The sequence below is a fragment of the Heptranchias perlo genome, chromosome 19 (assembly GCF_035084215.1).
Source record: "Heptranchias perlo isolate sHepPer1 chromosome 19, sHepPer1.hap1, whole genome shotgun sequence".
NCBI lineage: Eukaryota > Metazoa > Chordata > Chondrichthyes > Hexanchiformes > Hexanchidae > Heptranchias > Heptranchias perlo.
The window spans coordinates 47,728,098-47,800,186 of record NC_090343.1 but is presented as its reverse complement, the minus strand read 5'-3'; the positions used below and the strand labels follow the sequence as shown (position 1 = coordinate 47,800,186).

The following is a 72,089-nucleotide window of genomic DNA, read 5'->3' as shown; positions in this document are numbered from 1 at the left end:
TCATCGCAGGCATAAAGAAGTGAAAGAAAGAAAGAACGTGCATTTATATAGCGCCTTTCACAACCTCAGGATGTCTCAAAGTGCTTTACGTCCAATGAAATTGGCTTTACAGAACACACCTGGAGTACTGTGTACAGTTTTAGTGTCCTTATCTAAGGAAGAATATACTTGCCTTAGAGGTGGTGCAACGAAGGTCCATTAGATTGATTCCTGAGATGAGAGGGTTGTCCTGTGAGAGAGACTGAGTAGAATGGGCCTATACTCTCTGGAATTTAGAAGAATGAGAGGTGATCTCATTGAAACATATAAGATTCTGAGGGAGCTTGACAGGGTAGATGCTGAGAGATTGTTTCCCCTGGCTGGAGAGTCTAGAACTAGAGGGCATAGTCTCAGGATAAGGGGTCGGCCATTTAAGACTGAGGTGAGGAGAAATTTCTTCACTCAGAGGATTGAGGATCTTTGGAATTCTCCACCCCAGAGGACTGTGGATGCTCAGTAGTTGAGTATTCAAGGCTGAGATCGATAGATTTTTGGACTCTAAGGGAATTAAGGGATATGGGGATTGGGCGGGAAAGTGGAGTTGAGGTCAAAGATTAGCCCTGATCTTATTGAATGGCGGAGCAGGCTCGAGGGGCCGAATGGCCTACTCCTGCTCCTATTTCTTATGATCTTACGAACTGCTTTTTGAAGTGTAGTCACTGTTTTAATGTAGGAAATGCAGCAGCCAATTTGTGCACAGCAAGATCCCTCAAACAGCAATGAGATAAATCTGTTTTAGTTGTTGGTTGAGGGATAAATATTGGCCAGGACACTGGGGAGAACTCCCCTGCTCTTCTACGAAATAGTCCAGTGGGATCATTTACGTCCACCTGAGAAGGCTGACGGGGCCTCGTTTTAACATCTCATCCGAAAGACAGCACCTCTGACAGTGCAGCACTCCCTCAGTACTGCAGTGAAGTATGAACTTGGATTATGTGCTCAAATCTCTAAGCTGAGATTCGAACCCCTGGTTTTCTGACTCAGAGGTGGGAGAGCTACCTCTCTCGCAGCTGACACTCTCAACGGTCTCGGGGATAGTGGCCCAGTGGAAGGAATGATGGTCGGTGACAAAGATTACCCCTCGCTGCCATGCCTGTGACCCCTACTCGTGTCCCACAGATCGGAGTGGAGGAGAGATACAATCAGGTACATGCGTCCACCAGGCAGGTGCTTGAGGGGAGCATCGGGGTACTGAAGAGTCAGGTGTTTGGGCAGGTCTGGTGGGGAGGGGGGTCTCCAGAACAGGTAGTGAGGATAGTCGGCATGTGCTGTGTCCTGCAGGATTTTGCTACGACAGAAGTTCTGGGCCGTGACATAGCGGGGGAGGAGCCAATGGAAGCAGAGGATCATGGACTGTGGGGCCTCGAGCCACGGGACATGGCGCGTCTGCAGGAGACGCACTTCAAGGGGGCTGCACGGTCAAAGTGAGGCTCCTAGTACAGGCTTTTACCCAATGAGCACTCCCCATTGAGGACACAACCTGAAGGAGGGTCAGGCACGGCTCTCTTTAACTTTAAATAAAGCTTTATTTCAAAAAAATGTGCAAATTGTTACAAATAAATACAAATACTTAAACATTTCAATATATCGTGAACTAAACCCTGAGAAAATATTTTAATTACAAAGTGTTTTATGGCAATGTTGAACTCTCTTTAGAAATTTGAACAACTATTTACAACAGTAAACCTTTAATGAACATTAATCAACTTGAGGAATTGTTGAAAACCTGAATTAAACTCAAGTAAACTTTAGCAATTGTAACAACTTTGGCAACTCTGACAGATTTAAATAAAGATATAACCACTTTGAAACAAAACATTTTTATTTAGCAGCAATAGCACTTCAAAAACAAGATAGTCATCGAACAAACGGTCACAATTTTCTGGCCAAGCAGCTTCCAAACAAAAGAGAAAGAGGAGGTGGTAGAGACAAAAATTACACAACCACTAGGTCATGCAGATTCCATTTACAAGTAGAGTCGTTTCTTTATTTCCAGGGATCAGGGGAGGGAGCAATGGCTCTTATAAATCCTGACTGCTTGTCCAACATCCAGCCTTGGATGAGTCATAATTTCCTCGCTACAAATTCCGTACCCTTGATTCCTGCCCAGTCCTCGACCAGATTCGCTACCTGGCCGGAGGGTGGACGCGGGAATTTAGTGGCAGGAGGCCGCAGCCGGGGAGCCGTGGGAACGGCCAGTGGGTGGAGGGGTCTTGAGGTGATTGGGGATCGGAGAGGGGGGGGGTGTTCACTGCGATGGGAGGGAGGCTGGGGCTGGGGAAGCCCAAGGGGCCTGAAGGGGAGCACTCTTGCTCCTCCTGGCCCAAAAGGAGTTCTAGCAGATGTGAATTTTTAAAACTTACCTTGGCCTCTTCTGGCCATTTGGTTCCTCTCACTGCGTTGCTGTTGCTGGGCAGCAGACAGTGCAGGACTCCCCCTGACATTAAGTTAAGATTAAGTCGCGATGCTGATGACGGCAGTGGGCTGCGATTTTTGAATGTTAAGCAAGCCTCCGCCTGTCTTTAGTGAGAGCATCGTCGAATGGCCTGACTCGCCGTCATAAACGGGGATGCAATGGATTGGAGCCAGGGTCTGGAATTTCCAAATTTTAACCCTTTGCCCTTATGTGTTGCCCATTTATCCTTCTTATTACATTACACTTGTCTGCATTAAATTTCATCTGCCCTTGTTCTGTACAACTATTTTGTATTTCCTTGGTTGCTTCCTTTGATTCCATGGCCCCTCCTAGTTTGGTCTCATCTACACATTTGACCAATTTGCATTGAGTTTCTGAATCCAAGTCATTGATGTAAATTGGAAACAGCAGTGGTCCTCAGCACCGGCCCCAGGGCCATCCCATTCCATACTCTTTCCCACCCCACTCTGACATAACTCCTCAAATATTTTCTACTCTTCAGCCAATTTCTTACCCATTCCCAAGATTTACCCTGAATCCCACAGCTTTGAGCTTTAACATATAGCCTTTCATGTGGAAATTTGTCAAATGCCATTTGGAAGTCTCGGTACATCACATCGTGGGGACTCTCCATAGTCCACTTGGGTTGTCACTTCCTCAAAGGGTTAGTAGACTGTAAGTGACCCTCATTCCGGAGGGGGGAGAACAACTTTGCAGAAATGCAGCCCTGAATCTGCAGCATTGGTGTCTAGTAAGGATTGCAGTTTTCTTCACCACATGGACTGCAGCAGTTCAAGAAGGCGGCCCAACACCACCTTCTCAAGGAAACTAGGGATGGGCAAGAAATGCCAACCTTGCCAGTGACGCCCACATCCCGAGAATGAATTTAAAAAAACATTGTAGGAGAACAAGCCTCTCAGAACAGGCAATTTAATGGGGGGGGGGGCGCGGGGTGTAGTGGGGCGAGAGTTAACAAAATTTTACTAAACATTAACATTCTGTTTGCCAAAGTTTGGTCAAAGAGGTGGGGTTTAAGGAGCATCTTAAGGGAGGAGAGAGAGGTAGAGAAGCGGAGAGATTTAGGGAGGGAATTCCAGAGCTTAGGGCCCAGGCAGCTAAAGGCACGACCACCAATGATGGGGCGAAGGAAATGGGGGATGTGCAAGAAGCAAGAATTGGAGGAGCGAAGACTTCTCGGAGGATTGTAGGACTGGAGGAGGTTACAGCGATGGGGAGGGGCGAGGCCATGGAGGGATTTGAACACAAGGATGAGAATTTTAAATTCAAGGTGTTACTGGACCAGGAGCCAGAGTAGGTCAGCGAGCACAGGGCTGATGGGTGAACGGGTCTTGTGCGAGTTAGGATACGGGCAGCAGAGTTTTGGATGAGCAGAATTCAAAGGAGGAAGTCCAAATTCTAACACTCCCTCCATGTTCGTGTTAGTGAGGGAGTGATAGGCAATATTAGCATGAGGTGTTATAGTAAAACAGTAACAGCCGTGGGCTCCTCAGAACCTTCTAATGATAGCTTCCAAACTACTGCACAACATCTGTTTGTGACAGTCCTTTATTTTGAACACCAGTCATATCATTGAAGAGCTGCCTCTCCTGTTTGTGACAGGAGTCCTCTTTTTGAAGCTGCCTGAGTAACTTCCCTTGCTGACTCTCTCCTCTCTCAGTGTCACAAACACAATACCCTCACGGAATGAGCGGAGTATCCAAGCAGGTTTCAGCCCAATCTGTTTTCCTGTCAGCGGTAATTATATCTGTTTTTTGTAACATGCCTTCTCCAAACTGTAGAGCACCACATCACTCACAGCTGTTTTTTTTGTGTCTTCCTCATTTAACGGAGCTCCATTGTTTCTGACCAGTCAGCACAACCCTTGGATGCAAATAGCTCATTAAACTGGGACATCTCTGGCTGCTGGTATGAGAAAGTCATTTGGCGCAGTTCCATTGGCAGAAGCTCGACATTATTCTTCCCGTGGCTATTGTGAACTAAGCTTGACATCGCTCTGATTCCTCAAGGACCCAGGTGCTGTTGGACCCTGATAAACATGTACCCTGCTTGCCAAAGAAATGTTCAGCATGGATTGGAGAAATGTAAACTGCAGATCAAAACAGCCACTTTGCAAAGCTCTGGTCTGTGGCTAATTTAACCATCCATTCAGCAATTTAGTCTAATTAAAACCAACAGAAACACTCAATAGCAACATGTGTTTTACTCATAAGTGGACAGAATTCTTTTCTGAACAAGCAAAATGAATAACAACAGATGACAGGGTGGTAATCAACTGAATGAAGGGTTTAGATGGTTTAATATATAGAATATAAATCAAACCCAGTGGTTAGTCAGGAGTTAGAATCTAATCAAGGGGTTCGGGGAGTTTATATATAGAATAACAGATACCTGGGAGTGAGTTACAGGCTGGAATCTAATCGAGGGGTTCGGGTGGTTTATATATAGAATAACAGATACCTGGGAGTGAGTTACAGGCTGGAATTTAATTGAGGGGTTCGGGGGGTTTATATATAGAATAACAGAAACCCAGGAGTGAGTTACAGGCTGGAATCTAATCGAGGGGTTCGGGGAGTTTATAGATAGAATAACAGATACATAGGAGTGAGTTATAGGTTGGAATCTAATCGAGGGGCTTGGGGGTTTATAGATAGAATAACAGATACTTGGGAGTGAGTTACAGGCTGGAATCTAATCGAGGGGTTCAGGGGGTTAATTTATAGAATAACAGGTACCTGGGAGTGAGTTACAGGTTGGAATTTAATTGAGGGGTTCGGGGGGTTAATTTATAGAATAACAGGTACCTGGGAGTGAGTTACAGGCTGGAATCTAATCGAGGGGTTCAAGGGGGTTAATTTATAGAATAACAGGTACCTGGGAGTGAGTTACAGGCTGGAATCTAATTGAGGGATTCGGGGAGTGAGTTACAGGGTATATAATGGGATTGATTTGATCTATAGGACGGGTGTGAATGGGAACAGGCTGAATCTTGTACAGTAGGAGTGAATGGAAAGAGGTTGGTGTCTGTGGGAGATGGTAGCATTCGGTGCAACACAAGTGAATGAAAAGTCATTACCACCTTTATTATTATTTCACCAGTGATAGGCAGTCCCTAATGTGCCCTGATTTCTACCTCTTTATGGTTAAATAAAAGTTTTTTTAAAAACAAACTTTAAAAAAAACTACAGGCTGCACAGAATCACAAATAACTGGCCGTGAATCTCATGACTCATTGAAGCTTTGCTCTCACTTTGTGCTGTCAGGTCCATTTGATTTAATCACTGGTGTGTAATTCTCTGCCACCAGGTTATGCAGTATTTATATTGCCCTAGTACACACCCAGGGGGTGACAGAATTGTACATGGCCTCATGAATCTGCATCGTGTCACACAGGCTGGTGAGGTGGAGTGGAGTTTGATTCCAGCCAGCACTAGTTCTGCTTTAGGGACATGACGTATAAACACTGAGGATCAGATTCAGGTTTGGATCATTGGACTGTAACCAAACCTACTCTGTCGTGGTCTCACCTGATGGTTGGGCTGTAAGGCCCAGAACATCTCCGTCTCTAATCTCGTTGTGTGCGGAGTTAGTTGATCACGGTGGGTGATGCGGTGATGTAATGGGTGTCAGAGGCCCAGTGGAAAGATGAGGCAGAGAGTTTTCTCCTAGTCAGGTGAAGATAGGCGTAAGTTAGGCTGGGATAAACCTAGTCGGGTGAAGATAGGCGTAGGCTAGGCTGGGATAAACCTAGTCGGGTGAAGATAGGCGTAGGCTAGGCTGGGATAAACCTAGTCGGGTGAAGATCGGCGTAGGCTAGGCTGGGATAAACCTAGTCGGGTGAAGATAGGCGTAGGCTAGGCTGGGATAAACCTAGTCGGGTGAAGATAGGCGTAGGTTAGGCTGGGATAAACCTAGTCGGGTGAAGATCGGCGTAGGCTAGGCTGGGATAAACCTAGTCGGGTGAAGATCGGCGTAGGCGAGGCTGGGATAAACCTAGTCGGGTGAAGATAGGCGTAGGCTAGGCTGCGATAAACCAGCCTGTCGACACTCACTGCCCGTGCTCGCATATTCAGAATGGCTGTTTGGGTGATCTAGCGGAGGGGGTCACAGGCACCTGCTCAACTGCACCACACCCAGAGTCGATGACTTCACTGGAGGAGAGAAAAAAAAAGATTGACTCAAACCTCCGAGAGGGTTTCTCCCAATCTCCTGCCGCAACTTCGACAGGAGGTCGACAGACCCCACCCCATGGGAAATGGCACAAAGGGCCATTTTCAACCATTTCTCCGGGGATCCATTGCCGGAAAACCTCACAAAAATCCCAGGCGATCGGCGTTAGTACTGAATGAGTTAAACCATTCAGTAAATTCCCAATCCCTAAAGTCAGGTCCGCCGGTTTTCAATGGGAGACCCGCTGATTTTACCAACGATGCCACGCGTCTCACTGCAGAAACACTCACCGCTACTTTATTCGTTTCGCTGGATGCTTCATTTTAAAACTAAATGTTTTTCTCCTAAAGTCTCACTGCCGTTAATTGATCTGACTTTGACCCTGACAAGTGTGGTGTGTACGTGTTGGGCACCGCCCAACTCAACAGTGGAGCTGGCACAGCGTGGGGGGAGAGCCAGCCGGCCGGCTGTGACCCACTGAAAGGGTGGTGGTGGAAAGGCTGCTGCCTGTGTGGGACGCCTTGTCAAGCTGCCTGGCAGATGCAAGCTTAACAGCGGGAGGCTGGTGTGCAAGGAGCCACGGTGACCTGGTAAACCACTTCCCTCCTCCTGGGAAACAGCTGAATGCATTTGAACAACACGACATTGTCCAAGTGTCATGATAGGGGTTGACAGCCCCCCTCCAGCAAGGCAGGTCAGAGGTCACAGTCGAGGACACTCTGAAAGATAACGGTTGAGTTTTCAGACAGCGCGCTGATCTGTAGGGAGATGAGTAGATGTCGTATGATTGGGCTGCAAACATTTTACCATGATTTTGCACGTCATGCACTGGACAAAGTAGAAGGAGGTTACTGCAGAGGGAAGTACGTTCAACATCAAACCCTCTCTCCTCTTTCGCCCCCACGTTGACTGCACTAAAAAGGAGCATCTCTCCATCTCAAATCGTTCCCCCTCGTTCACAAAGACATTGAAACACCTCATTTCGAAGGGTCACAAGACCTGAAACGTTAACCCTACCTTCCTCTCTCCACAGACGCTGCCTGGTCTGCTGACTCTTCCCGGCATCCTCTCTTTTTTTCATTTCAGATTCCCAGTATCTGCTTGTACCTCATTCTGCCCCATGGTCGGGTGTAATGAATAGGAATCCTCTCCTTGCCCAGGTGATAACAGAAAAAAAGGTTGATGCCAAAGTCTTTCTCACGACGCCAATGTCCCTTCAGCAGGCTCCTTGCTCGCAGGGCAGATGCCCGTTGAAGACTCCCACCTCAGGAGTCAAGAGATTGGTCGTTGCTTTGACTGGAAGTTTTGAACATAACATTCAGGAAGGACTGCACTGCAATATATTGCAACCAGTCCGTTAATGCTGAAACCAATGGCAGCCCATGCCCACGTGTCCTCCAAGGATCTGCCTACCTGATGCCAGCCCACCACTTCGACTGAAGAAAACGTTTGTCTCTCTTATCTTCAGAAGAGCCAGGATGGGGGGTGGGCTCCGAGCTGCCTGCCCTCTCTGCTTCAGTCCGTACATGGCACAGAGGAAAGGAGCGTTTAAAATAAGGAAGTGCATCCCCTGCAGTATCCTTCCCCTTTAAGCATATCTAGGTGGTGGTATGGGTTTCTGCAACAAGTGACAAACACTAGGAATCTATCCAAGGTCTATACGCTTCACTGCACACAGTAACAATGTGCAAACAGCTTTATTCTGCAGTTATATTTTACTGTGCACAATATCTTTGGAACATTCTTTTACATTGGCATGAAAGACCGTCACAGGTTCCAGCATCAGTTGTACTGATAATATGGCCTGGGGCCAATATTGGCCTGTACTTCCTGTATCTGTGTCCCTCAGACCTCTACTTCCTGTACCTGTGTCCCTCAGTACACCTGTACTTCCTATACCTGTGCTCTTCAGTACACCTGTACTTCCTGTACCAGTGTCCCTCAGTACATCTGTACTTCCTGTACCTGTGTCCCTCAGTACACCTGTAATTCCTATACCTGTGCTCTTCAGTACACCTGTACTTCCTGTACCTGTGTCCCTCAGTACACCTGTACTTCCTGTACCTGTGTCCCTCAGTACATCTGTACTTCCTGTACCTGTGTCCCTCAGTACACCTGTAATTCCTATACCTGTGCTCCTCAGTACACCTGTAATTCCTATACCTGTGTCCCTCAGTACACCTGTACTTCCTGTACCTGTGTCCCTCAGACCTCTACTTCCTGTGCCTGTGTCCCTCAGTACACCTGTACTTCCTGTACCTGTGCTCTTCAGTACACCTGTACTTCCTGTACCAGTGTCCCTCCGTACACCTGTACTTCCTATACCTGTGCTCTTCAGTACACCTGTACTTCCTGTACCAGTGTCCCTCCGTACACCTGTACTTCCTGTACCTGTGTCCCTCAGTACACCTGTACTTCCTGTACCTGTGTCCCTCAGTACATCTGTACTTCCTGTACCTGTGTCCCTCAGTACACCTGTACTTCCTGTACCTGTGTCCCTCAGTACATCTGTACTTCCTGTACCTGTGTCCCTCAGTACACCTGTAATTCCTATACCTGTGCTCCTCAGTACACCTGTAATTCCTATACCTGTGTCCCTCAGTACACCTGTACTTCCTGTATCTGTGTCCCTCAGTACACCTGTACTTCCTATACCTGTGTCCCTCAGTACACCTGTACTTCCTGTACCTGTGCTCTTCAGTACACCTGTACTTCCTGTACCAGTGTCCCTCAGTACACCTGTACTTCCTGTACCTGTGCTCTTCAGTACACCTGTACTTCCTGTACCAGTGTCCCTCAGTACACCTGTACTTCCTATACCTGTGCTCTTCAGTACACCTGTACTTCCTGTACCAGTGTCCCTCCGTACACCTGTACTTCCTGTACCTGTGTCCCTCAGTACACCTGTACTTCCTGTACCAGTGTCCCTCAGTACACCTGTACTTCCTGTACCAGTGTCCCTCAGTACACCTGTACTTCCTGTACCTGTGTCCCTCAGTACACCTGTACTTCCTGTACCTGTGTCCCTCAGTACACCTGTAATTCCTATACCTGTGTCCCTCAGTACACAGAGAATCTATATGTAAGCAGGTTGTTATGGGAGCACATTGACAATTTGTAGTTTTTGTTCTGAGGGTGGAGTCAAGACCCAGGATGCTGACAATAGGACTTTATCCCATTTTCCCAGTCAGCAGCTGCTGGTAATGGTTCTGCTGTTGCCATTTACAGCTCCTCTAGACCCATCTTTTGTTTCTTTACTTGTCCCATTACCACCCTCCTTGCCTTGCACCATCATCCCTTCTGTCATTTAATCACTCCTGCCCTCCACCCTATCACAGACCTTCCCTGTTGTTCTTTCCACCCCTCCCCTCCCCCAACCCCTTCCCCTTGGCTCTGTATTTGCTTAAAAACTGTTAACTCTTTAACTTCTCCCAGTTTTGATGAAAGGTCATCGACCTGAAACGTTAACTCTGTTTCTCTCGCCACAGATGCTGCCTGACCTGCTGAGTATTTCCACCATTTTCTGGTTTTATTTCAGATTTCCAATATCTGCAGTTTTTCACTTTTGCTTCATTCCATGGTGTTTCACAAAGTTTCTACCAGCCTCTCAGGCCTGGTAACTAGTCCCTGGTAACTAGCCCCTGGTAACTAGTCCCACCACCCCGGATCAGTGATGGCTCCTCTGCTGGCACTCACCCAGCTCTCCTACTTTACACACAACGGACTTTTAACCTTCTAACATGATTGGATAAACCCTACAGAGCGAGGCACCCTCCTGTGGCTGTAAGCAGAAGATTGTCAATACATCGCCGGCTAATCTAAAATTAAAGCAGCAGGTTTGTGACGTTAAATGTGTAGGATATTTGCACACGGTCTGTAGGAAGGAACAGGGTCAACGGGCCAGGGACCTGTTTCCATTCCATCTTTTCTTACACTTGCCTGTTCTAATGCTGACTGTGATATTCAGCTCAGAATGGTGGCATTTCTTAGCCACATTCCTCGTCATAAGAGAATCTCTTTTGTTTATTGAACAGCTCCAGTTAAATTGATCATTTATATATATATATATACACACACAGATATAAAACTGCTCTCCCCGAGGCTCATTGGTTAAATACACCACCCTTTGTGGAACTGCGCTAGACATACCAGCTAGCTTCCAGGTCCGACTGATCCCTGATCTGTCCTGAGTTAGCTGGTCTCAGGTGGGTGGATACAATTGGCCTCGATATCCCTGGGCTTGGGAGGGAGAATAGAAAAATCAGCCAGACCTCCCATTCCCGATCAACCCCTGCTGGGAAACGCACGTGCATTCTGGACTTTGGATGAGGACAGGGTTTGGCTGGGCCACGAAGCCACCCACGGTCAAATATCCCACCAACACTCAGCGTCTAGGCTCACAAGTGAAGAATGGACTGGGTGCCAGAGAGTTGCCGGCACATGTGGAATCATCGCCCAAGATAAGTCAGTGTCCTCAGGGGAAGAGGGGAGATGAGAGAAGAGGTGTAAAACAATACATTAAAGATAATGCCATTGTTTAATTGCATAAAATATTATTCCTATCAGAGACAGACATCCCCCCTCATGAGACCACCCCGTGTACTGGACGGACACACAGCCATTCCAAGACCACCCACATCCCTCCACACGAGACCACCCCGTGTACTGGACGGACACACAGCCATTCCAAGACCAGTCACTGCTCATTAGACTACTAGGGACGAAATCGGTGCATTGCCATATCACCAAATTACTGGAGAGTAGGGAGACACTCCCTCAGTGCATTACGGAGCTGTGGGTGAATGTGTTGTTGCTTCACTGATGTATCCTCGTACTTCTCATGTAAAATCTTTATTTGAAAGACGTCAAAATTAAAAATGGAATGGATACATATACCACCAGCTCACAGCCTAAATTAAAATAAAATTAATCCTGGGTCAGGTCCTATGGGTTAGTGTACACCATTAATATTTAACTGCAGTTGCCTTTTTCTTTAACACAACCTGCGTATGGAAGCTTTTAGAATATATCAAAAATATTCTACAAAATCTTTACAACCCAGTATTATTCGGGAATCTGGTGAGTTGTTTTAAAACCTCATCTAAACAAAAATCTTGTTCTTTCTGTTCCTGAATTCTATCACTCTGAAGCTGTCGTGTGTGATGGTGAAAATGTAAATTAAATACAGGCAGCTCCAAGCTACTGGTGATGCTGAAGGTGGCAGAAGGAAATGACCCCGAGGGCTGAGGAAGGGTCCGCGGTCCAAACGTTGACTGTGTTTCTCTCTTGTCAGGTGTTGCCTGACCTGCTGAGTGTTCCCAGCCCGTTCTGGGGTTTTGTTTGAGTGTTGTTTTTTTTCCCCAAGGTGTGACTGCGCCACCCAGTGACCAGGCTAAGAATTGATCCCCACTCAGCAAAGTCACGAGGGCAATTTTAACCTCCCCACCTGGCAGGAGCGGGCGGGGTTAGGATAGGGAGGGGGATTTTCATGCCGCGCTCCCGCACCACCCCCATTTTAACTTGCCTGAATTCAGGCACAGGAGGGCCGCCCACCCCAGAGGAACAGGACCTAAATTCAAGGGGAAAGTCACATCGCGATGCTGCCGTTTTAACCTCAGGCCTTCGTGGTCTCAAACCAGCCAGCGGCAGCAGCCTGGGACCGGGCCACAGGAGGCCCAGGTAAGTGGGACCGTCTATTAAAGGGTCCTTGTGGGCTGAGAGGAGCAGGATTGCTTCCCTTAGCTCCACAAGGATACCTTGGGCCTCCCCCGCTGCGGGCTTCCGTCCCTCCCCAGATCGCGGACTTTCCGATTCACCCCTCGATTAGTTACTTACCGTGCTGGGTATCATTTCCGTGGGTCCCTGCCCCCCAACCCCCGATATTTGACTCCTGCCCGCCTGTGGTGACGTCATTCCCGCCAGCTTCAGGGTGAGGGGTGATTCAGTGTCGGGGCAAATGAGGCCCAGGAGATTCTAACTCCTGAGCATCACGCTCCAGGGGGCCGGATGGTCCGACGTTCACCACGGTCCCCGATTAAAATCGGGGCTGTAATTTGGGAGTCAAGGGTGGAATTTTTGTGTCGTTAATGTTCCAAATGCACTGGTGCACGTGGTACCACAGCACTGCAAAGGGAGCGGAGTCCTTCGATGCCAGGTATCTGCATCTTATATAAGATGATACGTGTCCAGCAGGCCAGGCACAGGAAGCTAACACCTGGAACCCTGATCTAATTGAATGCTGGTTCAGGTTCCAGGGGCTGAATGGCCTCCTCCTGTTCCTAACAACATGGGCTATCAGAGTGCTAGACGGCCCCTTTACCGAGAGTTGGTTTCAGGGACAGCCAGCAATATACACCTGAGATTTAAATCACCTTACAGCTCGAGGGGATCTGCAAGCACTTGGGGTTACGCACCCCTTTAGAAAGAAAGGACTTGCATTTATATAGCGTCTTTACATGACCTCAGGACGTCCTAAAGTGCTTTACAGTCAATGAAGTATGTTTGAAGTGTAATCACTATTGTAATATAGGAAACATGGCAGCCAATATTGCACACAGCAAGGTCCCATGAATAGCAATGAGATATTGACCAGATCATCTGTTTTAGTGATGTTGGTTGAGAGACACGAGGGAGAAGTCCCCTGCTCTTCTTCAAATAGCCCACCTGAGAGGGCAGACAGGGCTTCAGTTGAATGTTTCATCTGAAAGACGGCACCTCTGACAGTGCAGCACTCCCTCAGTATTACACCGGAGTGTCAGCCTAGACTTTGTGCTTAAATCTCTGGAGTGGGACTTGAACCCACGATCTTCTGACTCAGAGGCAAGTGTGCTACTACTGAGCCACGGCTGACACTTCCCTTCACACAATGGGAGTTCCCCTGGGAATTCTATACTCCTTTACACAATTCCACTTTATAAAACCTCTCAGCCTCTCCACCTCCCCTCTTCATTTAAGACGCACCTCAAAACATACTTCTTTGACCAAGTTTTTGGTTACATTTCTTAATGTCTCCTTTAGCTCGGTGTCAGATTTTGTCTGATTATGTTCCCGTGCCTTGGGACATTTTACTATGTTAAAGGCACTATATAAATGCAAGTTGTTGTAAATACTATCAAAAAGGCAAAATACCACAAATGCCAAAACTCTGAAGGTCATCGACCTGAAATATTAACCCTACGTTTCTTACTCTCAGATGCTGCCTGATCTGCTGAGTATATCCAGCATTTTCTGTTTTTAATTCCACTTTATATATGTTGCAGGAAAACAAGTGTGGATGGCAGGGAAACAAGGCTACATTACAGAGGAGTGCTACCATCAACCTGCCATCCAGACCCATCAGCCACAGCATTAGTTATCTGGACTTGACCGAGGAGCAATGTACAGAGAGGCTGCAATTTACTGGGGTGTGTGATGACGATATCATGCAACATCTTTCAGGGCGATCTCCTGCCAAACTTCAGCGCAGGCACAGCACAGCACTGCACTGCTAGTTGATATTGTAGGTCACTACGGCTCTGAACTTTATCATCTCGGGCTTCTTTCCAGGCTGCACATCAGAAACAGTCAGCAGTCCACAGATTTATAAAAGCAGGAGCCTCCTGTGTTCTTTGCCAGAACAAACTATTACTTTAGATTCCCCATGGTCAAGAAGCAACAGTGGGAGAGGAACATAGGAACAGGAGTAGGCCATTCAGTCCCTCGAGCCTTTCCGTCATTCAATGAGATCCTTCCAAATAGCCGGATTCCCCGAAGTCCACAGTGATCGATTGCAGATACGCCTGCACACGATAGCAAGCTATATACGAACCAGAAGGGCTACTGCTTAATCAACGTGCAGCTCATCTGTGCAGGATAATGCGGGTGAATTCCCGCTTCCCTGGCAGAAGTCACAATGTCTTAATTTTTAAGACAGACCACCATATCTCCATTATTCACTCCAAACCAAGAAGTGCCAGGTTGGATCTTAGGATACCAGGGATACCCACTACAACAACTTGCATTTATATAGTGCCTATTAATGTAGTAAAACATTCCTGGGCACTTTACAGTCAAAATTTGACACTGAGCCACATAAAGAAATATTAGGACAAGTGACCAAAAGCTTGGTCAAAGAGGTAGGTTTTAAGGAGCATTGGAAGGTGGAGAGATTTAGGGAGGGAATTCCAGAGCTTAGGGCCTAGGCAGCTAAAGTCACGGCTACCACTGATGGGGTGAAGGGAGTGGGGGATGCACTACAGCTCCGGCTCCTGACCAGTCTGCAGTAGGTAAGAACAGCAGCAGAGGTATAATGAGGTAAATGCTTCCGCCAAAACACAGCGAAGCAGTGATACCGCTGCCTTGACAGATCGGTGGAGATGCTCCAGAACAGGCTGGCAAAATTTCACGTGTTGCATTGCATGCTCCATAGGTTTGCTCATCAACAAGGAATCCACATGAAGAAATCGGAGCAAGAACATCCCCAGAGTCTTCACCGCAGAGCCAGAGGAACCATAGGATACAGCTACACCAAAGAATCATAGAATGGTTACAGCACAGGAGGAGACCATTGGGCCCATCGAGCCCATGCCAGCTCTTTGCAAGAACAGTTAGTCCCATCCCCCCACTCTTTCCCTGTAGCCCTGCAAATTTTTTCCCTTCAGGTATTCATCCAATTCCTCTTTAAAAGCCACGATTGAATCTGCTTCCACCACTCTTTCAGGCAGCACGTTCCAGATCATAACAACTCGCTGCGTAAAAAAGTTTTTCCTCATGTCGCCTTTGGTTCTTTTGCCAATCACCTTAAATCTGTGTCCTCTGGTTCTCCATCCTTCCGCCAATGGGAAGTTTCTCTTTATTTACTTTATCTAAACCCCTCATGATTTTGAACACTTCTATCAAATCTCCTCTCAAGCTTCTCTGCTCTAACAACAACCCCGGTTTCTCTAGTCTATCCACGTAACTGAAGTCCTTCATCTCTGGAACCATTCTAGTAAATCTTTTCTGCACCCTCTCTAAGGCCTTCACATCCTTCTTAAAGTGCGGTGCCCAGGATTGGACACAATACTCCAGTTGTGGCCAAACCAGTATTTTATAAAGGTTTAGCATAACTTCCTTGCTTTTGTACTCGATGCCTCTATTTATAAAGCCCAGGATCCCGTATGCTTTTTTAACCTCTTTCTCAACCTGTCCTCAATCTTCAAGGATTTGTGCACATATACCCCCAGGTCTCTCTGTTCCTGCACCTCCTTTAGAATTGTACCATTTAGTTTATATTCCCTCTCCTCGTTCATCCTGCCAAAATGTATCACTTCGCACTTCTCTGCGTTAAATTTCATCTGCCATGTATCCACCCATTCCACCAGCCTGCCCATGTCCTCTTGAAGTCTATCACTATCCTCCTCACTGTTTACTACCCTTCCAAGGTTTGTGTCATCTGCAAATTTTGAAGTTGTGCCCTGTACACCCAAGTCCAGGTCATTAATATATATCAAAAAAAGCAATGGTCCTAGTACCGACCACTGGGGAACACCACTGTACACCTCCCTCCAGTCCGAAAAACAACCGTTCACCATTACTCTGTTTCCTGTCACTTAGCCAATTTCATATCCTTGCTGCCACTGCCCCTTTTATTCCATGGGCTTCAATCTTGATGACAAGCCTATTATGCGGCACTTTATCAAACGCCTTTTGAAAGTCTATATACACATCAACCACATTGCCCTCATCAAACCTCTGTTACCTCATCAAAAAACTCAATCAAGTTAGTTAAAATGATTTGCCTTTAACAAATCCGTGCTGGCTTTCCTTTATCAATCCACACTTGTCCAAGTGACTATTAATTTTGTCCCAGATTATCGTTTCTATAAGCTTCCTCACCACTGATGTTAAAGCACTGCCAGCTCTAAGGGCCATTCAGCAGTGCCTCATAGACAATACATTCTCTTAATTACCCCTCATCCTTTGCATACAGTCTCCTCCACTGCATAAATCATCATCCTCTACATTTGCACAGCAAATAACCTGTCAATCATACCATTCCTCTCAATTGCACTCTTCACCCAGAAGCGCACAGATGAAACTGTCTGCAACTCAAGTGCCACATTATTTAACTATTGAAAATGTGACCTCTTTGATTCCAGCATCTGTTACCATGGCAAGTGTAGCATGCTTGGGAGGAACAGGTGACAATGGTTCGGAAATCTCTCCATCACTGGGATTTTCCACATCTCGTGTCTGGGTCTGTTGTTGACGAATTGATGGTGTCTGAGCCAGAGAGGATGTGGCAGTGACAGAGCAGGAAGAAAAGGTAAGTAGCCAAGAGTAGTGCATTGTGGGTAGGATAATATTGGTCCTTCAGCTGGTGCATTGTAGGTAGGATAATATCATTGTACCTAACACATGCTATATAATAAATCCTTTGTCATGAATTCTGATTCATAAACTTATGATACTTTTAATCTAACATATATTTAAATTCTGTAGATTGTTTTAATACAGGAATAGTGCAAATATAAATGACAACGAAGCCTGTGGCATCAGGATTCAGTCCATTCATTCTATACTTCAACATCTAGGAAGAAAATAGTTAAACAATGTTAACTTTCAGTGACATCACAAGCTTGCATCGGTGTGAGCTGGATCTGCTCGAAAGCCAAGGCTTAATCCACAGCATCCTTCAATCAAATTCTGAATTAATTGGCCAGGAGTGGGGCGGGAGGGGGTAAAAGGTACAGAGAAATAAGACACAATGTAAATCAGTGTTTGGGAAATATATAAATAAGCTTCCAGTACAATATGGGCCTACATTTTCAGTAACTGCAACATAGAAATAATTTCCATGCATCCTGACTGTGTCTGATGTGATGAGGGATATTGTGGGTAAGTTAACTTACTAGAGGGATGAGCTTTAATGGACCAAATGGCATTTTTTCATCCAAGATTGCTTTTATACTCACTAAAATTGCACGGCTCCCTTCACAATATGTTTTGACAGCATTAAGAGTGCTACAGGCTATTGCCATACACCAGCAGTCTGAATGTTGCTACTGCCATGCATCAGGAGACTTTGCTATGGTACTGTCACATACCAGGAGGCTGTAAGTACGGTGCTACTGCCACACACCAACAGGCGATACAGTATTACTGCAACACACCAGCAGACTGTATGGTATTAATCCCACACACCAGCAGACTGTATGGTATTAATCCTACACACCAGCAGACTGTATGGTATTAATCCCACACACCAGCAGACTGTATGGTATTAATCCCACACACCAACAGGCGATACAGTATTACTGCAACACACCAGCAGACTGTATGGTATTAATCCCACACACCAGCAGACTGTATGGTATTAATCCTACACACCAGCAGACTGTATGGTATTAATCCCACACACCAGCAGACTGTATGGTATTAATCCTACACACCAACAGACTGTATGGTATTAATCCTACACACCAGCAGACTGTATGGTATTAATCCCACACACCAGCAGACTGCATGGTATTAATCCCACACACCAACAGACTGTATGGTATTACTTCCACTTACCAGCAGGCTGAAATTATGGCACTACTGCCACACACCAGCAGACTGTATGGTATTAATCCTACACACCAACAGACTGTATGGTCTTAATCACACACACCAGCAGGCTGAAATTATGGCACTACTGCCACACACCAGCAGACTGTATGGTATTACTGCTACACACAAGCATAGCTGAAATGTTTGTGACTAAACATAATTTTCAATAATATAAATGATTCAAACACTCCATATTACTCAACATACAACTGAAAGAGTATGTCAGGAAAAGGTGTTATATGTGTATATTTAGCGAGCACAGTATTTGTGTACTTACACTACATGTTACAATAAGAAAAAAAAATCATCTGACAATATTGAAAGTTTTACTTTGCAACCAAATGAACTCAACAGAGGGAAATGCACAAACTCTGGTCTGCTGTCAACTTTAACATTTTTCATTTGTTTTAAATAGCTAGCAACTTCCAACATTATTCCAAGGATAACAATTACAAAAAAAAGAAACAAGAAATGCAAAGATTATAAACAGTTTCTGTCCTATTACACGTTTCTTTTCAAAAACTATGAGCCATAAATTGGTCTCGGGTGGCAGGCGCAAGATGAGCGATGGTGAGTGGGCCGCCCGTTTCACACACCGCCCGAGTTTCTTTACCATTGAATTCGGTGGAGAGGAAACTCAGATTGCCGATTCACCATCACCCATTTGTACTACTGCCCGAGATGAATTTATACTCCTATAAGTTCATTCTGTGATCGGGTAACTGCAGAATGTGCAAGAAAACTCCGATAACTGTGGAAAGGTTTAGGTCCATTCATAGTTTCACAGTGCAAGTATATTTGGCTGGTGTGTTTTTTATGAGCTGCATAGCACAATTCAGTAAAGATCTTGCACATGTATAGCACGGCATCCGATCTCTCAGAAACATCCCAAAGTGCTTCAAAGAGGAAGAAGCACATTGTAAGTTGCTGTTGTTATGCAGCAGCCATTTTGCATACAGAAAGATCCCACAAGGAACAAATCAGGTGGATGATCAGTTAATCTGGGGGGTTTTGTTTTCTCCTGGTTTTAATTGAATAAAAAAATTGTGTCAGCTTCAATTATTGAAAGGAGCAATGATTTATCACTAAACATTTGGTGTGAGTAAAAAGTCCTTAGGGCACCTCATCATCTGCCAGTTTCTGTTGGGTTTAAATTTTGGATCTGTAAGGATAGACTTCAATGGGACAGAGTGATGCTCTTCCATTTGAAGTTGTCTCCTTGATTTATGCTGTGAGGCCAAATGAAAGAATAGGGGCAAAAGAACCAGACACAAATCGTTTGCGAGGTTAAAATTAATCATTAGAGTTTGAAAGTGCAGTAAGTTTGACAATCAGTTTAAAACTTTCCAAATGAGTGGAAAACGTAAGGGTGTAATTTGTATAGAGCCGAGGTCACCAGGAATGCAGGTCGGAGAATCAAATGTGGAAGTCAACAGGCCTGATTTCCCGACGCTCCTGATTTTCTGGTAGTTAAAATTAATAAAACGCAAATCCTGTCTCAGCACCGCTCCACAATAGCAAACCATGTTATCAATAGACATTCACGACTCCATACGCTCGCATTGCAGTCTTCTGCACTGGAGAGTTCTGTGAAGCAGCTTTTAGTCCCTCCTGCTTGCACTTTAACAGAATCGTCATCCTTGCCAATGAGATCACACCAATCCAAAGAGATGGCCCTGCAGGCAGCAAACTATCTGGGCTAGAACAGACATATGCTCAACCTCGCATACAATCAGAAAGAAAAGGCTTTAACACATTCACAGCCCAGGTAGTCAACAATGCTATTTATTGCGCTTGCTTAGCCATGGACTAATTATTGTTATTTGTGGATTTTCAATGTAATTTCTGAAGAGGAAATTTCCTGCCAATCAGTGAGCTTGTGATCAGTACAGGCTCCCACTGAAAGCTGCACTTTGTGATTGAGTGTGTGTGTAGACTTTTCTGTTTGATTTATAAAAGATTACAAAGCTTTGGAAAAATCTCCCCAAGAGTAACATTAGAATAGGTGATACTGTTAAACATGAACCAAACTGAAACAACCTTCCATGTTGGATTAGTGACCTATGGTACTGGAGAATTGAAGCTAACCACTCAATTAAAGGACACGGCCAATGGCTTGACAGATAGACTGGTTAAACACACGAGAAGAGTTGAGAGACAAACTTGAGATGAATGGTGGAAGGTAAAGGAACTGGAGCTTTCCAACTTAGATAAAAGGGGGTACACATTGTGGCCAACTTGGTTCTGCCACAAGTTACACTGCTCCATCTAATCTTAAGCCAGCAATAGATATCATTAACACTTTACTCAGAACCAGATCTCTCTCATCCCTTCTATGACATGTATTCCAAACATCTTATACCATCATGGTCCAACTGCAAGAAGCTTATCAGCTCCAGGAAATTATACTAGAAAACCAGATCCAGGCAGATAAACTGGCACAATTCACATACTTCCAAAAAATGCTCGTATTCCTTTTTTTCCATCGGTTCTTCCCCCTTTCTCTGCTGAAAACACTGGCTTCTTATTTTGGTACAGCCCACAGTGTTTGCTGCCCAAGTGTTAATTCTTTATGTCCGAGGTTGGACTGTGAGGGGTTTGAATTTCTGCAGGGATTCTCCCGATCGCCTGGCATCGTTTTGACAAGTGTGTTTATGCCGTTTCTCCAGGGGTCTCTGCGGATTTTCCGCCGAAATTACCGCAGACGATCAGGAGGCCTTCTGTGGAAATTCAACCCCTAAGTGTCGGAAGACTGCTTGTCCCTAGTCAGCATCGCATCACAGCTCAGCTCAGCCCGATCCAGTCCTCAGCTGCCATCCACACACACAAACTTCTAGCATGAGTCATTGGATAGCGCTCAGCAACAGAAGCCTGGCCGATTTCCCGTTCCGTATCAAGAACACTGGGGCGAACTATGGTGCCCCTACTGCCAACTAACTCAGCAAAGACTGGGGAACGTCCAGCGTAGCTACACATTACCGTAATCAGCTGACCCAATAAGGTACATGACTTTTACTGGCACCAGATACTGATCAACTGCGAGACCAATGCGATCCTAATTCTTACACCTGTTCCAATGAAATCTGTTTACGAAACTTGGCAACTGTGCCAATTTTTGCAAACAGTCTCTGAACTTTTAACAATAGGCACCAGGTTACAAAACGCACAACGTTTAAAAGGAGTGGTGTGGACACTGGCTCCCCTTCTGTTACTGAACAGACTGACAAAGGGAACAAACATCTGCTTGGGTCCCGAAGCAACTGCAACTCCTGCCGAACAACTGGCCTGGAATGAAGTTGGTTAGCCTAATCCCACCACGAGGCTTTAGGAACGTGCTCGGAAGGTGTTTGGGTAAAGGGCAACAACTGAGAAAATTAGATCACATGAGCTATTTACATTATCCGAATAATAGCTCTGAATGAAAACAGTAGCTCAGAACTATAAAGTGGTATAATTCTAGCTTTCAGAAGTGTTGCTCTGTAATAGTTTTACAAATTCTTACTTAATTTTCTTTTTACAAGTGCTTTCACTTTTAAACAATCTCATCCCTTATTTTAATGCACTGAATCTGCTAAACTGAGAATCATTCTTCCTTTTTCAGTCTTAGGTATAAAAAAAATCAATAATTTTTCTGGAACTGTTTCTTCTACTCTTGACAATTTTTTTGCTTAGAATCGCCTCCTTAACTGCTTGTAAAAAAAACAGAAGAACTGTCGGAGGAGAGGAGATGGCTCCTCACAGGACCATTCTTTTCAGGATCATCTCAGGGGTAACCTCTTTTCTGAGTTGACCATTCACTGCGGCCAGCTCCTTGCTGCTGTCAACCGGTATAATTTCGATCGTGTGGTTGGAAACACTCCCTGCAAACTCCTGTGGCGCCAATTTCATGTCAGCTGTAGAGGCAGAAAGGACATGTATGAATCCAGGACTGTAAGAGAGACAGAATAGATTAATGAATGAATGACAGAGAGGGGGAGAGGGAGAGGGAGTCAGAGAAAGTACCAGAGAAAGACGATGGATCAGGGAGAGGGGGAGAGAAAAATTCAGAGAGGGGGAGAGGGAGTCAGAGAGAAAATGTACCAGAGAAAGAGGAAGACTCAGAGAGAGTGATAGAGAAAACGTCAGAGGGGAAGAAAAACATTTAGAACGGAGGAGAGGGAGTTAGGGAAGGAGAGAAATTCCGAGTAGCAGAGAAAGAGAAAGAATCAGAGAAAGAGATGGGGAGAGGCAAAGTCAGCGGGGAAGTGAGATAAATTCAGAGGGGGAAAGGGAGCTAGAGAAAGAGTGGAAGGTTCAGAGAAAACAAGAAAAGGGGGAAAACAACGAAGGAAAAGGCAGAACCAGCGAATGAGTCAGAGAAAAAAAGTGGCAGAGCCAGAAAAAGAGGGAGGAATAATCAGGGAAAGAGAGAAAAAACCAGAGGAAAAGCAAGTAAAGAAAGGGAGAATCAGACAAAAAAGTCAGAGAGAACGAGAGTGGAAGAGTCAGGGAAAGTGAGGAAAACAAGAGAAAGAGAGGAAGAACCGGAGAAACAGAGTTATTAATAAAGCCCAGGATCCCATATGCTTTTTTAACAGCCTTCTCAACTTGTCCTGCCACCTTCAATGATTTGTGTATGTACATCCCCAGGTCTCTCTGTTCCTGCACCCCCTTTAAAATTGTACCATTTAGTTTATATTGCCTCTCCCCATTCTTCCCACCAAAATGTATCACTTCACACTTCTCTGTGTTAAATTTCATCTGCCATGCGTTTGCCCATTTCTCCAGTCTGTCTATGTCCTCCTGAAGTCTGTTACTATCCTCCTCACTGTTTACTACATTTCCGAGTTTCGTCTCATCTGCAAACTTTGAAATTATACCCTGTATATAGTGACGGTCTGCGTGATCAATTGGTGATGCTGCAAGTTTAGCCTGAAAAAGATACTCAAACATTTTTGAGGGGGGCTTCCATTCAGCGAGTGTTGTCAACAGCAGGGGTTTCACAGCCGAGACTGATTCTGATCTCACCCTACTGCCACACACGGACACTTCTTACAGCTGGTCGCTGGATGGTGAACAGGAGCAGGAGCACGAGAACAAATGCAGTTAAAAGGAAGGTATCTAATTTGCCATTCAGCAATCCCTCTGAATATAGTAGACTGCCTGAATGTGCTGGGTTTTTCATTTAATAAGACAGCTACCTGAATTGTGGCATTTGGGCATTTACTTGAAAAGAAGCTTATAAAAGGATACAAGGAATGAGTAGGTTTAGAGTAGCTAGCTCCAGTTAAAGACCTAGTACCGGCAATGAACTGTAATTTCTATCACTCTATACTCAGTCTCTTAATAATAGTTTGAAGTTCTCTACCTGGCTTTCTTCTAACTGTTATTTTCCTTTTAACTGCATTTGTTTTAGTGGGTGATGTGACGTAATTCTCGATGTGAGGGTCCTTAGTTATTTCAATGGTCTGTTCAGCCTTTAGCTCAACTGGAAGCTCATCTGCAATAACCAGAAACACTGCATTAGTGCACGACACAATTCAGGGAGAATAATTATTAAGTCCACATACAACCCTGAGCAAAGAAAATTCTGTTAATTGCCCCGGACCTCTCTCCAACTCAAAATGTGTCCAAAAACCAGCACACAACGTAAAAATGAAGATGTTAGGAGTTAGAAAAGAAATCAGGTGGAACTTTTTTTGTACAAAAGGTTATAGAATTGTGGAATAAGTGACGAGGAAAGCCATTGTACAGGATGGTATGAATGGAGTCAAAAGACAATTGGATATGTTTCTGGAGAAAGAATGGATTGAAGAATATGGTAAGAAAGCAGATATGGTTGAATCAATCAAAAAGGAATAAGTTTGTTGGGCCTTAAAGCCTATTCCTGCCGGGGGTTCGGGCGAGATTCTGCCATTGAACATTTAAATGAGGGCCAGGAGAAAAATTGTTAAGCCTTCAAGGCCAAGTCAAACTCCATCTGAAAAGCAGAGAATAGGATGGTGAAGGAGCGAGCTCTGAGCTTCCTTTATCTGCTTTGTACTCAAAGACTTTCACAGCTCTCACAAGTTTTTTTGGTGTTATATCTACAGGCTTATTTTGTGAACATTTCTAAACATGAATACAATGTAATACAATACAATTTGAGAAACGTACCAAACAAAACAGTTTTTAAGTCACAGTATATCTGCAATAAATTTAGTTCAAAAAAGGGTGAACTTGTTACACTTTGGATGTTGGTGACAAAATGCTAAAGTGATCTTAAAGGAATGATTATGCTGTAAGGAAATTAATATGCTATCACCATTATTAAAACATGGCGAGACGGCCAACACAACCTGTATCTGTTTCAAACTCTGCATATCGAAACAGTTTCTTTTCTTGCCCCGTCTCGTTCCAGATTTCTTTCTTTCAGCTTTTCTTCTCTAGTTACTGCTATTTAAAATATTTTAATTTAATTTTCATTTCCATATTACTCACTAACTTCTCATAATCTGACTTTCATGGACTCTGCTTACCATCAACAGCAAGTAAAACACCAATAGCTGCTGCTAAGTGGTGCTCGTACTCAATGTGCAACCATGGAGACTTTCATTCACAAAGTAAGCTGATGGAAAGCTGACCAGGTTTACAGGCTAGATTCAAACCATGGTCTGATGGAGGTGGCTTTGGCAGTAAGTGCAGAAGTTGTCACCAAGATGCAACATGTGGATGAGAAAGAGGAAGAGGAAGCGGCCAAGATTAGATCCTGGGGAAAGAAATGGAGGCAGAAATGTGGGGCGGGAAGAGAAGCCGCTCTGTTACAATCACAGAGTATGTCCCGAGGGCCAGCTCAGCGCTGTGAAAAGATCAAAAGCTGGTCATAAGCGACTCTGACAGGTAGGTTTGAAAGAGATGGCCAAGGATCTAGCAAAAGATAATGCATTTGAGGACCTTTGAGAGAAAAGCAAGGTTATAGATGGAGTGGGGGGACAGTTGGAGAAGTCGGATGGGTTGAAAGTGGGGCTTTTGAGGAGGAGGGTGAGAATGGTAGTTTTGAAAGGGAGAGGGAGTTTGTCTGAGGAAAGGGAACCACTAACAATCTCAGCCAGCCTGGGGGTCAGGAGGGGAAGATAAATAGCCAGTTGAGTAGAGAGGGTATCAGTGGAACACGAGATGGTGCATAAGGGTGAAGGGGAGATTGGGAGAAACTGCAGTGGGCGAGAGTGGGTGGGGAAAGGAGGGAGGTTGCATGGGTGGTCTTAACCTTCAGAAACAAAGCTCTTCACACTTGAGGTTGATTTTAACCCTGCCCGTCCGGCGGGAACGAGGCAGGTGGGGAGTTAAAGTGGCGGCCGGGCACTATCCACTGCGTTCCCAACGCGTTCGCACCTGCGCCATTTTATCACCAGGGTTTTCAGCATCGTCAAGGCCGCCCACCACAGGCAGGCAGGGGCCTTGTTAATATTGAAATGCCGGGGGCCGATGACCTTATTCAGACCCTGACGCAAATGTAACTGCCGATCGTGGCAGTGACGCTCAGTACCAGAGCTGCCTGTGAAAGATATCAGCAGGCAGTATCATGGCCAGAAGAGACCCATGAAAGTACAAATTTTTGATTATTTGAAGGTTTCCATATGGGCGAGGAAGATCAGGAGTGCTCCTCCTGCCCCACAAAGAAACTGCAGACCTCCTCTGCCCAGGTTTCTCTCCACTTCGCTTGACGGCGATCGCCTCAGAACCCCCCCTCAAAGGCTTACTTTATGCTGGGGACTGTCCTCTCGGGTCCCCAGCGACCACCTCCTCCCTCCTGAAATCCCGCCGGCCTTCTCATCATCATTCCCGCCGGGTAAGAGTCTGCTGTTGAACATTTAAATGAGGGCCGGGAGTTAAAATGGCTTCTTGCCCGCCACACTTGAGATGTGTTTGAAATGAAGGTGGACGGGGCATAAGTTTGTCTGACAGAACTGATTTCCCTGCTGCAATAACTCACCTTTTATCCCCTGGTGCCCTTTCCTCTGCTTCATCATGAACGGCAAGCTTTGATGCCACCCAGTGGGTGCCTTTACAGTGGGTGTATATGTGGTTGTGGGAATGTTTTGTGCAGGGTTGGGAGGTGTTTCTTGTACCAGGACACCCAAATCTCTCTGAACACCAACATTTAATAGTTTCTCACCATTTAAAAAATATTCTGTTTTTCTATTCTTCCTATCAAAGTGAATAACCTCACATTTCCCCACATTATACTCCATCTGCCACCTTCTTCCCCACTCACTTAACCTGTCTATATCCCTTTGCAGACCCTTTCTGTCCTCCTCACAGCTTACTTTCCCACCTGGCTTAGTATCGTCAGCAAACTTGGATACATTGCACTCGGTCCCTTCATCCAAGTCATCAATATAGATTGTAAATAGCTGAGGCCCAAGCACCGATCCTTGTGGCACCCCACTAGTTACAGCCTGCCAACCTGAGAATGACCCGTTTATCCCTACTCTCTGTTTCTGACCATTAACCAATCCTCTATCCATGCTAATTTGTTGCCCCAACCCCATGAGCCCTTATCTTGCGTAGCAACCTTTTATGTGGCACCTTATCGAATGCCTTTTGAAAATCCAAATATACTACATCGACTAGTTCCCCTTTATCTACCCTGCTAGTTACATCCTCAAAAAATTCTAATAAATTTGTCAAACACGATTTCCCTTTCATAAAACCGTGTTGACTCTGCCTAATCATATTATGATGTTCTAAGTGCCCTGTTACCACTTCCTCAATAATGGATTCCAACATTTTCCCGACGACTGATATCAGGCTAACTGGCCTGTTGAAATGCTTTAGCCTTATGCCCTCTGGGTTTTGGAAACCGTGAGGGCCTCTTCAAAGACTGCTCCACCTGCACCTGTGCAGGGGCACACTCAGCCACCTGGAGAGGAGGCAGCATTGCGGGTACTGGTTGAGAGGGGAGCAACAGGTGAGACGTGGGAGCGCTTTGAGTGGAGTCCCCACTTCCATGTCACCTTTCACCATCATCCTTCTCCTGGGCCAGGGCCACATCACTCCTACTACTCTGCTGGACAACAGCTTGGAGGACATATGTGATGCCTCGTAAGGCCACTTCTAATGTCTCTGTCAGCCTGTTTAAAGCAGCAGAATGTAGTTCGCTCTGAGTCTGCACGGCCGTTGATGGCCCGAAGGGACTCATTTGTAAGCCGTGCTTGAAACTCAATGGAGGCTAGCCTTCTCTCCATCGCAGACATTCCCGCACCTACCTGCGCCACCACCGCAGACATTCCCACACTTAGCTGTGCCACCGTTCCACTCGTGCATGGAATCCTCCATCCTCTGCACTATTGTGGAGAGTGTGCGTGGCATGTCTTCCAGTACCTCGCAAATGTGCTGCTGGCCCTCGATCATTCTCCTTTTAAAAGATGGCCCCCAGGTTTCAGAATCTGCGTCCAGCTGAGCAGAGCCTGGAGAGGAGTGCGCCCCCCCCAACACGGACTCTCCATAGCTGCCTCTGCCACCAGTGTCTGCTCGTGCTCACTTGTGTGTGGTGACTCACCAGGTGCCAACGCAACTAACTGATTACTAGGACCCACCGAGGTGTGAGTATCTGCGCTGGTGCATGGCTCACTAAGATGTGACGGTGCGCCCTCAAAGACCGGGAGCTCCTCTGAGGAATCGCCCTCTCCCATCATTTCTGTGGTTGAAGGGCCTGGAAGACAACAGAAGGCGATATTAAGAATCATTACAGATGTAATGTTGCGATGAGCATACTGAGGTGTTCAACATGTCAATCATTAATAACATCAATTCATGCTGTGTGTGATAAATGTTAAAGTTCTGTCACCAGATGTTTGTGAGGTGCCAGTCTCGGCATCCCCGAGGGACGGCACTCAATGGTGTGGCTGATCTCCAGCACCTCCTCCTCTGCCTCTGTGAGGACCACTATTTGTTGTGGACCCCACTCCAGTCCTTGCCCTCTCCCGTGCATTCTGAGCTCTCTTCTCCTTTAAGGGGAGAATGTACAGACGTGTAAGTGGGTGAGGGTTAAGTGATCAGCTGATGAATGCATTGCTTTGGGTGAGGCTGACCATGAAAGCGATGCATCAGAGCATGACTATCAGACAGAAATCATATTGGATCAGGTTTGGGGTGAGTGGGAGTGGTGGGTTCACAAATGGGGAGGTGAGGAAGTGCTCAGAAAGTGAAGGTAAGTTGACGATGAGCCTTAAGTGGGTGTGAGGAGTGATGTGATGGAGTAGGCTTCGCAGGGCAGAATATGAGGGGGAGGGTGATGTGCACCACAGAATGCAGGTGAATCAGTAAGTGTACTCACTTTTCCTGACCTGGTTAGGTCATTGAAGCGCTTCCTACACTGCACCCAAGTGCGGGAGATATTGCTCCTGCTGGTCACCTCCTCTGCAACTTTGAGCCAGGCCTTCTTGGTGGCAGAGACGGGGCATTTCCTCCTGTCCACTGGGTAGAATATTTCCCTCCTCCTCCTCACCTCGGCCAGCAACACCTCAAGTGAGGCACTGCTAAACTTTGGGGCAGGCTTGCTCCTCGCCTACTCCATTGTCTTCAGAATTCCTCGTTTCTCCAACAAAAGCCATTGCATCAATGGCCCTTTAAATACAAACACTCCAGCTGACAGCATGTCATGCTGGTGCGCAGTCCACCCGCTGCGCAGCTTTCAGACGGCTAACCCAGAAGCCACGTTAAGGGCCATCAATTAGGTTGCGATCGCGTGGGAAAAGGTAGGGATCTTTTTTTCAGGATTCCCACGCGCCCAATAACCACCCCCCCCCCGGCATATTAAAATCCTGTCCCAGGTCTCCAATTTATTTCTAGAGGTTCTCATAGAGGCCATCATGGTTTCTTACACTTAAAGTAGTCTGCCCTCAGTAACCTTTCTTTTTAAATAGCTAAGCAGTAAAGAAAAAGTCATTTGAGAGATAAGTTCTCCACTGAAGCACATTTAAGTTGAAAATTTCTGGAAACCATAATACCTGTGGCCAATATTGGATAATTACGATTGGTCGGATTCCTTCCAGTTCAGAATTCTGGAAATTTAACGAATGTATACAGGAATTTCATCTCTCAGCTAGAGTCCAACACTCTGCAAACCCTGTACATGGAGCAACAATTGGGGATCTGTCTGTCATTCGGAGTTCTCCCAATATTGCCCAGATATGAAATGACTCCCTGGGCTTGGTTCAGTCACAGTGCAGATTCACCATACATTTTTGGCTTTCTTGGTGCTGTCTATGTGCACATCTGGAGCAGTCCAAGCCAATGCCACATTACTGAAGACATGGTTGGAGAAAAACCTTTGGCAGCACACAGGAAAGGCCCTATTTTTTCCACAGACTCTGAAGCCTGAGGCAAGTGTTCCAGAGGGACTAACAAAAGGAGAAAGGAAATTTGTTTCAGCCCTGAAACTTTGGGAAAAAAATAAGAGATTTATACACAATAGCTACGATACAGCATTCTCTCACTGAATCACAGGAACATGTGGAGACCACACCTGCTGACAAAGGTGAAATTCTTGGGCACTGCAGCCCAGAGGGGTGATATTTTTGTACAGTGCGGAGAAGTGAAGAGCCACATGAGCAACATTACACCGGAAGAACATCTTAAAAGGATTCTAAGCAAGTGACTTTTACCCATAACTGACCTGAGATAAACAAGGAGAAAACAACACGAAGAGTATGCGACTTACACCAATGGAAACAGAATATAGTTTTCCTTTGATGACTAATAATCTGTAACAGGGCAAGTTCAAATAATCATTTTGGCTCCAGTTTTAACAAATTGTACCTCCTTTTGCTACGTCGGTCTTTCTGGAGTCCAGCTTCATCCTGTTATTCTTGCTTTTCTTTGCCATTATCGCTGCATCACCATCTTGCACTGACACATTCCCACACCTCTCAGCATGCTTTTTCATGACATTCTGAGAAAAGAACATAGTTTTATTCAAATCACATGGGTCACTCTTTCTTCACTTCCACTGTCATCCCCATTCAGGACATTAAAAAAGGAACAAAATATACAACGGGACAGTGAGCAAAAGGAGGAAGAGCAGGAGTTGTAAATATAAAACTGGGTGATTTAGACAGTGTCGCAAACCAAAGGTGATGCTCAAATGGCTCACAAACCATCTGAACTAAGGTCAAGGGGGAGAAATTCGCCTTCAGCGGCAGCACAAAACGGGCAGTATTAAATCGGACGCTGTTATACCGATATAACAGGTTATATCGACCTCATGCGAGGCATATAACAGACAACTGATTCGATACCACCTGTTCAGCCCTACTGCCCCAGACAAATTTCTAGACTGATTCGATACCACCTGTTCAGCCCTACTGCCCCAGACAAGTATCTAACTCGTGTTTTTTTTAAATAACATCAGTACGTAAGATTTTCAATTTCATGATTAACACTTCAAGAACCCACAAACTTATTTTAAAGATCAAGCTCCTGACGTATGAGACATCTAAGGAGTAGGACTGGTTATGTCACGTTGGTGAACACAAGATAGAGGGGGTAATTTTAACATGACTCGCGGGTTCCACTGACTTTGTCTGCAGAGTAGGGTTTCTCTGGATCGTCCATTATGTTTACCTACAGCCAAGGATCAGCAAACAAAGGCTGAGGTGACCAGGACCATGAGCTCCTCTGCAATGAGGGGTTTCTTAGTGGTGTCAGCAGCCATGAATGTAGAGGATAGCCCCATGCTTTCAAGACCGATTGATCCAGTGTTTCTTCTTTTTTTTTATTCGTTCATGGGATGTGGGCGCCACTGGCGAGGCCGGCATTTATTGCCCGTCCCTAATTGACCTTGTGAAGGTGGTGGTGACCCGTCATCTTGAACTGCTGCAGTCCGTGTGGTGACGGTTCTCCCACAGTGCTGTTAGGTAGGGAGTTCCAGGATTTTGACCCAGCGACGATGAAGGAACGGCGATATATTTCCAAGTCGGGATGGTGTGTGACTTGGAGGGGAACGTGCAGGTGGTGTTGTTCCCATGTACCTGCTGCTCTTGTCTTTCTAGGTGGGAGAGGTCGCGGGTTTGGGAGGTGCTGTCGAAGAAGCCTTGGCGAGTTGCTGCAGTGCATCCTGTGGATGGTACACACTGCAGCCACTGTGCGCCAGTGGTGAAGGGAGTGAATGTTTAGGGTGGTGGAACGGGTGCCAATCAAGCGGGCTGCTTTGTCCTGGATGGTGTCGAGCTTCTTGAGTGTTGTTGGAGCTGCACTCATCCAGGCAAGTGGAGAGTATTCCATCACACTCCTGACTTGTGCCTTGTAGATGGTGGAAAGGCTTTGGGGAGTCAGGAGGTGAGTCACTCGCCACAGAATACCCAGCCTCTGACCTGCTCTTGTAGCCACAGTATTTATGTGGCTGGTCCAGTTAAGTTTCTGGTCAAAGGTGACCCCCCCAGGATGTTGATGGTGGGGGATTTGGCGATGGTAATGCCGTTGAATGTCAAGGGGAGGTGGTTAGACTCTCTCTTGTTGGAGATGGTCATTGCCTGGCACTTGTCTGGCGTGAATGTTACTTGCTACTTATGAGCCCAAACCTGGATGTTGTCCAGGTCTTGCTGCATGCGGGCTCGGACTGCTTCATTATTTGAGGGGTTGCGAATGCAACTGAACACTGTGCAATCATCAGCAAACATCCCCATTTCTGACCTTATGATGGAGGGAAGGTCGTTGATGAAGCAGCTGAAGATGGTTGGGCCAAGGACACTGCCCTGAGGAACTCCTGCAGGAAGGCACTGGGGCTGAGATGATTGGCCTGCAACAACCACTACCATCCTCCTTTGTGCTAGGTATGACTCCAGCCACTGGAATGTTTCCCCCTGATTCCCATTGACTTCAATTTAATAGGGCTCCTTGGTGCCACACTCGGTCAAATGCTGCCTTGATGTCAAGGGCAGTCACTCTCACCTCACCTCTGGAATTCAGCTCTTTTGTCCATGTTTGGACCAAGGCTGTAATGAGGTCTGGAGCCGAGTGGTCCTGGCGGAACTCAAACTGAGCATCGGTGAGCAGGTTATTGGTGAGTAAGTGCCGCTTGATAGCACTGTCGACGACACCTTCCATCACTTTGCTGATGACTGAGAGTAGACTGATGGGACGGTAATTGGCCGGATTGGATTTGTCCTGCTTTTTGAGAACAGGACATACCTGGGCAATTTTCCATTGTCGGGGAGATGCCAGTGTTGTAGCTGTATTGGAACAGCTTGGCTAGAGCCGCAGCTAGTTCTGGAGCACAAGTCTTCAGCACTACAGCCGGGATGTTGTCGGGGCCCATAGCCTTTGCTGTATCCAGTGCACTCAGCCGTTTCTTGATAGCACGTGGAGTGAATCAAATTTGCTGAAGACTGGCTTGTGTGATGGTGGGGATACTGGGAGGAGGCCGAGATAGATCATCCACTCGGCACTTCTGGCTGAAGACGGTTGCAAACGCTTCAGTCTTATCTTTTGCACTCACGTGCTGGACTCCGCCATCATTGAGAATGGGGATGTTTGCAGAGCCTCCTCCTCCCGTTAGTTGTTTAATTGTCCACCACCATTCACGACAGGATGTGGCAGGACTCCAGAGCTTTGATCTGATCCATTGGTTGTGGAATCGCTTAGCTCCGTCTGTTTAGCATGCATGTAGTCCTGAGTTGTAGCTTCCCCAGGTTGGCACCTCATTTTTAGGTACGCCTGGTACTGCTCCTGGCATGCTCTTCTACACTCCTCATTGAACGAGGGTTGATTCCCTGACTTGTTGGTAACGGTAGAGTGAGGAATATGCCGGGCCATGAGGTTACAGATTGTGCTGGAATACAATTCTGCTGCTGCTGATGGCCCACAGCCCAGTTTTGAGCTGCTAGATCTGTTCTGAATCTATCCCATTTAGTACGATGGTAGTGCCACACAGCACGTTGGATGGTGTCCTCAGTGCGAAGTCGGAACTTCGTCTCCACGAGGACTGTGCGGTGGTCACTCCTACCAATAATATCATGGACTAGATGCATTTGCGACAGGTAGATTGGTGAGGACGAGGTCAAGTAAGTTTTTCCCTCGTGTTGGTTCGCTCACCACCTGCCGCAGGCCCAGTCTGGCAGCTATGTCCTTCAGGACTCGGCCAGCAGTGGTGCTACCGAGCCACTCTTGGTGATGGACATTGAAGTCCCCCACCCAGAGTACATTCTGTGCCCTTGCTACCCTCAGTGCTTCCTCCAAGTGGTGTTCAATATGGAGGAGGACTGATTCATCAGCTGAGGGAGGGCGGTAGGTGGTAATCAGCAGGAGGTTTCCTTGCCCATGTTTGACCTGATGCCATGAGATTTCATGGGGTCCAGAGTCAATGTTGAGGACTCCCAGGGCCACTCCCTCCTGACTGTATACCACTGTACTACCACCGCTGGTGGGTCTGTCCTGTTGGTGGGACAGGACATACCCAGAGATGGTGATGGAAGAGTCTGGGATGTTGGCTGAAAGGTATGATTCTGTGAGTATGGCTATGTCGGGCTGTTGCTTGACTAGTCTGTGGGACAGCTCTCCCAATTTTGGCACAAGTCCCCAGATGTTAGTGAGGAGAACTTTGCAGGGTCGACTGGGCTTGGTTTGCCTTTGTCGTGTCCAGTGCCTGGTGGTCTGATGCCGGGTGGTCCGTCCGGTTTTATTCTTATTGTGACTTTTTTTAAGCGAGATTTTACAACTGAGTGGCTTGCTAGGCCATTTCAGAGGGCAATTAAGAGTCAACCACATTGCTGTGGGTCTGGAGTCACATATAGGCCAGACCGGGTAAGGATGGCAGGTTTCCTAGATGGTTTTTTACGACAATCAGGTAGTTTCATGACCGCCATTACTGATACTGGTATTTTAATTCCAGATTTTTATTTAATAAATTGAATTTAAATTCCCCAGCTGCAGTGGCGGGATTTGAACTCACGACTCTGGATTACTAGTCCAGTAACATAACCGCTATGCTACCGTACCCTCACTGGAAGGCATTCTCTCGAGTGCAAAGAGCCGCACACGTGGGCATCACAATGGAGTTGATAATGAAGAATCTGATGCCCACGTGTGCGGCTCTTTGCACTCGAGAGAATGCCTTCCAGTCAGTGCTGTGCATCCTGTCCAGCTGATGCCTTCTTTTCAGGAGCAAGGTGAGTACTCCTTCGTTGTCACCCCCTTGATATATGTGTGTACTATAGACTGCCTGATGTGACAGATATCTAGGCAGGCCCTACACTCTATGATGAACACAAAACACAAGCAGGTACCTTGCGAGTGAAGCTCTTACAACACCAGGTGCAAACGTACACATCTGGGATGAAACTGGGATCGTGATGTTTCTTGAAATGCAAATCTAGGAGCTGCTTCTGTCTGAACCTCTTATCGCACTGGGGGCAGCTGAATGGCTTCTCTCCGGTGTGGATACGCTTATGCATTATCATGTGACGTTTCTGTGCACAAAACAAGAACATTGAGTGTTAGCAATAGATCGCTACTAAATTGTACTGGTTTATAGGAATTAAAGAATAAAAACTGAATGCAGGAAACATGAAATAAAAAAAACATAGCAGGTCGGGCAGCATCTGAAAGAGAAAAGACAGGTGAAAGTTTCAGGTGAAGACCCTTCATTTGCCCACATAACAATTCACTTCAAAGTAATTCATTGTATGCAAGGCACTGAGACATGTTTCTGAGAGACATGATAAAGCACCACATCAACACACATTTTTCTTTTTTTCACATGCAGACAGACCTGCAGGGTCTTTCCAGTGCTTTATGTTTTTAACGCTTATGAGGTATTTGGCACGGGCCCATTGCTGGTATCATTAACATAGTTATGAGGAAACATTTCAGACACTACAACTATTTCCATTGGAATAAAAAGAGAAATTTCAGTTATGTGGAGAGATTGGAGTTGTTCTCCTTAGAGCAGAAAAGATTAAGAGGAGATTTGATAGAGGGGGTGTTCAAAACCATTAACTGTTTCAATATAGTAAATAAAGAGAAACTGTTTCCAGTGGCAGAAGGGTCAGTGACTGGCAGAGGTCACAGATTTAAGGTGATTGGCAAAAGAACCAGAGACAACATGAAGAAGCATTTTTTTTTACACAGTGAGTTGTTATGATCTGGAGTGCACTGCTTGAAAGGGTAGTGGAAGCAGATTCAATAATAACTTTCAAAAGGGAACTGGATAGATACTTGAAGGAAAAAAATTTACAGGGCTATGGGGAAAGAGCAGGTGAATGGGACTAATTGGATAGCTCTACCAAAGCACTGGCACAGGCACGATGGGCCGAATGGCCGTCTTCCATGCTCTATCATACTATGACTATGATATGGTTAGCAACAGTTGAGTATACAGGAACACCGGTTTGGGATTGTGAAATTATTTTATTCACTGAAGCAATACATATATATCTGGAGCAGACTGTAACTGCAAACTCTTAAGCAGAATACCTGTTTACATGCATAATCACACTGGTCACACTTGAAGCGTTTCTCGTTCTTGTGGGTCTTTTGGTGCTGGATAAGTGCATAGCGCTCATGGAATGTAGCCTCACAGTAACGGCACTTCATGCTCGAACTTGTGTAGGAATGCTGCTTTCGTAAATGGACGCCTAAAGGATGCAGACACAAGTGACATTGGGGTGAAATTGCTCTCAGGCCGTAACGCAAAGCGGGCGGTTGTGAATCGGCCGCCTGTTTTACACCCTACCCAATGTTCTTTTCCATTGCCTTCAGTAGAAGAGATAATCGGGCGAAGCGTAAAACGGGCGGAGTGTAAAATAGGCTGCTGATTCGCTACCGCCTGCTTTACTTTACGTCCAAAACCAATTTCACCCTCATTATGTTTTAAGAAGTAGATAAACTATCAGATCTCATTTCAGTGTTTATCATTCTCGACAATTTTAAAAGGATATGGGGTAGATTTTGACTTTGTGCGATAGTGTAAAACAGGTGATAGAGAATCAGCAGCCCGCTTTACATCGCTCCCAATTTTTATCTCCATTGACTTCAATGAATCGGGAGTAATGTAAAACAGACTACCGGTTCGCTATCACCCGTTTTACACTGTCGCACAGTCATAATCTACCCCATTGTCTTTCAGTCTTTTCCAAATCTTTAATGTTGGCAAAAAAATATAATCATTTAACTGCATAATCATGATGACACTTTATATAAGTGAGCCCCAAAGCTCCATGGTAAGCACCCAAGGGCCAGCAATATCAGAGAAGCTTGGGCACTCCTGCTCTATACTAACAATGCTTTACAAGTGTGCATGCTAAGCATGTGTTTACCTCAGAACCAATTAAGCTCAGCTCAATTCCAACCATTCATGGATGAAGCTTAAGTGAAGAATTTCTGTTACCACCTTCACAGGTCAATTGTAATGAGGCTCCTTAAATGATACCACTCATGTGGCAGTGCAGACTGCGGGATAAGTTTTTGTCATTTGAGTCTCTCTTCTGCCAAAGTTATTCAAGTGCAGGAACTGGGATTACTTTCTTATACTCTTGCTATTTTGGGAGTTTGGCACCATTTATCCAATGGCTTGAGCAAGGAGTGACAAGTTAAAGTGATTTTACACTGCTCTAGGGAGACAGTACCACAAAGCTTCATGCAATGTAAAGTTGAGCTTGTGCAGAGAATGCTGTTTACTAGTCTCCAGTACTGCTGGTTTACATTCTTCTGATTGAGGAGACGCTTTGCCGTTTTGACTGAGAAGAAAACTAAATGGCAGCACAACAGGCCATCTAAGATTTAGAAAAGGTAAATAAAAGCTGGAATTTCAAGGGACTGGCACAGATAGCGTAACGCGAGACCACGTCTCAGAGATACCAGGTTAGCCCCGCATTAGCAGTGTTAATGCTGTACATTTGGGGCTATGATGAAAATCAGTTCTAAATGTTTCAGCACCACCCACCCATGTTGATTTGGGAGAAAGGATGTTTTTGCAGTCTCAAGATCTACCCAAGTTAGCAGATCCAATGAGGCAGATGTCACCCAGATTGTCCTCCATGATTGAACCCTTTTGTCACTTAGAATATTAATCAATGTTAAAGTAGGTCTAAGTGAACTAGGGCAGCATTATTTCCTGCTCACTAATTTTAACAAAAAATCGACTGTGAGTATAAAGCAGAACACTGGTTTATGTTCACATCCTCTTTTTTCACTAGAATTAGCAAACAGAGGAAAAAGCCCATAATACACACAGAATTAAACCACTTCCTAGTTAACTGGTTGTTAGGACTGCACTTGCCCATAGTTTAGCTTTAGACGGTCAAAGCATGTTGAATGTGGCAGACAGAATGTTGTGGAGAGATTAAAAGCACTCGACTGCGACAGGGTGAACATTTGCAAAATGCCCTTTTAATTTTTTTAAAGTTTGATTTCTACTTTAAAATGTGATTGGTGGCACAATGACATGACATCACAATGAGGCACAATGACATGATATCACAATGACGACATCACAACAAGGCACAATGACATGACATCACAACAAGGCACAATAACATGATATTACAATGACGACATCACAACGAGGCACAATGACATGACATCACAACGTGGCGCATGTACAGCACAGCACAGAAACAGGCCATTCGGCCCAGCAGGTCCATACCGGTGTTTATGCTCCACATAAGCCTCCTCCCTCCCTATTTCATCTAACCCTATCAGTACATCATTCCACTCCTTTCTCCCTTATGTGTTTATCCAGCTTCCCCTTAAATGTATCTATGCTAGTCGCCTCAACTACTCCTTGTGGTAGCGAGTTCCACATTCTAACCACTCTCTGGGTAAAGAAGTTTCTTCTGAATGCCCTAATGGGTTTATTAGTGACTATCTTATATTTATGGCCCCTAGTTCTGGTCTCCCCGGCAAGTGGAAACATTCCCTCCATGTCTACCCTATCAAACCCTTTCCTAATCTTAAAGACCTCTATCAGGTCACCTCTTAGCCTTCTCTTTTCTAGAGAAAGGAGCCCCAGTCTCTTCAATCTTTCCTGATATGTAGAACCTCTCAGTTCTGATATTGTCCTAGTAAATCTTTTTTGCACCTTCTCCAGTGCCTCTATATCCTTTTTATAATATGGAGACCAGAACTGTTCACAGTACACCAATTGTGGTCTAATCGAGGTTCTATACAAATTTAACATAACTTCTCTGCTTTTCAATTCTATCCCTCTAGAAATTATCCTCAGAACTTGGTTTGCTTTTGTTAGTGGCCTTATTAACCTGCATCGTTACTTTTTGTGATTTGTGTATCTGTAACCCCAGATCCCTCAGCTCCTCTACCCCATTTAAACTCTTATTATCCAAGCAGTATGTGGCCCCCTTATTCTTCCTACCAAAATGTAAAACCTCACACTTAGCTATATTGAAATTCATTTGCCAATTACACACCCATTCTGCAAGTTTATTAATGTTTTCCTGTATTTTGTCGCAGTCCTCCTCAGTATTGACTACACCCCCCAATTTGGTGTCATCCGCAAATTTTGAAATTGTACTTCTGATTCCCGAGTCCAAATCGTTTATGTAAATAGTGAACAACAATGGTCCCAGCACCGATCCTTGTGGAACACCACTTCCCACCTTTTGCCAATCTGAGTAACTACCTTTAACCCCTACTCTCTGTTTTCTGTTTTGTAGCCAGCTTGCTATCCATTCTGCTACCTGTCCCCTGACTCCACATCTTCTGACCTTAGTTATGAGTCTAGTATGTGGTAGAAGGCCTTTTGAAAATCCAAATATATTACATCTACTACATTACCCTTATCTACCCTTTATGTTACTTCTTCGAAGGTTGGTCAAGCATAACCTTCCCTTTTGACAATGACATGACATCACAACATGGCATCACAAAGAGGAACGACGACATGACATCACAATGAGGAACAATGACATGACATCACAAGCTGGCAATGTCCTGTATTCAAACTTATTAAACTATCTTGGATGATATGTTACTAGATGACAATCCTCAATAAAGCATCTACAGTGAAACCTGTAAATTACAGACACCTTAGGGACTGGCATCAGCTGTCCTTTTTTTGTAGGTGTCCTTATTTTCAAAATGGTTATTGTATGTACTGTAAAGATTCTCAGTAGAATGGGGAGTTCTTTACCCAGCATCCATAGCGGTGGAGAAACCGCTCTATCCCTGAGATAGAGCCGTGCAAGCATTCAATCCCAGAGATAGAGCAGTTTCTCTGCCGCTATGCATGCAGGATAAAGAGCTCCCCATTCCACAAAAGCCATTTCATTCACAAAACCTGGTGCTGCCTCGCGCTGACCGGCATACACTGACCTCATGAGAATTTGGGGGCAGAAAGGAAGCAAGCTGCAAGGGGAAGCGCCAGTGATCCCAACTCAGTGAAAGTTGCAGATACAGCAGCTTTGCAACAGGCTGTTTCCCTGTATTAAGTTGTAAAAGGGCTGGTGCATTGAAGGCTATCCGTAGTTCGTAATTTGCCAGTGTCCGTAGTTTCAGAGCGCGTCTTGTATATTTTACCATGTTAGTTATTTGGGTCTCTCAATAAGTGTCTGTTTATACAGGTTTCACTGTAGTTTAAATCCAATGTTGATTTTTGAGTGGTTATTCACCATCCCCACTTGTTTAAATGCATTTCCTCCCCTATTTTATGGTCCTATGTCACAAGGTCTGCTGAGAACCTCTTTGTAATGCCAACAGCTAATCTTGGCAAAATCATTATGTGGGACATCACCAGCACATTGTAAATAGCACTGAAGATTGGTTATTTTAAAATGGTTTACAAAAAATACCCTTGCAAATGGCTAGAAATAGTCTTACAGGGTGGAACTATGACAGAACACATTGAAACAGCAATGCAACATACTGCAGTGGAAAGGGACACACATGTTCAAACCTCATCAACACTGAGGTTGCAACCTCAGCCATACTGCTGTGAGATTAAGAATCTTAGGATGACAAATATGCCTCAAAGGAATATCCTTCATGTATTCCGTTTAAAAATAGATCAGGAACAAAAGCAAACAACAGTCAGTAACTTTAGTAGGAATGTTGGACGCTAAATTGGGCAGTGTAGCGCCTGTTGTTTCAGCACTGCACAGCCTCTCAAATATCCAAGATGGCGTCCTGGCTGCGCACATACGTTTCCAGCGTGACGTGCGCCGGATGCCATCTTGGTATAGGAGTTGCCTCAGTCGCAAATACCGAACGCCAGAAGCATGTAAAGGAGAAAATGGATACAATGTGCAACGCTGATTTAAAGTGATAGATGCCATTTTGTGACTTAATGCTCAAATCACGCATAGTCTTAACCACGACCATCTGAACATGTCTTAGAGTGCCTGGAGGACTCCCCACCAGAGCTATTTAAAGGGACCATACGAGATTTAGAAGTTAGTGGCTGGATTATTGCTTCTGGCTGCCGAGTTATTTATAACTGTTTTTGGAGGTCTTCTGTACTTGAATACTAGGACTAGGGGACACAGCCTATCATTTAGAGCCAGGACTTGCAGGGGAGAAGTTAGGAAATGCTTCTACATGCAAAGGGTGGGAGAAGTTTTAGAACACGTCTCTGCAAATGGCACTTGAGGCTAGCTCAATTGTGAATTCTAAATCTGAGATTGATAGATTTCTGTGAACCAAGGGTATTAAGGGATATGGGACTAAGGCGGGTATATGGAGTTAGGTCACAGATCAACCATGATCTCATTGAATGGCGGAACAGGCTCAAGGGACTAAATGCCACTGCTACTTGTTGCCTCCTGTTATGCGTCACCTTCTCCTGCAAGAAAGCAGGACATGTGGTCTGGGTGATGTGCCTGTCATGGTTGAATAGCTGCCAGTGTGTGTGGCCTGTGAGTTGTGCGCGGGTGGCTTGCAACAGTGGTAATGTGTGAGGGTGAGAGGAAGCACCTGATTGGAAGAGTTGAGCGCTGGTGGAAAGAGTTTTTTGGTATGTGGGTGATGGGGGTGTAGTGTGTGGAGCAGTGGATGCGGCTAGTGGTGCAGTTGGTAGGAGACACCATTTGACAGTTGATCTCACTCACCTTGACTACTTGTGTCAAAGCATTGAACTTCTTCCTGCACTGCATCCATGTTCATGGTGCTATGCGTCTGGCATTAACTTTGTCCCCCGCCGCCTTCCAGTGCTTCGGGTACATATGTCTGGAGGGTCTCTTCCCCCCTCCACATCCCCCTCCCCACCATGGATAGAGGATGTCCCTCCTTCTGTCCACCTCTTGCACCAAGGCCTCTAGTACATCAGCAGAGAACCTTGGTGCATGCTCTCTCGCAGGCCCGGTACAAACTCTGATTGGCAGATTGGTGAGGTCTGGCGTGCAGATTGGAGGATGTGGGATTTAGTAGTGTGCAACCTTTAGTCAATGTTATAACATAACTCATCAGTGTGTAAACATAGGGACGGGACTTGCATCTGTGTTTTACATGTGCAATATCTGATCTCCGTTCAGACTCCATGCAGACAGCAGACTGTTACTTTTAGCAAATAACAGGTACCTACTACCTTTAAGAGATTTTAAGAGACATCCTCCTTTTATGAGATTGGAACTCCCCCTGCTGGTGTAAAGTGGAAATTGCATTGAATCCTCATGTCAACACTGATTTCCAACGCTGCTTGAAGGTAAGTACTGAGGCCGGACGAAAGTCTCGTTCTGTCTGCGCAGGAAGCACTGGGCGCAGGTTAATAGTGAAATTATTCCCCCATTGTTCCTAGAAAACCCTGGTAAAACAATCAAAAATGTGAACCTGGCAAAATAGATTGTTATGGCTTTTATTTCCATTGTCCCTGAGCTTCCAAAATTACCCTTCATCTAGATGACCTTACCCAAATCACTCTTTCTTGCAATGATGGCATCACAGTGAGGACAATGGTACTTGGGCACGTTGTCTGTGTGCTTCTGCCTGATGTGCATTTTCATCGTACCACTCTGTGTGAAATGGGCATGGCAAATATGGCACTTGTAAGGCTTCTCACCTACAAAAGATCAGAAATTACAGGCCTTGCTATATAGCCTGTTGCTTACAAACTATTTAGAATTTGAATTACATTTTACTTCACAATATATATATATATATATATACACACACATGTACACAAAAATAAATATAAACAGTGCTGGGTCTAGTTCTGGGCATGAAGTGAGGTACATGGAGCAAATTTCAATGGGGGAGCATTTGGGGAACAGTGATCATAATATCATTAGGTTTAGAATAGTTATGAGAAAGGACAAGGAACAATCAAGTGAGAAAATATTTAACTGGAGGAGGGTGAATTTCAGTGAGTTAAAAAGGCATCTTGCCCAGGCAGATTGCAATAAAAAATTGGGAGGCAAACCAGTAATTGAACAATGGGAGGCCTTGAAGGAGGAGTTGGTTTGAGTACAGAGTAGACACATCACTATGAGGGGGAAAGGAAAAGCTAGAGCTCCCTGGATGATTAAAGATATAGAGCTTAAAATGAAACAGAAAAAAGAGGCTTATGACAAATGTAAGGTTCCTAATACAGTAGAGAACCAGGCTGAGTCCAGAAAGTAGAGGAGATCTAAAAAAGGAATAAGAGCGGCAAAGAGTATGACATTAGATTAGCGGCAAACATAAAAGGGAACCCAGAAGTCTTCTATAAATTTATAAATAGTAAAAGGTTAGTCAAAGGAAGGGTGGAACTGATTATGGACAAAAAAGATCTTCTTGTGGAGGCAGAGGACATGGCTGAGGTACTAAATGAATACTTTGCATCGGTCTTCACTAGAGAAGAGGATGCTGCCATTGTAGCATTAAAGGAGGAGGTAGTAGCGATATTGGATAGGATAAAAATAGATAAATACGTAAAAGACTGGCAGTACTCAAAGTAGAGAAGTCACCCGGTCCAAATGGGATGCACCCTAGGTTACTGAGGGAAAAGTACCAGTGGAAATTGCTGCGGCTCTGGCAACAATCTTCCAATCCTCCTTAGATATGGGGATGGTGCCGGAGGCCTGGAGGATTGCAAATGTTACACCCCTGTTCAAAAAAGGGGAGAGGGATAAACCCGGCAATTACAGGCCAGTAAGCCTAATGTCAGTGGTGGGGAAACTATTAGAGACAATAATCCGAGAGAAAATTAATTGGCATTTGGAAAAGTGGGGGCTAATAAATGAAATTCAGCACGGATTTGTTATAGGAAAATCATATTTCACTAACTTGCTTGAGTTCTTTGATGAAATAACGGAGAGGGTTGATGAGGGTACTGGGGTTGATGTTGTGTACATGGACTTTCAAAAGGCATTTGATAAAGTACCACATAATAGACTTGTTAACAAAATTAAAGCCCATGGGATTAAAGGGACAGCGGCAGCATTGATACAAAATTGGCTAAGGGACAGAAAGCAGATAGTAGTGGTGAGCGGTTGCTTTTCAGACTGGAGGGAAGTATACAGTGGTGTGCCCCGGGGTCAGCATTAGGACCACTGCTCTTTTTGATATGTATTATTGACCTGGACTTGGATATAGAGAGTATAATTTCAAAGCTTGCAGATGACATGAAACTCGGAAATGTAGTAACAATGTGGATGATAGTACCAGGCTGGTGAAATGAGCAGGCACATGCAGATGAAATTTAACGCAGAGAAATGTGAAGTGATGTATTCTGGTAGGAAGAATGAGAAGAGGCAATATAAACGAAATGGTACAATTTTAAAGGGGGTGCAGGAACAGAGACACCTGGGGGTGCACTAACACAAATCTTTGAAGGTGGCAGGACAAGTTGAGGAGACTGTTTAAAAAAAAGCATATGTGATCCTGGGCTTTACTAATAAAGGCATAGCGTACAAAAGCAAGGAAGTTATGCTAAACCTTAATAAAATACTGGTTAGGCCTCAACTGGAGTATTGTGTTCAATTCTAGGCACCACACTTTAGGAAGGATGTGAAGGCTTTAGAGAGAGTGCAGATGAGATTTCCAGGGATGAGACACTTCATCTATGTGGACAGACTGGAGAAGTTGGGGTTGTTCTCCTTAGAATGGAGAAGGTTAAGGGGAGATTTGTTACAGGTGTTCATAATCATGAACAGTTTTGACAGAGTAACTAAGGAGAAACTGTTTCCAGTGGCAGAAGGGTCGGTAACCAGAGGATACAGATTTAAGGTGATCAGCAAAAGAACCAGAGGCGACTTGAGGAAACTTTTTTTACACAGCGAGTTGTAATGATCTGGAATGCCCTGCCTGAAAGTGTGATGGAAGCAGATTTAGTAGTAACTTTCAAAAGGGAACTGGATAAATACTTGAAGGGAAAAAATTTACAGGGCTATGGGGAATGAGCAAGGGAATGGGACTAATTGGATAGCTCTTTCAAAGAGCCGGTACAGGCAGGATGGGCTGAATGGCCTCCTCCTGTGCTATACCCACTATGATACATTGATAAGAGCAGTAGCTTCGCACAAACTGGGTAAATCTTTGCAAACATCTTGGAGCATGCAGCGAGTGTCCCTGCAAATATAAACCTATACTTCTGTAGTGGGACAGCCAGGATAATCACTGAGCATTTATTAAGAAAATCAATATAATCAGCTAAGCTCCATCACTGCAAGTTGTTTTTAAAGAACCTTAATTCATGGTAAGCAGCTGGCCATAATACCAGCTTATCCTGTAGCTAAGGTGGTATCAAGGTACCCATTATCAAATGAAGAGTGTGAGGAAGTTAAATATTAACCACTGATAACAAGTCAGCCTTAATTTCCAATTCTCTGATGTAAACAATCCTTCTGCATTTTTCCTTGTGGGTTGGTTCAGCAGCACCAATGATGGCATCACTGAAGGTGACAGCAGAATGAACCAACTTACTTCACTGACCAAGGAGAACATGTGGATTCAAAGACTAATGTGAAAGGGAAAGAAAACACTGCCTTTATTGAAGATTAGAAGCAAAACCATATAAAATCTCAATGAAATTACCAAGTAAAGCTTTCAAATATACCAGGAACTGTATTGTCCAGCTAACAATGGAACACCTGCTGGGTAAATGTTTGAAATCACACAATCACAAGAAAAGCTTTGGATGAAGATTATTTTGGCCCATTTGATGTCTTTCTTCCAGAACACCAACCCTTCATCTTCCAGTATTACAGCATCCAGCTATTTCTTACAGGAGTCTGGAGTTGTGGCCTCGATCACTGTTCCCAACAGTCTGTGACAATATATCCCTACCAGTGTCACTTTAATACATGCACTCCTCCTTCGCCACTTTTCCCGTTAATATTTAATTACTTTCTGGATTTATTTTATTATATTTTTATTTTTCTCTCTGCCACTCCTGATTTCTTGCTTGTCTCAGTTCCACAAGTGCTGGGAGCTCTCCCCTGCAATTGTCTGGTCTTCATGTGTGAGCCTAGATAGTGAGAGTTGCCAGGCTATTCAACCAAGCCTGAAAAATTATTCAATATCCACACACATTCACGTTCCAGCTGGGGCACTCAATAGGGAACTAGAGCAATAACTGGCTGATTTTTCTCTCCCTGGCACAGCCCAGAGGCACTGACGCCAGTGTAGCCCCTCCAATAGTTGCCATGGTTGGGACCAACTAACCACAGACCAGGGATCACCCTGGGACCTCCTGGTCTGCTTCGCTTAATGCTGGTGATGCCTTTACCATTAGGTCTTTTGGGGGAGCTCTTTTATTATTAACACAAGGGCTTTCTATATAGACTTATGTTATACACCTCCCTTCTGAAGTGTTCTTTTTCCCCTTTCACTTTAGTTTTTGAACTCCACCGCTAGCCTTGGTTTAGTGGTAGAATTTCCGCCTCTGAGGCAGAAGGTGCAGGGAACCCCGCTCCACAGTCCTGGCGAGTGGAGGCCGGAGCTCCACAGTCCCGGCGAGCGGAGGCCGGAGCTCCACAGTCCCGGCGAGCGGAGGCCGGAGCTCCACAGTCCCGGCGAGCGGAGGCCGGAGCTCCACAGTCCCGGCGAGCGGAGGCCGGAGCTCCACAGTCCCGGCGAGCGGAGGCCGGAGCTCCACAGTCCCGGCGAGCGGAGGCCGGAGCTCCACAGTCCCGGCGAGCGGAGGCCGGAGCTCCACAGTCCCGGCGAGCGGAGGCCGGAGCTCTACAGTCCTGGCGAGTGGAGACCCGAGCTCCGGCTCTGAATTCCAGGTTGACATCCAGCGGGATACTCGTATCCGGTGGGTGTGGGTGACCCCTCCCTGATCATACGCTTTGTAGGAGTCCATAAAACCTTCCCGTTGTATAGGAGTAACCACCCTATCTGCTTGAATAGAGGTGGTTACGGCCATGGAAGGAGCGTTCATGTCGCGGCCTGTCAGATTGTTAATCAGCCTGTGAATCCTTCCACTATTTCACACTGTTCTCCTGGGGAAGAGTGTGAAGGTATGAAAATAACAACCTACTGAGTGTAATTGTAGTCGAAAAGAAATTCAAACTAACAGAAGTATGGACTGCCCAGTGGTGATACTAACATATATAGGAAATCCTTCCCCAATGCACCGCATAAAACCATGATCCCTGGAAAGAATCTGTGAACTGTCCTTTACATACCTGAGTGAGTTCTCATGTGTCGCTTCAGCTTATACGTGTCTCTGCTAGCATAACTGCAAAATACGCACGGGAAAGGACGCTCCCCAGTGTGAGAACGGATGTGTCGCTTCAGTTTACTTACCTAATAAGAATAAAACATGCAAAATACAGTGAGGTTTGATATCTGTGGTTTAGAAAATTAATAATTAAGGTGTGGAATAAAATAGAAACTAACATAACTGCATTCAAATGGATCCATTCACTGAACAGGCTGGGGCTCTTTTCTCTAGACAAGAGAAGGCTGAGGTGACCTGATAGAGGTCTTTAAGATTATGAAATGGTTTCATTGGGTAGATGTAGAAAAAATGTTTCCACTTATGCCGGAGTCCAAAACTAGGGGCCATAATTATAAGATAGTCACTAGTAAATCCAATAAGGAATTCAGGAAAAACTTCTTTTCTCTTCAAGTGGTTAGAATGTGGAACTCGCTACCACAAGGAGTGGTTAGGTGAATAGCATAGATCCATTTAAGGGGAAGCTAGATAAACACATGAGGGAGAAAGGAATAGACGATTACGCTGATGGGGTTCGATAGAGGTGGGAGGAGGCTTATGTGGAGCATAAACACCAGCATGGATCAGTTGGGCCGAATAGCCTGTTTCTGTGCTGTTCATTCTATTTAATTGCATTAATTGCCATTTCCTTGATTGTATCAGAAATGCATGGCTAATGTTTTAAACCCACGTTGGACACCAGGAACCTCAGTCTGCACCAAATATTTTGTGATGTACCGCCTTGTTAGACCACCAGTACAATTACTGACGGCTGAAAACACATCCCTTCTGTCTGCAGGGAGACCTGAATACATAGCCATACATGGCAATGAACCAGGATGACTTTACTGCATAAGATTCGCCTAAATATGCTGTTAAACTCTTTGATTAGTTTATCATCGCCTTGTACATCACAAAACTTTAGACAAGATCTGACGATGTGCATCTTTATACAAGTTACCATTATATGGTCTTCCGCCAAAGATATGTTTCATGGTTATCTAGTTTCCTCCCAAATCACTATCTTTCAGATGAGAATTTAAACCAAGGTCCCATCTATCCTCTCAAGGTCCCATGGCATTATTCGAAGAGGAGCAGAGGAGTTCTCCTGGTGTCCTGGCCAACATTTATCTGGTCGTTATCTCATTGCTGTTTGTAGGGCCTTGCTGTGTGCAAATTTGTTGCCGCATTTCCTACATTACAACAGTGACTACAATTCAAAAGTACTTCATTGGCTATAAAGAATTTGGCACATTCGGAGGTCACGAAACGTACCATATAAATGCAAGTTCATTCTTTATCTGTTGTAGGTAATGTTTTGCACTCTTGGCTTTTTATTCCATTAACCCAGGTCTCTGTTCTCTCTCTCACACTCCATTCACCATCCAATCCTATCCGTTCTTTTCCTGGTGATTCCACCATACCTTCATTAACTTTACATAGAGATCACGGCCCTGCATTCCGCAAGATTCTTCTGATCTCCTGCCGTAATTTTGATGGAACCCCCAGAGAAAGAGCTAAATGTGGCTGTTTCTCTAGGGGTTCTGCCTGACTCCTGTCAAAGTTACAGAAATTCAGGGCCCATCTGCCTTCAATGTGAATGACCTTCGTTCCTCTCTCAGTGAATCACTGATTCTTGACCTACTTGGTACTCTTCGGTCAAGCAATGGTCATTTTAATTTCTGCATGTATCTCACATGTCTAACCCCCAGCTAATTCTACATCCATTCTTAGTCTTTCTTCATCTATTGGCATTCCTGCCTTCACTATCTCCTCTGAACTCAAATGCAACTCTGACAGCTCCCCCACAGCTAAAGGTGCCTCCAAGAAGCTCAGTTTCTCTTTCTTGTTTTTCTCCCAACAACTATTAACTTTGTATAAAACTCAAAGACTTGAATGCTGTTCTCGAAATGAAGAGTCTCGAACATCTCTCGCACTCCTGGGCAGGATGCAAGAAAAAGCTTGTCATCTGATAAGCAACCATTCTCTTGCTTCTAGCCTCCAGCCCCTCTCCCCGTTGCAAATTTTCTTGTTTTTCTCTATTTTATTGATACTGCTGTGCACATTGCTGTTCTGAACTTTTCTCTCTTGTTCCTTCTAAGCTCCAAATGCACGATCCCCGGGAATCTTTAAAATCAGTTTTATCAATTTCTACAAGTAAATTCTTGGACTGTTTTTCAGGCAGTGGATCGAGTGAATACTGATTTCTTCCCGAATTTGAGAGGTGGGGGTGGAGGTGAAGTTGAAATTTCCAATGTTTTCTGACAAAGATCGTGTCCGGAAATGCGTGTGCATCGCATCATGCTGTATGTGCCATGCTGACATCAGAGCTGCGACATGCGTGCATTTCTGGCTCCAATTTTCAGCAGGGAAAGATACAAATGTTGTGCAATTTAGATTTTTTGTAAGGAGAGACCTGGATCTTCTTTAGGCACTGCCATGACTATGGTCTTTATACTGCAGAAAATGCCAGTCTTTGATCCCTAGTTAGGTTTGAAGCAACGACAGCAGTGCATTGACAGTTACCACACTGAAGGCATTATCTAATAAAAGCAAAATCGCAACTATCCCCCTGGACATAATCTCCAACCATTTATATTATCCCACATAGGGGCAGTTAAATAGTTGGAGACACAATGATTGACATAGAGGCCTAGAAATCCCATGCCATTTTCAGCATAAAATCGGGGCAGGTAGCTATTTTTTTGGCAGCAATTTTGACATGTTTATGCAGCTTTCCTGCACCAAAGCCAACCCCACCCCCCCCCGCACAAATTCCGTCACACTTTTCAGCCCTTCCCGTGATCTGCTCACCGAGTCCCGAGTAAGCTCAGTTACATGGATTATAATGAGGGGCAGTTGGGCTGAAGCTTCGAGTTTCCGCGTCTTGCACTGGCAAAGTACTTGGGGTGAGTTAGACTGAGAATTAGAAGGCGCGGCTGTTACCAGGTTTGGCTACTACAGCAGTGATTGTTGCAGCTGGGAACAACCTTTTTTGAAGCGATTTGCTTTTGTGCCATTCTGCCTACACAGACCTGGACTTGCTACTCAGTGCTCCTGACATTTTGAGACCACCGGGAGATTTTCATCCTTCACCCACCCCACTCTCAGCAGCAGGCTTTCCATTCCCAATGAGCACACCCGTATCTGCCATCACCATGGAGGGGGAAGAGAAGCTCAAGATGGAACAAAGGAGAGTCAGGCAGCATTTAAGGAGGATGCGGCCCACCAGATAATACCCTCCACCCCCACGGAATCTACATACAACACATGTTACATGAGGACCTTACTGAGATGTATATAAAAGTGCGTTTCACCAAAGAGGCAACAGGGCAGTTCAGCCACCAACTGCATGAGGACCTGCAGCCACGGCCATCTGCTCGCACTGCTCTCTCTCTGTGGCTACGAAGGTGACCATCACACTCAACTTTAGTGGCACAGGCTCATTTCAGGCATCTCTATGCAATATAAGCTAGGGTGAAGTAAGGACCTACATTCATCAGGTGACTGATACACTTTGCAGGACAGCTGGGGAATTCATTGTCGTTGGCATATGAGCAAGAGTTTCATGGGGTTGCTGGCTTTCCTAAGGTCCAGGGTGCTATAGATAGCATCCACCTGCTTTGCGAGCTCCTACAGAAAACCCCCTCAACTTCCTCAACAAAGTGCTTCCACTCCATTAATGTACAGATTGCTTGTGACAACATGCAAAGGATCCTACACATCAATGAGAGAGATGCTGGAAGTTATCACGATGCATTCACACTTTGAAATTTGGCCTTCCCTGACTGCTAAAAACATAGCAGTGTAATGAGAAATAACCCACCTTCTTGCTTATAAATTATGCATGCTACTGAATTTGCTTTTGTTTGGTAAACCATCAAGCCACGCCACTCATCCTGCATATGAAAAGTAGTTCTTATTAACGCAATAGGTAAAGCACCTTCTGATGGATAAAAGTGGCTAAACTGGCACAAACTTATCTTATAAAGGACCAGGGCCCTTCCAACTGAAAGAAAGGAGCAGAGAATGCAGGAAACAATGAAAGAAGACTGTGACTTCATCAGTCTATGCTGGATCTGAACCCACATCTGGACATGGTGCTCCTGATTTTCCTTTCTGATCCCTGCTCAAGCCTGGGCTCAGGTCAGATAGATTGTAACCGAATTGTGCTCCACCTGCATTTCTGGGTTCAGGTCATTATCACTGTCCTGATGTTCCCCAGCAGCAGCAGGAATGCCTGCCGCCTGCGGGTCCTTTAGGCTCCTGTCCAAAAACAGCCCCGATCTACATCCTGGGGGCCATACAGAACAAAACAACAACTTTCTGGCTGGCCTCCCAGGGGCAACTATGCCCCAACTCAGATCTTCTGATCTTGAGCTGAGCACAAGGCCTAACACCTGTTACTTCTGGGTGCCCTTACTGCTAGCCCAGTGTACTTGCAGGAAAATGAAGTGGATAACCCCTCTGGACCCTCTTACCTCATTTGCATGGCAATATTTTACCGCTGGAATCCCCAGGAAATCCCTGAGCAACATAAAAGGGCCGGAGACCTGGTGTCCTGGGTTTTTTGCCCCCTTTTCCTTTCCTTTGTGCCTGGGAACTGGGCATTTTCCAGAAACGTAGAACAGGAAACCTGTCCCACTATTCAAACCCACTCAGTCCCTTGCACTCACACAGACATTTTACTGCACTTACCTCCACACTAGCATAGTCACAGATTGAGCATTTGAAGGGTTTCTCATGGGTATGCTTGTAACGTCTGTGTCGCACTACCTCCCCACTTGTAACAAAGGCCATAGCACAGTCAGGGCACTTGTGTGGTCTGGTGCCTAAAAAAATGCAGGTTGCAGTAAGATTAGTGATTTGGTTTAAGGGTGGTCACGACATATTACTGATTTCAAAATTGAAGTGCAAGCCAGTCATTTAAATCACAAAATCGCCATTGTCTCACTTTCATAATATCAAAAATGGCCTAGGCTCTTTTTCTCCTGAAAATGGTGACAATTCACTTCAACAGAGAAAGAAGGAAAGAAAAAAAAGAACAAACTTGCATTTATATAGCGCCTTTCACGACCTCACGTTGTCCCAAATCGCTTTACTGCCAATGAAGCACTTTTGAAGTGCTTCATTGGCAGTAAATTGGCACTGTTGTAATGCAGGAAATGTGGCAGCCAATTCGCACACATCAAGGTCCCACAAACAGCAATAATGTAATGACCAGATCATCTGTTTTTGATGTTGGTGAGGGATAATATTGGCCAGGAACCCGGGGAGAACTTCCCTGTTCTTCTTCAAAATAGTGCCCCGGGGTTGCTTACATCCACCTGAGAGGACAGTCAGGGCCTCGGTTTAACATTTCATCCAAAAGACGGCACCTCCAACAGTGCAGCACTCCCTCAAGTACTGGAGTATCAGCCTAGATTTTGTACTCAAGTCTCCAGAGTGGGACTTGAACCCACAATCTTCTAACTCAGAGGCGAGAGGACTACCACTGAGCTACGGCAACTTGTGTGCAACAGTCTGAGATAAAAAGGTAAATTCACTGTTCCCACAATCCCAGTAGCGAGCTAAGCTCATAGGGAGCGCGAGTCAGGGATAGGGTTGTAGCACTGATTCTTCAACCCACACTCCCTTCAAGCGGGTAATTTTCTGCCTTACAGAGAGCCTGCATTACCACAACCAGTCAGTCAAGTGCAGTTGTAACACACACAGGCATAGAAAGTAACCAGCATATTTACCTGTATGAGTGTTGATATGGTTTTGTAGGAGGGTGATAGTTCGGAAAGCCTTCTCACAAAGATGACATTTGTGTGGCCGCTCATCTGTGTGGCTTCTCATGTGACGATCTAGATTAGACCGTTGAGGAAAAGTGTATGAACAAAGTTTACACTGAAATGTCTTCCTCGCACCTGTCAAAAAAAAGCATTTCAAATGATTATACTAGTACTCATGGATGAACAAATTAAGCAGGGGGGATTGATTCTCGGTCACGAATCTGTGCTGGACAAAAACTAATTTTTGAATTGTTTAATATGCAAATTAGAAGGTATAATTGTTTCATGCAAGTCAAAACACTCAGGAGCAGATTTTTCTCATTAGCACTTAGACTTAACTGCTGCACGGTTGGAGAAACATAGACATGGAAACATAGAAAATAGGAGCAGGAGTAGGCCTTCGAGCCTGCTCCGCCATTCAATATGATCATGGCTGATCTTCTATCTCAATACCATATTCCCGCTCTCTCCCCATACCCCTTGATGCCTTTTGTGTCTAGAAATCTATCGATCTCATTCTTAAATATATTCAGTGACTTGGCCTCCACAGCTTCTGTGGTAGAGAATTCCACAGGTTCACCACCATCTGAGTGAAGAAATTTCTCCTCATCTCAGTCCTAAATGTCCTACCCCGTATCCTGAGACTGTGGCCCCTCATTCTGGACCCCCCCCAGCCAGGGGAAACATCCTCCCTGCATCCAGTCTGTCTAGCCCTGTCAGAATTTTATATGTTTCAATGAGATCCCTGCTCATTCTTCTAAACTCGAGTGAATACAGGCCGAGTCGACCCAATCTCTCCTCATACGACAGTCCTGCCATCCCAGGAATCAGTCTGGTGAACCTTCGCTGCACTCCCTCTGTGGCAAGTATATCCTTTCTTAGGTAAGGAGACCAAAACTGCACACAATACTCCAGGTCTGGCCTCACCAAGACCATGTACTCAAATCCTCTTGCAATGAAGGCCAACATACCATTTGCCTTCCTAACTGCTTGCTGCACCTGCATGTTTGCTTTCAGTGACTGGTGTACAAGGACATCCAGGTCCCTTTGTACATCACCATTTCCCAATCTATCACCATTTAAATAATACGCTGCCTTCCTGTTTTTCCTTCCGAAGTGGATATCTTCACATTTATCCACATTATACTGCATCTTCCCTGTATTTGCCCACTCACTCAACTTGTCTAAATCACCTTGAAGCCTTATTGCATCCTCCTCACAACTCACAATCCCACCTAATTTTGTGTCATCAGCAAATTTGGAAATATTACATTTGGTTCGCTCATCCAAATCATTGATATATATTGTGAATAGCTGGGGCCCAAGCACTGATCCCTGTGGTACCTCACTAGTCACTGCCTGCCACCCTGAAAAAGACCCATTTATTCCTACTCTCTGTTTCCTGTCTGTTAACCAATTTTCAAACCATGCCAGTAGATTACCACCAATCCCAAGTACTTTAATTTTGCTCACTAACCTCTTATGTGGGCATTTATCAAAGGCCTTCTGAAAATCCAAATAAACCAAATCCACTGGTTCTCCCTTATCTATTCTACCAGTTACATCCTCAAAAAACTCCAATGGGTTTGTCAAACATGATTTCCCTTTCATAAATCCATGCTGACTTTGTCTAATCCCGTTGATATTTTCTAAGTGTCCTGTTATCACATCCTTCATAATAGACTCTAGCATTTTCCCTACTACTGATGTTAGGCTAACCGGTCTGCAGTTCCCTGTTTTCTCTCTCCCTCCTTTTTTAAATAGTGGGGTTACATTTGCCACCCTCCAATCTGCAGGAACTGTTCCATAATCTATAGAATTTTGGAAGATGATAACCAATGCATCCACTGTTTCCATGGCTACCTCTTTTAGTACTCTGGGATGCAGATTATCAGGGGATTTATCAGCTTTCAGTCCCATTAATTTCTCCAGCACTATTTTTTTACTAATACTAATTTCCTTTAATTCCTCCTTCTCACAGTCCCTTGGTTCCCTAGCATTTCTGGGAAGTTATTTGTGTCCTCTTCCATGAAGACAGAACCAAAGTATTTGTTTAATTGCTCTGCCATTTCCTTGTTCCCCATTATAAATTCTCCCGTTTCTGACTGTAAGGGACCTACATTTGTCGTCACTAATCTTTTTCTCTTTACATACTTGTAGAAGCTTTTACAGTCCACTTTTATGTTCCTTGCAAGTTTACTCTCATACTCTATTTTTCCCCTCTTAATCAATCTCTTGGTCCTTTTTTTGCTGAATTCTAAACTGCTCCCAATCCTCAGGCTTGCTACTTTTTCTAGCAACTTTATATGACTCCTCTTTGGATCTAATACTATCCTTAATTTCTTTTGTTAGCCATAGTTGGGCCGCTTTTCCTTTTGTGTTTTTGTGCCAGAAAGGAATATATAATTGTTGCAATTCATGCATTCGTTCCTTAAATGTTAGCCATTGCCTATCTACGGTCATGCCTTTTAATGAAGCTCCCAATCTATCATAGACAACTCACTCCTCATACCTTTGTAGTTTCCTTTGTTTAGATTTAGGACCCTAGTTTTGGATTGGACTACTTCACTTTCCATCTTAATGAAGAATTCTATCATGTTATGGTCATTCTTCCCTAAAGGACCCCGCACAACAAGATTATTAATTAACCTCATCTCAATGCACAATACCCAATCTAGGATAGTCTGTTCCCTGGTTGGCTCCTCAATGTACTGTCTAAAAAAATCTCGTACACACTCCAGGAATTCATCCTCCACAGTATTATTGCTAATTTGGTTTGGCCAGTCTATATGTAGATTATGTCACCCATGATTACTATGTTGATTACCCATGTACCCTTGTTACATGCATCTCTGATTTCCTGTTTGATGCCATCCCCTACATTACCACTACTGTTTAGAGGCCTGTAGACAACTCCCATCAATGTTTTCTGCCCCTTGGTGCTTCTTAACTCCACCCAGACTGATTCTACATCTTGATTTTCTGAGCCAATATCCTTTCTCACTATTGCTCTGATTTCATCCTTTACTAACAACGCCACCCCACCTCCTTTTTCTTTTTTGCTGGTCCTTCCTAAATATCGAATACCCTTGGATATTCAGCTCCCAGCCTTGGTCACCCTGCAGCCATGTCTCCGTTTACATCTATTTGCGCTGTTAATTCGTCTATCTTATTACGAATGCTTCGTGCATTCAGATACAGTGCCTTTAGATTTGTCTTTTTAACATTTTTAGACATCTTAACATTTTTTTGTACTATGGCCCTATTTGACTTATTACCATTTTTTCTTACCCGGACCCTATTAGTGCACTTTTTTGTTTGTACGCTATATCCCTTACTGACACAATCTGGTTGTCCTTACCCCAGTTATTTTCCTGCACTGCTTCTTTGTTTTTTCTCTTTAGCATTCTAGATTTCTCTCCACCGGGACCCTCCTCCCCTTTATTTAGTTTAAAGCCCTATCTACCTCCCTAGTTATTCGATTCTCTAGAACTCTGGTCCCAGCATGGTTCAGGTGTAGTCCTGTAGAACATACAGGACAATCGAGAGGGAGGATGCACTCCCATACAGCAGGCTGCCCAATTTTCCATCCATTAATTTAAATTAATCCACTGGGAGAATTGTAGATATTGCTACAGTAACTTTAAACACTTCAGAATCAGGATAGTCACAACAGTGGGTGGGGTTAGTCAGGTAGGAGAGCAGAGGGGCTAGTGTACTTTTCTGTAAATGTTGTTGGGTTGGGTCACTATTTTTGTCATGCCTGAGCAAGTGTCAGTGTGCTTCTACCTTTAATCTTTTATCGGTCTGCCAGTCCCTCTGCAAGGATGTGTTGAGAGGACTTTAATGGGCTTGCAGAAAGGGGGCCCAGACTGTTTGATACATTTCCCAGTTCTAGTCACAGGCAATACAGCATATGCTCTGATTTGCATATACCCCACAGCGATGTTTAATCCATGTGTTTATGGTGGAAGTGGGGAGGGAACTTTGCCATGGTAGGTTAAAGCATCTTCTTGTATTAGCAGTGAGAGTCGTGTTAATCTGCACATATCAGGTACCCTTCGAACTCCTGGAAGGAGATGCACCAGGCAGGAGGGTAAATCAAAAGCTTACGGTCTCTGTGCCTTCCCAGATCGCTGACCAGAATGGTTGGATCTGAGCGCAGGATCAGAAGATGTGAAGAAACATGCCAGTCTGGCTGCATCCCCTCCAGCATTTATCAAACAGGCAGGGGCGTGGTACGTTTGGTGTATGAGTTGAAGTTGGTCCTCCCACATTTTACTGCATCTGGTGATTGTAAAGTTAGTTTGCAAATGTTCTCCTATTGTTTCTCTGGTGTTTGGTAGCTTAAGCCTTGTACCCAAGCTCCATTTAGGCTTGCTGCAGAGTTTGTCAACACGAAGGGCAAGGTGGTGTACAGGGCAGAGATGTTTGAAGTTGAGGAGTTGTATCTCTAGGGGAGGTCACCTCTCAGAGTTTGTGAAACATGGCTGAATCCTGGAAGAAGCACCTGAAATTGGAGGCACCACAAACATTTTGCTGGATCTGATTGAATTTGTCTGTTACTTGCTGGAAAGACAAGATCTTATGGAAGGGTTGGCCAAGTCCAGTGATTTATTATAGAATTACACAGACATTACAACCCAGAATCAGACCGTTTGGCCCAGTGTGTGTTGGTGTTCATACTCCACACGAGCAGTATTGTAATCCCATGTCCCCCTGCCCCCTTCCCATATCCCTTTATCTCCCTTCCCTTCAACCACCTATCTAACCTATTCTTAAGTGTTGACGTAGACTCTGTTTCAATCGCCAACTCTAGTAATGCATTCCATAGCCTCAGAACTATCTGTGCACAAAAGTTCACAGTCTCATGGTTCACAAAATCTTTAACATTTAATCTTATAACTGCATATAGTGATACCACTATTCCTGGCCAGAATGGAGATGATTGGGTAATTCCCTTGTCAACACACCTGGAGACCACATGGCTGTAAGTGACTTGGATTGATTTTATGCACGTAATTTGTATTATGTAACTATCCTCCACTCACTGCATTTTGCTGCAGAAATAACTCTGCTTTTATTGGGAGACTTTGCTGTAGTTTCAGTCATGTGTACTATTTGCTGTAGTTCGTAGAGACTCCTTTTAAATAGTCTCTGCTGGCTGAGTAGATTGTTTGCTGTAGTGCACTGTTTAAATACTCAGTTTACCGAGTAAACAGGCTTTCTTAGCTGTAAAGTAGAAGGCTTGCTGTGAGTCTTGCTATGAATCCCGCTCCGCCTCCAACTCATTATTGTCACCACTGTGTCAGCCACTCACTTTGTAATCTTAAATCTACGTTCCCTTATTCCAAATCTCCTAATCAGTTTGTTTCCATCTACTCTGTCCAATCCCTTCATAATTTTAAACAGCTCTATCAAATCACCTCTTAATCACCTTTGTTCTAATGAAAACAACCCCAATTTTTAAAATCTTTCTTTGTATTTGTATTTCCTCATACCAAGCAGCAACCTAGTGAATCAGCACTGCACCAACTCTATGGCTTCAGCATCCTTTCTACAGATTACAAAACAGCCCAAAACTGCATACAGTACTCAAAATGTGGGCTTACTAAGATTTTACATAGATTCACCCGTTACACCTCGATTTTCATATTCCCTACCTCTTACCATAAAACTCAGCATTCCATTAGCTTTATCTGTTTGTGGTGCTGCTTTTAATGTCTTGTGAACCTGAACCCCCAAATCCCTCTGCTATTCCACATCACCCATTCAAAATATAATTATTACTTGTACCAAAATGATGCCCAATGCCTGGCTCTGGATCCACTAGTGTCAAACACACTTGGGTGTTCTCTGTTGCGCCAGACTGACAAACCTAGTGAGATCTTCAGCAGATAGTTGGCCTTAGCACAATTATGGCGTATTTCCGTTCCTATTCTCTTGTTGGAGTATATGAAGGGAAGGCTAAATATGGGGGTTCACTAGGACACTTCAGCTTCCATGCCATAGTCATAGGTGCTACAGCAAGGCTACGCCCCAGGGCACAATTCCCTTTGGATGGGCAAGTAATAGCGGCAAGTTTCGGCAGGTCAAGTTCTCACCTTGAGCTTGGGAAATTATAGACGTCCGAAGCCTATTCATGGTTGTTTGCCTGACCAGAAGAACTTAGCTACATGCCTGTCAAGGTCACAGAACTATTGGGCTGGAACCCTGAACTACTTCAAACGGTAAAAGAGTCAGGGCAGAACATTCAGCTTTATTGTGCTTACATAACCCAGGAGTGCTATTGGCAGACTGCACCGCCTATTTAGGTCAGCGTACGTGTTTACAATATGTGAGTAGTAATCCTGTAGAAGGTCCAAATGATAGGGGTTACTGTTAAACCCAAGAATTGAAGCTCATCCCTGATCATAATTAGGGGTAGGATTTCCATATATATGCAGGGATGGTCTCTGTGAGACATGTCCTCTGTTTTGGAATAGTTAAGTTTGTAACTTGAGCCAGTCAAAGTCTTTGATGCTTTGTAAAATGACTAGTGAGGTGATGGGGCTGATCGTATAAGTAATATGTAATCAGCATAAGGTGTTATTTTATGTTTGGCCCTTCCAGCCTGCACTCCACCAATAGCTGGTTTTGTCCCAATAGCTGTTGCTAGTGGTTGTAGGGCCAGGGCAAAGAGGAAGGGAAAGAAGGGGCGACTCTATCTGTTCATGCAGTGGAGAGGGAATGTGAAGAAGCTGTGGCCATTGGTGCATGAGGAGCGCAAGTGAAGGATTCTGACCCACTTCCAGAAATTCTCTCAGAAAGCCGTTCTCTCGAACATAGGAAGAAGTCCCACTCTATCCGGCTGAATGCTGTCTTTGCATTAAGAGAGTACCGGAGCACAGTTGTGATGCTATTGCAGTGATGAACCACATTAAATAGATCACTTCTATTGCCCCTCAGTCAGGCTTCTAAACGCATCGGAGATGCTCAACCTGAGCACATTAAATCCTCCATTAATACCACACTCAAGGGTTAGCTCCTCTGCAATACAAGGTATACAGTTCAAAGAACACAGGTACAATAATTGGGTCTTAAAGAACTCTGTGTCAAGGTGAGATTAGCAGTTTTTTCCCCACTGGGAGGAAAATTGGGGAAAGTCAATGCAGGCCATTTCCTTTCACACCTCCAAGCAAACAATCAGACAGCAGCATAAGCAGGGACCTGGAAGCTGGTTGTCTGTCCACGATATTGACTGGGATGGCATGAAAGGGACCAAAAACACATCAAATAACAAAAATTATATATATGCTCAAATGAAAAAAACACTAACCTTTCTTTTTAATTTTGGTAAGTCTGGTGGTTTTGGCAGGACCAATGCTTTTTTCAACAGTCACATCTGGTCTTGGCCCTTCCAACTGTCTCTCTCTATAGTCACAATTGGACACATCTGTATTATTCACAACTTGTACGTTATACTGCAGCCTACTTTTCTCTTTTTTGACAGGAGGATCATAGTCTTGATCTACCATTGTGCCTATGTATTCCACTCCAGAAGTAGCTGTATCCAGTTCCACTCTCTCAACGCTCTGCATCTCTCCATTTGGCCCTACCTAACAATGAGGATCATTGTCATCAACAATAGAAAGGTTAAAATAGGAGAAAAATACAAATGAAACCAAAGCTTTACTGCATATGTCACCAGAGAACCGTATGTGTGTCTGGGAAAAATATACTTCTTCCAGGTTCTGGCTGGCATCGCACACAACTGATCAGCTAATTTGACATCAATATTTACGTTCAAATCTGTAATGTCCAATCGGTCACCATAAAAATAATCCTATGCATGCCAAAAACACCAGCAGGTACATGTTAAAAACTGAAAAGATTCCAATATGAACACAGAGTTTTTCTAGTGAGTACTACTGTTGCGGGTAGTACATTTTTGATTAGTGGGAAGATGCAATAGTTAATTAATAATGCTCAGAATCAGATTTCCCCAAAGTTTGAAGCCTTAGTAGTCAATTTAACATGTAGCCATTAGTGCACTTTAACTTCTAACGGTGTACACAACGCCACAAAATGATTGCAGTGTAGACCCTGAGTAAAAGATTTTAAAAGTAAGTGTTACTAATATTATCCCTTCCTATTTATTTATTTGTTTCTTATTGATTTCTGCTCGCATGGTGTGGTTCTGCAGCTCTGGAATGATTTCCTATTGCGGAGCCTTTTCTCACTATACTGTTTCGTGCGTTTGCACTTTTACTAGTACAGGTCTAGCTGCGAGATCACCTCTCTCTACAGGGTTTGTTTCGGGCAAAATAGATGTTTCCCTTCTGTTGTCCTCAATTCTCTTTGAAATGCTTCTATAACTGGGTGTCTGCTGAGAATGATTACAGGTGGCCACAGGAATCTCAGATGGCCAGTCCATAAATTTCTAACTTGTCCAAATCTCAGTTGCCCAAGTCCTGTCCCACTTACCCATTACCCTGACCCCCAACTCAATTTTAAATCCTCGCCCTCATTTTCAAATCCCTCCACAGCCTCAATACACCCTAGCTCTGCAACACCCCCCAGTCCTGCATTACCTCCAACACTCTTTGGCCTCCAACTCAGAACATTCCCTCCGCCCCAATTTCATTCCAACGGAGGCAGAGCCGTCAGGCGTGTCAGCTGGCCCTCATTTCTGGATTTCCGTCCCTACACTCTTCTCCCTCTCCACTTCTCTTTCCACTTTTAAAAATCTTCTAAAAAAAATCTTTTCCACCAAGCATTCGGTCACTCCTAACCTTTCCATCCATGGCTTGGCATCCGTGTTTGTAAGAATTTTTGTTTGTGAAGTGCTTTAGGACATTTTTTAATGTTAAAGGCACTGCACAGATGCAAGTTTTTTTTGGTGTACAGGGCTCACAGTATGCTGTGAGTTACATTGGTGGGGAGAAAGTGACCAGGCAGGGTGACTTTCTTGGGGACAGGTTTCAGTTTCTCGGAGTATACAGAAAATACTTTAAAATTGGAGAAAACCAATGGATAGCCTTTTGGTAAAAGCATAATCAAAATCTGGGAGCCCTGCAATCCAGGACAAATACAGGAGCAACTTGCATTTATATAGCGCCTGTAACGTAGTATAATGACCCAAGGCGCTTCACAGGAGCAATTATCAAACAAAATCTGACACCGAGCCACATAAGGAGATATTAGGTCAGCTGACTAAAAGCTTGCTGATAGAGGTAGGATTTAAGGAGTGTCTTAAAGAAGAGAGAGGTAAAGAGGTGGAGAGGTTTAGGGAGGGAATTCCAGAGTGTAGGGCCTAGGCAGCTGAAGGCACGGCTGCCAATGGTGGAGCAATGAAAATCGGGGATGTGCAAAAGGCTTTAATTGGAGGAGTGCAGAGATCGCGGAGGGTTGTAGGGCTGGAGGAGGTTACAAAAGTAGGGAGGGGCGAGGCCATGGAGGAATTTGAAAACAAGGATGAGAATTTTTAAATTGAGGCGTTGCCGGACCGGGAGCCAATGTAGGTCAGCGAGCACAGGGGTGATGGGTGAATGAGACTTGGTGCGAGTTAGGATACGGGCAGCAGAGTTTTGGATGAGCTTAAGTTTACGGAGGGTGCAAGGTGGGCGGCCAGCCAGGAGAGCTTTGGATCTGTGATGATGTTGGCTGGAAAAAGATGGCCAGGCTGGAGAAACCAGTGACAAAGTAACTTACCACAATATTTTTAAAATGTAAAATAACTTGAAGCATGGGGCATTGATGTTCCAATGCCTGGGCCACAAGGGCTTGGCCTCATATTTACAAATCCTGCCCAGCAAGTTACCAGACGTGGGTGTGCCAACCAGAGTCGAGGCATTGCCTAACAGCTGATTCACCCTGAGGCTTCTAACTCATCCTATTACAGGATGACTTTGCAAAAGTCTGGGAGCAGGTTGCCTGCCCCCCTCTCTTTCCAAGGATTAATACATACACCTGAGAACAGAGAGCAAATGCAGAATAATTTACCTTCTTCCAAAAGTGTAATAGTTTTAAAAAGCACATTGAATCCTAATGAAATGTTTTCAGTGTTGTCACTAGAATTTCAGTAAAGCATAATGGCAAGTTTTGTTGTTTCCATACCCCCTTGAACTGTGAAGGACTGGAGGTATGGCATTGCTAAACTGCTCCGAGATTGTTGGATCTTTCAATGGGCAACATTCAGCTTGATGTTTTATTCATTAGGGTGACTCCTTTTAAAATTTGTTTGCTGCAGTACTGCTGCATTGTGAGGGTGGAAGGGATTTCACGGCTGCCAGAAAGAGCAGCACACAACTTCCTGCCAACCAATTTAAGCAAGTGTCAAATTGAAACAGTGGTCATACATGGCACACGCAGATGGCAATTAAAGCATGGCTGGGTTCTGCAGAGTTCGAGTCAAGTGTATGCAAAATGCACACTTAACACTCAAGTGATCGGAGGACAGGAAAATCAGCTCGGTAGAGTCATGCAGGGTTAACTCCTAATAGCAATGCTTTGTCTTCACCAGGGCCAACTTTTGAAGTAATGGGAAGGACCAGGCGTCCTGAAATAAAGAAACCTGCAGAATGACCTAATTTCAGCAACAGGGAGCATTGAATCCACTGCCCTTTTATGTGACAACTTTAGTGCTAGTGAGGAAACCGTTTCTGCTTCACACTGATACTAATGCAGAGTAAACCCAGTGTCAGGGCCCGATCACACTGAGGAGTAAATCTGGAGCCAGGGCCTGATCACACTGATGCTAATGTAGAATAAACCCAAAGTCAGGGCCTGATCACACTGTTGCTAATGACAGCCCTAGGTATGAACCCTTGTTAGGTTGACAGCAGGTCCCAGAAGCTTCTCATGAGCAGCATGCTAAGCAGCACATTTCGCCACAAGATCTGAGTATATTGCCATCATCAGACCTTCTCCAGGGGGTCTAATGCCGCTTCTATTAGGAGGCAGGTTAGGGCCAGATTTACACTACTGCCTGAGGTTCTCATGATCTTGCACCCTAACCATGACAGGCATCCTGGAGAAACGGCATGAAAGACTGTTTTTAGCCGTGTACACCACTTCTCCGGGGGATGGGGTTCCGCCGATCTTTTGCTGAAGGTACGTTGTAAAAGTTGTAGTGCAAACACATCCTTTGTAACCATTTGAAATTTAAAAGAAAATCTAGGTTTTTTAAAAAACTAACAATTAATTGGTAAAAGCTCCTTTGCAGTAAGTTTCTAACTCCATACCTTAAAAACTTGCACTCCTTCAGGGAGTGGAAGGGTATGCATGATCTCTCCCTCAACGTCCAGGGCCTGCCTCAGCCCACTGGGAATCATTTCAATCCCTTGTTGATGCATTGCCATCAAGTTAACCTCAGTCAGGCTGGGCTGGGTGTGCTCGTCCATATTCACCACCTGCAACGTGATGATGTGCATTTTGTCAGAGCCTCCTCGCTCTACAGAATATTCCATGATGTCTTCCTCTGACTTTGTTAAAAATAAAGTTGTTTCATGGGGTAAAATTTCACTTTCCATCATGGTTTCTAATCTGCCGATTTCACCACTTCTCTCGTGTTTCTTTTATATTCTGTCAACCTCATCGCCCTTTTCTCTTAGTGTATTTTGACATTAGTAAATGTTTCCAATTCCGAGGCCTCATCTGACATGGTTGCCTGTTTGAAAAGAAGTGAATTTCTGAAAGTGTTTGAATATCTACTTTAACCCAATGGAATTTTAATGTGACTACACTTCAAAAGTACTTAATTGGCTATAAAGCACTTTGGGGATGTCCTGAGGTCATGAAAGTCATTATATAAATGCAGCTCTTTCTTTCTTTACAAGTCATATTTTCTTCCTTTATCAGGATTTTCACACCAGATTTGCATTCCCGCTAACAGAATGCAGTGCAAAAATCACAATATGGAGCTGGTGAATCCAAAACAGCATTGAATGTGCTGCTTTCCCTAACGTGGTGCCCCTGCAGTGGGTAATACGATGCCAGTCTTAAAGATACCTAGAGCCCTGTACGTCCGGATTTTCCTACATAATAGTCACAGCATTAACAGGGAGGGTTATTACAATATCTTGAACTCTGCACTTTAGGAATTTTCAAACGTACATTTTAAAAGCTGTGGTGGGGAAGGGATTTTAACTCAGAGCACGTCAAGAGTTAATTTCACACACACCAACGGCAGCAAGAGGCTGTTGCTGATTTTAACTGCCGGGCCTTATTTAAATGCCAACGGTCCACTTCCTGCCCAGAACAGAATGGGCAGGAAAAAGGCAGAGTGGCTGCTAGGATCCCAATTTGCATTCATTCATGAGGTTCCCGTCTGCTTCAGGCGACCGCCTCCAGGTTAAAATCGCAGGCGGCGGGAAAGGGGCAAGCTCCTGAGCGGGGATCGGGGGGAATTCTGCCGGGTGGGTAGGATTTAAAATGACCCCCACGGGTTTGACAGGGTTTTGTGATGATCCTCTACCTGCAGTCCTGCATGTACCAGGATCTCTGCTGGTACTAGCTCAGCTGTACATAGATGGAGGTGTCTCAATTAAATTATTTTGGGCATGGGTTACGCCACCCCTTCCCCCACTCCAAATTGCACCCCAACTCTTGAAATGCAATTGCATTATGTAAATTTGTGGGTTTGACAAAGTCTTGTGCCGCATTGCCTACAATCAGCGCCCAGTTTAGGAGGAAGGCCATTACTTACCTGCTATAATAAGATTACTTTACACAACTTCACACATTGAGTTCAGATTGCAATAAAGTTGTTATGGTTAGGACATGGCTGGTGGGGCTGATACTCCTGGGCAACGTGATTACTATAATCATGGGCTGTCTCCCTCAGAGGGCCCGGGGAGTGAGCACAGTGGAGGCCCGTAGGGGGCGAGGGTGGGTGGGTGGGTGGGTAGGCTTGCCGCCTCGAAGGGAGAGAGGCCTGGAGGGGGCTGGCTTGTTGCCGCTCCACCTTCTGCTCCCGTCGAGCAAGAACCTACACTCCGGCAGCCCAGGACCGACGCGGGATTCGGCGACGGCAGCGGCAGCTATCCCTGGCCCTGCTCCGGCGGCGCCCCCCGCGCACGCGCCCTGGACGCTTCCCTCGCTGCCCAACAGGCGGGAAAAGAGCCGCTCGCGCCCAAGCAGCAAAATGGCGCGCTGCTGCTGTGCGCAGGCGCGGCCCGTTGCTAAGGTGTTGAGGAGAAGCCCAGGAGAGGAACTAACTAAAAACTAGAATGAATCAAATTGTGAGTAATACCAAACAAATAGCAAGTGACAAAGCCATTGGCCGCATAATATTACATTTAATTATTTTTAATGCACAGGATAAGGGAAATAATGGAAGAAATTCCCAGGCAGTAGCATTTATGGCCTGTAATATTACAATTTGTGGGAGTAAATGTGTTTGAATGACATGGGTTAAGGGATCCCATTGAGAGAATACTGCACAGCCCTCAACATGAGGGAGAAAGGAATAGTAGGATATGCTGATAGGGTTACATAAGAACATAAAAAAATAGGAGCAGGAGTGGGCCATACGGACCCTAGAGCCTGCTCCACCATTCAATAAGATCATGGCTGATCTTCTACCTCAACTCCACTTTCCCGCCCGATCTCCATATCCCTTGATTCCCTTACTGTCCAAAAATCTATCGATCTCAATCTTGAATATACTCAACGACTGAATATCCACAGCCCTCAGGGGTAGAGAATTCCAAAGATTCACAATCCTGAGTGGAGAAATTCCTCCTCATCTCAGTTCTAAATGACCAACCCATTATCCTGAGATTATCTCCCCTACTTCTAGACTGGAAGGAGGCTCGTGTGGAGCATAAATACCGGCACAGACCAGTTGGGCCGAATGGCCTGTTTCTGTACTGTAAATTCTATATAGGAGTGACAATCATTCTTTTTGGTTTAAGAATGCTAATATTTCCCTGATGTTCATACTTGTGCATTATGATGTCACCTCCCATTGATTCATATATGGAAAGATAAATTAGGGATTTTAGACATAAGAGCATTGAATATAAAAGCAAGGAAGTGATGTCCACATAGTCACAAGACATTGGCTAGGCCATGGTTGGTTTTCTGCATACAGTGTTGGCCACCCCATTATATGGAGATTAAAACCATAGGAAGGTTACAGCAAAAATTCACTCAGGATTATCACTAGAAGAATGAAGAGGAAGTTAGAGATGCAGCCCACAACTGATCCTTCAGCATCAAGCAACAACCACCTCTCGCAACACTGACCCTCAGTTGGCACCTAGAAGAAGCACTAGAATAGGTCATAGAAAAGAAAGGCGAAACAGGATGATAAGAAGCAGGGTATTATATTGAAAATGAATTCAGTAATTGTAATAAAATAGATGTTGATATTTGCATTCTCTCTCCTGCTTGGTTAACTCATGAGGTCTGGTTCGGATGAAGTGGCATTTTTTTTAGTGAGACATAGAGACAGGTATTTCAGTATAATTCAGACTGACACTTTAGTGCAGTACTGAGGGAGTGCTGCACTGTCGGAAGTGGCGTCTTGCGGATGAGAGGTTAAACCAAGGCCCTGTCTGCCCTCTCAAGTGAATGTAAAAGATCCAACGGCACTATTTGAAGAAGAGCAAGGGAGTTCTCCCAGTTTCCTGGCCAGTATTTATCCCCCAACCAACATTACTAAAAAAGATTATCTGGTTATTTGTCTCATTGCTGTTTGTGGGACTTTACTGTGCACAAATTAGCTGCCATATTTTCCTACATTACAACAGTGACTACACTTCAACAACACTTCATTGGCTGTGAAGTGCCTTGGGACGTCCTGAGGTTGTGAAAGGTGCTATATAAATGCAAGTTCTTTCTTTATGGCACACAGCTCTATCTTTAAATGAGTTTGCTATCTGTGTCACTCATGCTGATCATAAACACCAGAATCCCAGTGTTAATAGGTCTGTATGTGTAGGTGATTTAAACTTTTAAATATGAACATAATGGTGTGGTTAGGAGTCAAAGCTGTATTTTGGTCAGAAAGTGGAGGCTAAGCACATCCCTTTTGGAGGGAAATTTAGTGGTTGAGTCATTGCAGGCTACCTTCTGCACTTATTAGTGGCCAGCTGAAGAATGGCATTGGGTATGCCTGGGGAGGACATTTAGTACCTGTTGACCTTGTCAGCCAGTGATTGGTGGTGAACACAGGAAGAGGAGAACAGAATAAAATAAATTAATCAAGCATTGTTGCCATTTCAAGCTGAAAAGAGCACAGAGTAATTTTCATTGTTGACACATGATATTGGGGATTTTTTGCTACTTGAATGATTCTGTCCATATTTGCCTATTCTGATTTGATTGCCACTTATCTTTCAGACAATTAGTTAGCCATTCAGTGGAAGGAAGTGGCATTAGTAGAGAGCAACATCACTTTTGATGACATTGGTCAAGTCATTGATCAAGGTTATCTACAAGAAGAGATAAAAAAAAGACACTGACAATGTAGGGGGTGGTCGTGTGTGTCAGCTTCACCTCTGACTTCTGAGCGGTCCGAATCGCTCCCACTCCCTGGGTTCTAGACCTTGGACTTATTTGGGGGTTGTGACAAAGTGCAGCAGACAACTGATTTTGGTGCAAGAAACTTTGACCTTTATTCAAGAGAGGAAATACAACACAACAATCTTAACACGCTAATAAAATGGGGAACACTTCAGTACACGCGAGGGAAATTACAATAGAAAGATACCTCACCCCTCCCAATCTAGGTTGGACTCTAAAGGACCAGGGATAATGCTCACCAAACAAAACCTTGACAGTAATTCACCCAGAGGTAAGTCAGAAATAGATCGTAGAGTGGAAACTTTGCGGATCTTCGGTTTTCTCCCGAGTTGGTTTTCTTTGGTCGCGGTGGCTCAATATTACCCGGTTGGTTGGTGGTAATATTCGGTTGGTTGTTTCGTAAGGCCCTTGTTGCCGCGAGGTGTCTGACGGTCACTGGGACTGTTGCTCTGGTTTCTTCTTGTGTGTCGGCGTGCTTCTAGAGCTGCTGACCTTCCCTGTCGAACTGCTTTCCTTGTTGTCTGCTGGAAACTGCTCTTCTTTCCAGACACAGGCAGAACCAAGACAAGCAGCCCACCAGAGCCAGCAAGCCAGAGAGAGAGAGAGAGAGAGCTTTTGCCTTGTGGATGTCTCTCTTAATATGGTCTGTTTAAACAGTTCTTACAAAGTTCTTTGATGGCCTTTTGATGGTCCCAATCATATTGCAAATTGCTTCTCCCAATGTGTCATTGTTTTAATTCTGATTTAGAGCTTGTCACATAAGGCTTCCTTTTGTATCCAACGTCCTAGGTGTTGAAGGTTTTGCTTTAAACAAAGGCATGGCCCCACCATGTCTGGAAAAAGTTGCCTCTTACAATGGGAGTGATTGTCGACCCCCTGCGGTCAGTTTTGCATTAAAACAGAGACGTGTATGAAGCTCCACGGTGTGTGTTGTTGATTTCGTCTGGTGACCTCTCACCTATCCTTCCATCTTAGGATTTTAGTCAGGGTCCAAAGTTTTTCCATACTCAGGGAAAAGGTGAATTTCTTTAGGGTTTTTCTCTGAGTTTATTGGGGGATCTGTGAATTTTGAGAATCTTGCAACAACTACAAATCTATTATTCGTGCTGGCTGTGTCAATGCTCATAGAAATCATGGAGAAACGGATTGGGGCCCAGCATGCCTCTTTGTGGGAACCCTATGCAAGCCCTATGAAAAGAAGACAAGCTTCGATTAGCAGGATCCAGCATTTGTGTAATCTGAGGAAGTACAGTACCTAGATCAGCAGCTTACCAGGCATGCCACAAGAAGCTATCGTCTTACTGAGCCCAGAAAGCCATGCTGTATGCAGAAAATTAGCTATTGCTTTAACTTTAGACCCTCAAGAGGATCATTTTATTTCGGTCCATAAAACTGAAGGCATCACAGGGTGACAGATTTTCTATGAAGCTACGTTGGTAACCAGAAAGCAAGATCTAATGATTGAGACCTTTCAACTGCTTTTCATGATTTGCATGAGCTTTGACACAATAATATTTATGTAGTTATCAGGGTCGTCTTTATCTCATCAGAATTGTACTGAATAGTATGGGAATTAGGTGGTGTAGCAATAATTACTGGGAGTAATGATATACTCCAGTAACACTGTAATTTGCACAAAATTTCCAATATCATTACCCAGCACAGAAGAATCTAATAACAAGTAATTTGAAACAATACTGAAACCAGCCACAAGGTGGTGGCAAGGTTCTGTTTTCCTGTTGCATGCTGCGACTGCTTATGGAATATGTGTACAACACATAAAATACCCCTCTTAATAAAATCCAATAAAATACCAACTGTGTTTTATAGATACAGAAAATACTGGCAATACGTAGCAGGTCTGTCAGCATCTGAAAAGAGAAAAGGTGGGTTAACCTTTTGGATGTAGATCATTCATCAGAACTGATGAATTACATACTTGAAAAGGAAAAAAATTGCATGGCCATGAGGAAACAGCGGGGGTGTGGGACTAATTGGATAGCTTTTTCAAAGATCTGGCACAGGCAGGATGGGCCGAATAGCCTCCACTGTGCTGTAAGATTCTATGATTCTAACTGGAAAACAAGTGAGCCCCTTTACAGAACGGAACAAAATGAAGGGGCGGGGCACCAACAGGTAACTACCAAGAGTTAAGTATGCTACTAATATCACAAAGAAAAAGTTAATGGGTTTAACACCATGTGAGTAGTTTTTTTTTAACAAGCTGGAAAGAGGCAAAAGTACTGGATGATGCATCAAAATCATTTCAGGCAGTCAAAAAGAATTGGAAAAACCAAAAGAGGGGAAGTGCTTTGTGCTCTTGTTCTGGTCTGCAGAATTTAATTGACTACGCTAACCATTTCTACCTGCCCCTTACCATTACATGACCCTTTTCTGACTTTTCCAAGCCCTTCTCGGACTTCTCTCCCTCCTTTTCTGGCAGTAAACTTTCCACAGGTAGCTTACTTGCCTGCAGATACCCACAACTACTTGGGGCTTCTTACCAACCCCCTTCCTGGAAATACTTCAACCCCATTTCTCAGTTTCTACATCTCAATCATATCTGCTCTGATGAGACTACTTTCCATACCAGAGCTCTGAAATGTCCAGTTGCAGGGGCAGTCTGTAAACACCATGTATTGTTCTATATGTATAAATGCGTAGGCTTCGAGGAGCTCCTGAACATTTACCTGAGGAAGGAGGAAGCCTCCGAAAGCTTGTAGATTTCAAATAAAAATTGTTGGACTATAACTTGGTGTTGTAAAATTGTTTACAATTGTCAACCCCAGTCCATCACCGGCATCTCCACATCATGTCCTTTTTCCTTAGCCAAGGTTTTCCTCGATGTGGAGATGCCGGTGATGGACTGGGGTGGACAAATGTAAGTAATCTTACAACACCAGGTTATAGTCCAACAGTTTTATTTGAAAATCACAAGCTTTCGGAGCTTACCTCCTTCGTCAGGTGAGTGAGTGAAGGGTTCTAAAATCGCATAGCATATATTAGGCTGGGAGACGATCACAGCAATCAAAGGTGTCGTTGGTGTTCAGACAGGTTAGCCACGGAAAACATTACATCCCAATATACTGAATACACAATGGGTCAGATTACAAGGACAGAGAGAGAAAAAGACCCGAAAGGCAGAGAGAGAGAGAGAATGTCCAGTTGTATTAAAAACAGATAACTTTTTTTTCCACTGGTGGGGTTATGTGTAGCGTGACATGAACCCAAGATCCCAGTTGAGGCCGTCCTCATGGGTGCGGAACTTGGCTATCAATTTCTGCTCGACGATTTTGCGTTGTTGTGTGTCTCGAAGGCCGCCTTGGAGAACGCTTACCCGAAGATCGGTGGCTGAATGTCCTTGACTGTTGAAGTGTTCTCCGACTGGGAGAGAACCCTCCTGTCTGGCGATTGTTGCGCGGTGTCTGTTCATCCGTTGTCGCAGTGTCTGCGTGGTCTCGCCAATGTACTATGCTCCGGGGCATCCTTTCCTGCAACGTATGAGGTAGACAACGTTGGCCAAGTCACAGGAGTATGAACCTATGAACCATGTACCTGGTGGGTGGTGTCCTCTCGTGTGATGGTGGTATCTGTGTCGATGATCTGGCATGTCTTGCAGAGGTTGCCGTGGCAGGGTTGTGTGGTGTCGTGGACGCTGTTCTCCTGAAAGCTGGGTAATTTGCTGCGAACGATGGTCTGTTTGAGGTTGGGTGGCTGTTTGGGTGGCTCTTTCTCTCTCTGTCCTTGTAACCTGACCCATTGTATATTCAGTATACTGGGATGTAATGTTTTCCGTGGCTAACCTGTCTGAACACCAATGACACCTTTGATTACTGTGATCGTCTCCCAGCCTAATATATGCTATGTGATTTTAGAACCCTTCACTCACTCACCTGACGAAGGAGGTAAGCTCCGAAAGCTTGTGATTTTCAAATAAAACTGTTGGACTATAATCTGGTGTTGTAAGATTCCTTACAAGGTTTTCCTCATCAGTGGTTGACAGAATGCACTCGCCCATTGCCTTTGCTCTCGCCCT

At 44.7% G+C, this 72,089-nt stretch overlaps 1 protein-coding gene across 1 annotated transcript; it reads right to left on the bottom strand.

The window, feature by feature from the left end:
* Nucleotides 1–14,129: 14,129 nt before the first annotated feature.
* Nucleotides 14,130–64,056, bottom strand: LOC137335357 (transcriptional repressor CTCF-like). The gene is made up of 13 exons (XM_068000689.1): nucleotides 63,766–64,056; nucleotides 59,859–60,138; nucleotides 52,505–52,675; nucleotides 51,462–51,595; nucleotides 46,732–46,852; nucleotides 42,030–42,179; nucleotides 35,648–35,808; nucleotides 34,459–34,641; nucleotides 29,996–30,128; nucleotides 23,562–23,693; nucleotides 21,954–22,107; nucleotides 19,770–19,890; nucleotides 14,130–14,189 (listed from the first exon to the last, which is right to left on the bottom strand). Exons 1-13 carry the CDS (start codon nucleotides 64,054–64,056, stop codon nucleotides 14,130–14,132), a joined length of 2,091 nt encoding a protein of 696 aa, XP_067856790.1.
* Between the last annotated feature and the right edge of the window lie 8,033 nt (nucleotides 64,057–72,089).

What these genes read in the sequence shown, in the direction of transcription:
- LOC137335357 (XM_068000689.1), bottom strand. Translation starts at nt 64,056, where the DNA reads ATGATGGAAAGTGAAATTTTACCCCATGAAACAACTTTATTTTTAACA. An exon ending in AAGGAGTGCAAGTTTTTAAG is followed by an intron (nt 60,139 to 63,765) that starts GTATGGAGTTAG and finishes CCTCATTGTTAG; the next exon opens with GTAGGGCCAAATGGAGAGAT. An exon ending in TGCAAGAAAGAGTGATTTGG is followed by an intron (nt 35,809 to 42,029) that starts GTAAGGTCATCT and finishes TGCATCCTTTAG; the next exon opens with GCGTCCATTTACGAAAGCAG.